Source organism: Pongo pygmaeus, chromosome 15 (genome assembly GCF_028885625.2).
Source record: "Pongo pygmaeus isolate AG05252 chromosome 15, NHGRI_mPonPyg2-v2.0_pri, whole genome shotgun sequence".
Classification (NCBI taxonomy): domain Eukaryota; kingdom Metazoa; phylum Chordata; class Mammalia; order Primates; family Hominidae; genus Pongo; species Pongo pygmaeus.
In genome coordinates this window covers 16,307,790-16,368,737 of record NC_072388.2, presented here as the reverse complement: position 1 = coordinate 16,368,737, position 60,948 = coordinate 16,307,790, and the positions used below count along the sequence as shown (strand labels likewise).

The 60,948-nt window shown below is 42.9% G+C and overlaps 1 protein-coding gene across 16 annotated transcripts; it reads right to left on the bottom strand.

Annotated features, from left to right (window-relative positions):
* Positions 1–5,263: 5,263 nt before the first annotated feature.
* On the bottom strand, positions 5,264–31,663 carry LOC129012655 (uncharacterized). Of its 16 annotated transcripts, XM_063651309.1 has the most exons (7): positions 22,482–31,663; positions 22,148–22,339; positions 21,627–21,875; positions 20,835–21,051; positions 19,201–19,332; positions 18,761–19,085; positions 16,929–17,633 (listed from the first exon to the last, which is right to left on the bottom strand). In XM_063651309.1, exon 1 carries the CDS (start codon positions 23,303–23,305, stop codon positions 22,700–22,702), a length of 606 nt encoding a protein of 201 aa, XP_063507379.1. In that variant the 5' UTR covers positions 23,306–31,663; the 3' UTR covers positions 16,929–17,633; positions 18,761–19,085; positions 19,201–19,332; positions 20,835–21,051; positions 21,627–21,875; positions 22,148–22,339; positions 22,482–22,699. The 16 variants fall into 16 exon arrangements, with proteins under 16 accessions (XP_054304549.1, XP_054304553.1, XP_054304555.1 ...); XM_054448574.2 differs by lacking the exons at positions 16,929–17,633; positions 22,148–22,339 and adding an exon at positions 5,264–5,551; XM_054448578.2 differs by lacking the exons at positions 16,929–17,633; positions 22,148–22,339 and adding an exon at positions 5,264–5,551 and having other exon boundaries at positions 18,761–19,082.
* Between the last annotated feature and the right edge of the window lie 29,285 nt (positions 31,664–60,948).

The following is a 60,948-nucleotide window of genomic DNA, read 5'->3' as shown; positions in this document are numbered from 1 at the left end:
GTCTCACCCAGATACTCCAGGATAATCTTGTTTCAAGGACAGCTGATTAGTAACATTAATTCCATCTGCACTCTTAATATCCCCCTTCCTCTGAAACTGTGCTGTGTAACCTAGGACATGAGCAATTGGTAGGGGGGCATTACTCTGGCCACCATAGTGACCAAAGTGATTGGTGGGGGACAGGTTAAAGATACAGGGAAGTTGGAGGACGAACTGACAAGTGAGGTTCCAGAGAGGGCAGGTGAAGAGGAGATTCCGGTAGGGGAATTAGATTAGCACTTTCTTTTCTTCTTTTTCTAAGACAGGGTCTCACTCTGTCACCCCTGCTGGAGTGCAGTGGCATGATCTTGGCTCACTGCAGCCTAGACTTCTCAGGCTCAAGGGACCCTCCCACGCCAGACTCCCAAGTAGCTGGAACTACAGTTGTGCACCACCACCATTCCTGGCTATTTTTTTTTTCTTTTTTTGGTAGACACAGGGTCTCACCATGTTCCCCAGGCTGGTCTCCAACTCCTGGTCTCAAGTGATCCTCCTGCTTTGGCTTCCAAAATTGCTGGGATTATAGGCCCGAGTCACCATGCCTGGCCTCTGCTAGTTGTATATTCTCTAGAGTTGTCTTTATTTGTGCTATGGTGTCCCTCATCATGCTGATCCCCTGTTACAATTAATACTTCTTTATATTAAATTTTACATATATATATTTTAATTAATTTATTCTTTTTGAGACTGGGTCTCACCCTGTTACCCAGGCTGGAGTGCAGTGGCACAATCTTGGCTCACTGCAACCTCCACTTCCCAGGCTCAAGCAGTTCTGCTGTGTCAGCCTCCCAAGTAGCTGGGATTACAGGTATGTCCCACCATGCCTGGCTACTTTTTATGTTTTTTGTAGAGACGGGTTTGGGGGGGTTGCCATGTTTTCCAGGCTGGTCTCAAACTCCTGAGCTCAAAGTGATCCACCCACCTTGGCTTCCCAAAGTGCTGGGATTACAGGTGTGAGCCACCGCACCCATTGCAATTTAAACATTTGAGGGGTTTATGTCTCCTGATTGGATTTGGGCACAGATTTGGTTATCTGAGGAGCAGTGCCCAGCTCCTTGCCAGTGGGACATGGAATGCTGGTGATTTCCAGGAAGTGACCTCACAGTGACTCAAGCTACCACGTGTTGATTGTGATGAAATGCCAGCTGAGGCATATTCCCTGGGACCTAAGGGGTGATACACTTGACCACTGCGGCAGTAAAGATGACTCTGAAGAATGGCTTGGGATGGATCCTTTCGAAAGAACTTGAGCAGGGGTCTCCAACCAAAGGGCCACAGAGCTGGAGGTGAGCAGCAGGTGAGTGAGGGGAAACTTCATCTGTATTTACAGCCCCTCCGCATCACTGACATGACCACCTGAGCTCCATGTCCTGTCAGATCATCAGAGGCATCAGATTCTCACAGAAGCGTGGACCCTATAATGACCTGCACATGAAAGGAACATAGGTTGCACATTGTTTATGAGAATCTAATGCCTGATAATCTGTCACTGTCTCCCATCACCCCCATATGGGACAGTCTAGTTGTAGGAGAACAAGCTCAGTGATCCCACTGATGATACTTTATGATGAGTTCTATAATTATTTCATTATATATTACAATGTAGTAATAAAAGAAATAAAGTGTACGATATAGGTAACGCACTTGAATCATCCTGAAACCATTCCCTCCACCCCCAGTCTGTGGAAAAATTGTCTTCCATAAATTCACTCTGTTTTTTTTTGGTAGAGACGGTGTTAATATGTTGCCCAGGCTGATCTGAAATTGCTGGCTTTGAGCAATCCACCCTTCTCTGTTGGGATTCACTCAGGATGGTGGCAGAAGTATTAAAGGGAAATATTAGGGGAAGTTATAGGAAACAGTAACAAACCTTTTGGAAGACCGAAAGGTTACCTAGCTTGTAATAATTGAACAGGCTGAAGGCAGCCAGTTCTTACCTTAGAGCATTAGGTCATAGGGTAAATACTAGGGACAACAGAGGCTTCCCCAGTTAAGTCTGTTTACCATACTTCCATTAACTAACCTTTGAGCCAAATAGCCTTCTCAGAGGGAGGTGGACCAGAGATATTGCCCCCTAATGGTATTTACTTTAAACCACTGTACCTGAGCTTTAATCATTCTTAGAACTGCTCTCTTAACCATGTTAATTATCCACAAGTGTGTTGACTCAGAACTTCTGTTGTTAATTAATTGTATACTAAATAAATGATTGGAGTGTGAGCTGCTCAAGGCTGGCCACAGTGACAGACCTCTCTTGGTGTGCAAGTGGCCAGACACTCAGCTGGACTGGCAAAACAGAATATCTGTGTGTTAGTGTACATTTTATTCATCTGTTGTTTGGGTCAGGGTCTGTGGGCAGACCTCCGCAGCTCATGCCCTCTTGTGAGGAGCCTTATCTCAACTGGTGCCCCGTGTGAGGAGAAATACAACACTTCTCAGCTTCCCAAAGTGCTGAAATTACAGGGATGAGGTACCTCACTCAACCAAGGCTGAGTTTCTTAAACCAAATAAAAATTAGGTGAGATTACTTGGGCCAAGGAGATCGAGGCTGCAGTGAGCCCTGATTGCACCACTGCAGTCCAGCCTAGGTGACAAAATAAGACTCTGTCTCAAAAAATAAAATAAAAATTAACCCTTTATCACATTCTAAGTAGCTCTTTCCCTTTTAAGTGTTAAAAAAAAAAGTGTTCCCCAGAAGCCTTTGAATTTTGTTTCATTTTTACATACCAATAAAAACTTTTAAGTACTGAAGTCTGTCTGTGTGATTCCTCTTCTTTTTTTTTAAATGTCTTTTTGTCCCTTCCAGCTGGATCTACCATGAAATACTTCAGAGTCCAGGAAGAAAGACTGACTGGGCAACATGTTATTCAGGTATTAAAAGACTTGGACAATAACTCAAAAATAATCAAATAATAGTGCATGCATCAAGTGCAATGGGAAGCTCTTATGGAGGGTGAGAGAAGCTTCCAGATAAGGTGACATTGAAGCTGAGTCCTGAAAGATGAGGAAGAGTTGTATGAGAGTGGGCAGGGAAGGTGGTGGTAGAGCGTGGGGAATGAGCCGGGATGGAGTGAGCTGCCCAGGCAGGGAAACCAGCACTGGAAAGACCTGGACAGTCAAGATGGCACATTTTGTTCAGGGAATGGTGAATTAAGTGTGGCAGGAACGCTTTGCAGAGATATTAATTTGCTTGTATGGAATTTCTCCTGAGACCTCATTACAGTTTCTAATCTTTTGATGTTATCATCCATCACTGTCTTTGTCAAATAGTTTGAAATAGTTATGATAATCACAATAACACCAAGTGTAATATTTCACTAATCCTCACAAAAACAAAGGTAGGTATCACAGTTATCCCCATTTATGAATGAAGCGATGAAGACTTGGGAATAAAGAGTGATTTGCCGAAGCTCACATGGATATTAAGTCTGAGTCAAATGTTGGGTCTGGTCTGACTTTAATGCATGCCTTGTTCACGAGCACCATGTATCGTCTCTCCTATGCAGTTAAGCTGGTAGACAGGTAGAGGAAAAACCTGTATTTCTCTCTGCTCACACACTTCTGACTGAATGTGTGTGTGGAGTTTCTACACCAAATTCTCCAATGCTCTGGATATTAACTGGGTATCCCCCAATTTTATTCTGATGCTACCTGAAGTTAGTGCAGACCGCACAGTTCAGGGGCTCAGTCCCACAAGGCTGCCCTCACTTCAGATGCCAATGGCCAGTCCTAGGTTGTCACCTGTACTTTTGACCAACCAGTTACAAATCAGGGGTTCCCATGACTCCTTTCTTGGGTTTCATCATTTGCTAGAACAGCTTACGGAACTCAGAAAAACAGTTTATTTTCTTTTTTTCTGAGGGACAGAGTCTCATTTTGTTGCCAAGGTTGGTGTACAGTGGTGCAATCATAGCTCACTGCAGCCTTGACTGCCTAGGTTCAAATGGTCCTCCCACCTCAGCCTCCCTGGTAGCTGAGACTATATGCTTACACCAACATATCTGGCTAGTATATTTTATTTTTTGTGGAGACAGGGTCTTGTTATGTTGCCCAAGTTGGCCTCAGATTCCTGGGCTCAAGCAGTCCTCCCACCTCAGCCTCCCAAAGTGCTAGGATTACAGATGTGAGTTCCTGCATCTGGGCAGTTCATTTCCTGTTACTGGTTCATGGTAAAGGATACATCTCAGAAAAAGCCAATGAAAGAGATGTACATGCTGGATGCAGTCACTCATGCCTGTAATCCCAGCACTTTGGGAGGCCGAGATGGGAGGATCCCTTACCTCAAGAGTTTTGAGACCAGCCTGGGCAACATGGTGAAACCCTGTCTCTACAAAAATTTTTTTTAAAAAGTTACTGGGAGCAGTGGTGTGCACCTGTAGTTCCAGCTACTAGGGAGGCTGAGGTGAGAAGATGCCTTGAGCTGGGGAGGCTTAGGTTGCGTGAGCTGAGATTGTGCCACTGCACTCTAGCCTGCACAACAGAGCCAGATCCTGTCTCGAAAAAAAGAAAATACAGATGCACAGGACAAGGTATGTGGGGAGAGGCACAGAGCTTCCAATGCCCTCTGTTGGGCACACCACCCTCCCAGCACCTCCTTGAGTTCAGTAACCTGGAAGCTCTGCAAACCCTGTTGTTTAGGGTGTTTATGGAGGAACGAATACGTGTGACCTTTTCAAGAGAACTTCAGCATCTCTCTGTTGGACTACAGATGATCCAACTTTAGGCATCAGATCTTGAAAACCCTATGCAAGAGGCTGTATTTTATGTCTATCCTGGTGTACCTAGAAGGAGTGGGTGGTGAGCACAGTGGGACAGCCATCCTTTCCATATACTAACAAGCAAGAAATGGTCCTGAGCCACCGTTTCTCTACCTAGAAAACTATTTCACACTATATTTTACTATAATCAAACTGATACACTGGGAGAGCTTGTTACTGAAATAAATCATGATGGATTTGGTAAAAATAAATATCGTACTCCTAAAATATTGGGAATCCAAGTGTATTTTCATGTGTACAATTTACTTAAAGTGATATTTACCCATAAACTAATTGGCCTATATTGAATGTTAGGACATGAACTACCTCCTTTCATTTGCTGTGGATATGCTTTCCACTTGATTTTTCCTTTGGTTTAGTTTTTCAGGTCTATAGAAAAGCATCCCATAGAGCTATAGTGACAGTATGCCTGTGTTGTGGGAATTTTAAGGAATCAGAGAGACCAATGGGTTTCAGGAGGATATTTATTATTTAGGTGCACTGGCCCAGTCGGCTTAACATCCAAAAGACTGAGCCCCAAACAAAGAGCCAAGCTACCTGTTAAATGTTTTGTGGCGGGAGATACATGCAGGGGGCAGCGTGCTACAGAAGCGAGAAACAAAGGCAGTTAATCAATTGAGGCATGCATTACATCATTTCTTATATTCCAAGGAAAACGTCTTCTGCGACTTAGGCTTATCTGTCTTGTGGCCTTGTAGCTGCATAGCAAGGGAAACAGGGTCCTCATGGAATGCCTGGGAGGGGAGGAGAGATAAGGTTAACTACAGAAAAGCAGGCAGTTAATTTTTAAAAGACTTTAGCTCTTTCTCTCGGGGTTGGTTTCAACATGTAACTGAGTTTCTGAAGAATTTATGATTTATACACTTTTTAATTTCTTTTAATTTCCTATTTCACCTGTAGTAGAGATCTTAATTGTCTTCCTCTACTGTTTCTATTCCTCTGTTTCCCAGTACCTTCCACCAGTGGATATAGTATGTTCAGGTCAGTGTGTTGGGGCTGGGGATGCTGGTGTGACTTCGTATGTGAATGGTGTCTCCCAGCAGCTGCTTGTGCAACCTGGGCTCCCTGGAGGAATTTCCTTCATCTGTCCTGTTTGGTATGATAGATAATATATGTCTTGCCTGAAAATTGTTTTATGCTTTTTAATCGCTTTCAGAATTGGCTAAAACTAGCCATAACTGGAAGCAATTTAGTAGCTTCTGAAGTCTATATAGATGTCTTGTTCATAGTCACACATTTTAATAAATCTTCTGTTACAAGCTGCCTGTATTACAGATAGATTTGACCTAATGTGATTATTGAATTCCAAAGTTATCCTCAAATTACATTCCATAAAATTGCTAACATATTTAGTATTTTAGAAATATGCTCTAGCCTGGGCAACACACTGAGACCTCATCTCTACAAAAAATTTAAAAATTAGCCAGGCATGGTTGCAGGTACCTGTAGTCCAAGCTACTCAGGAGGCTGAGGCAGGAGGATTGTTTGAGCCCAGGAGTTCAGGTCTGAAGTGAGTAGGGATTGTGTCACTGCACTCCAGCTTGGGTGACAGAGTGACAACACCCTGTCTCCAAAATATATGTATGCTGTATCTCAGAATTTCATAATAATGTGATAGTGGCTTATAATATGGCAGTAATTTTGAGAGAATTCCATGTATAATATGTTGTACTCATTTGTTGTAGAGATCCTGGTATTGCTAGGCCAGTTTTTCATAATCAGTCAGGTTTAAAGAGATGATTTGTTCATGGTTACACAAGCAAGAAAGTATTAAAGCTGATTATCTGCAAAACTGTAGCCATGTTCACATACACAGAGTATTCTAAAAAAGAGATGTACATAAGGTGCTCATATGTATATCCGTCAAGGTTTCTGTGAAGCAATGAAATGTTTCCAACAGTGTGTTTCTTTTCCTTCAGTAGCATGCTGTTTTGGTTACTGTAGCCTTGTAGTATAGTTTCAAGTTGGATAACATGATACCTCCAGCTTTGTTCTTTTTGCTTAGAATTATCTTGGCTATATGGGATCTTTTTTGGTTCCATAGGAATTTTAGAGTTTTTTTTTTTTTTTTTTTTCAAATTCTGTGAAGAGCAGTTTAATGGAAATAGCATTAAATCTATAAATGACTTTGGGCAGTATGGCCACTTTCAGGGAAATGTCACTTCTGGGCTTGGAGTTTCAGAGGCCGTACGTGTGTGTGTTTTGATTGAAGACTGAGAGTACTTCTAAGGAAGGATACTTCAGAGTATGGCCACTATGTTTCTACTAGTATTTAATGTCATATTTGTGATTGGATGTGAGCTCTGACTCTGTAGTGACCAAATGCGGTAGCAGCAGCTGAGGAGTTAAACCTGAATTTTAGGTGAGGTTGAAATTTCACATTGACCATACACAGTGCCTTGCAAGAAGTGCACTGTTGCTCTGCATGTATAGAGAGCCAATTTATGCTTTACCTCTGGCACTTTAAAGAGCACAAATGTCTAAAATCCCTTCACATTCTTGGAAGAAGCAAATTCACCATCATTGCTGAACATTTCTTGTAGCTTTTGCCCAAGTATTCAAAGTGGAGTGAAACCCTTGAGAATAGTATTGACCTGATCAGAATGCCAAGTACCGCTTATAAGACAGCCACTATTTCTTCCCACAGCAGGAGTTCCTGATGGGAACTGATTTTAGAAATTGAATTAGGAGGACCCTCGTCAAATAGTGCTCTGTGCTTGAGCTACAATTCTTTAGGCAGAGCACAGCGTGGCTTCCCACTCAATCTCTGCACTGTCTTCATACAATCTGATGGATCATTTAGCATTTATCAGCCTCTGAAGCTCCATGCCCAGAAGTGGCATTTCTCTGGATTCAGAGCCTTTAAAAGCTTAGCGGAGTGGTAGATGAGATGGCTCAGTAATTTATTAGACTTCTGGGATATTTGGAGTTTCTTTGACTGTGGAGCAAATGTTGCTTAGTGCCCTGGATGATGATAAATGATGGTCTCATAGGAGCTTAATCTCAGAGAAAGTCTCTCTCACTTCGATGAGCTGTATAATTTCTTTGGTGTAGGGCAAAGTTCTTAATATTTTATTTTTTGAGAGAGAGTCGTGGAACTCTTGAAAATTTGATAAAAGCTTTGGACCACTGCAGTAGAAAAATGCATTTACACATAATTTTTCATATGGTCCCTCATAAACCCTTAAGTCCATGGGCTCCAGATTAATAATTGCTAACATCGAATATGAATAGTGCATATTGGAGGAACTAGTAGGCATCCTATGCCTAAGAGGCTTGTTGAATGATGCAGTTTCATGTCCTGCTTTTGGCTTTTCAAAGTGTACATTCCACTGATGCTGGAGAGGTGGCAAAGGCTGTGTATTCATGGTCAAAGCAAGTCAAAGTTTGTGCTCAGGCAAAAGGCCTGAGAATTTTTCTTGTCTGTGGCATGGCCACATGGGTGATGTCTGGTGTTTTTCTATTTTATTACAAACATTGCCATGTAGCTTCTCTTTCTGTCACTGCATAGAAACCAGTCTTGTCAAATTTATCCACAACCTCAATCTTTCCAAAGCTGACATTTTATTCTTCCTCTTCCGTGGCAGCTTAGCAGCATCTGACATAGTTCCTTCCTTGAAGGTCTTCTCAGTCTTGGCTTTCAGTAGGGTTTCCTGCTACTTCTCTGCCCTCTTCTCCTCAGTCCTCTTTGTAGGCTTCTCCTCAACTGCCTGCATCATAAAGGTTGGGGTGTTCCAGGCCTTTGACCTGAGATCTCACTTCATCTCTATCTTCATTTATTTTTTAAATGGTTCCATTGCTGTGAAAATCTCCTGGATGCTACTAATTCCAGCCCTGACCACTAAACTGAATTTTGACTCATATGTCCAGCTACTTACTCGAAAACACCACTTGAGTGAATAAGCATCTCAAAATTGATTTGTCCAAATGAAGTTCATGGGTGCCATTTTTCTGAAGTGCCATTTGGGGTTCAAGTAGAGAGGTGACAAGTTACCATCTAAACATTTACAGAACACCCTTAACTTGATATATTTACCTTACTTTGACCATCCGATTTATCTGAAAATGCAGTCACAGCTTCATCTCCAACATAGATCACCTTTGCATTGGCTTTCTCCGTTTTTGTTATTGTAGACAACATTGCCTTTTGCTTTTTTTAATCTGGTGTGAGGCAATAGCTTCCTCAAGGGTGTCTCTGCTTCCTCTTTCACCCCTTCCTGTCATTCTTCCACTGGCAACTACAGCGACTTTTCAAGCTTTCATTTGCCTCCTAAACCCTATCAGGGGATTCTGACTGTCAGAATGAATAGGCTCCTTGCCATCTGTGGCCCTTCATTGGCTCCCTGCCTCCTACCCTCAGCTTCCGCACTATGTTGTAGCCAGGCTTAGTGATATTCTTTCTGTTTTCTGAATATGTGAGGCTCTTCTCCTTTGGGACTAGAGGATGATTATAGAGAAAATATGACACAAATTAATTAATTTTTACATGTATGATTTGTTATCTGAATCAGATTACAAGCTCCTTGAGAGCAGAGACCCAATTTAATGCTTTTTGTCTCCAACATTCCTGCCTTTGCCTCCAGCGTCCTCCTTTGCTGTGTCTGGGACAGTAACTTATACTAATTCATTTGGCACTTTCTTTTTTTCTCTTCTCCTTTACTCTCCTCCCCTTCCCTGCCATCCCCTCCCTCCCCTTCCCTCCTCTCCTCTCTTTCGCTCTTCCCTCCCCCTCCCTGCCCTCTCCTTTCCTCCCCTCCTCTTCTGTTTTATTTTCTTTTGAGATGGAGTCTGTGTTGCCAAGGCTGGAGTTCAGTGCCATAATTTCAGTTCACTGCAGCCTCCACCTCCTGGTTTCAAGCGATTGTCCTGCTTCAGCCTCCTGAGTAGCTGAGGTTACAGGTGCACCCCACCATGCCTGGCTAATTTTTGTATTTTTGGTAGAGACAAGGCTTCACCATGTTGGCTAGGTTGGTCTTGTACCAATCTAGTGATCCACCTGCCTTGGCCTCCCAAAGTGCTAGGATTACAGGCATGAACCACCACACCTGGCCTGACATTTTGTTTTCTGAGCTTTCTATGTGTCAGGTTATGATTAAGTGCTCAGAGTTTAGTAGATGTTAGATTTCGAGGTTGTTTCTCTTAGTTTAGAATACAAGCTATCGCAGGATGAGGATGGGAGTAAGGGGACACCTGTGGTGATAAATGAGAGGTGTATCTGTGCAGATTTCAACTTGGGTAGAACTTCATTGTTCTGATGAATTTTGGAAACTGTTATGAGCTAACATTATTGCTTTGGATTAGTAATTGACTAAATAGTGCCTTAGTTGCTTGCGAGAGTAAATGTAATTTCCCAAAGTGCTAAATTCAGTCCTAGGCTGTAGCTGAGAAAATCAAACTTAATGGAAACTAATGATATTCCTAATAGAGTAGACAGCAAGCAAAGTAAAACCCTGCTTATCTTCTCCCTCGATAAACATCATCTACTAAGAGTTTTGTCTGAAATGCAGTGGAACAGTAAATCAAAGCACATTAAATTGGGAAATATTACCCTTTTAGCAACAGATTACTTTCAGATTGAAACACAACTAATGCAAAGTGTTAGGTGTGAGGTCATGTCTGTTCAGGTGTTAAACTTAGATGTGGAGAATATACTGTTTATCTTTGCTTCAAGGCTTTGTCTCAAAACAAAACACCATTTAAAGCAAGTCTTGCTAGGTCATCACCAAAAGCTTCCTTGCTAATGCACGTGGAATTAGCTACCAGATACAAACATTGCATAGAAGCCTGGCTCTCAGAGTTTAGTAAGCAAGCTTAAGCATTTCCTGTAAATTTTAAGTGATTAATTATAAAAGAGCAGAGCAGCTTGGCATCTTAGGTGGAGTGAAGATATCGTATTCTGGTTAAAAATTGTAAGGGGCTTATGGAAATGAGTGGCATGGTGTTAGTTATTTTGAAAAGTATAAGTATATATTCTCATTTTCTGCTAAAAATTGTAATCAGAGGAGAAAAATATTCAACAAACATGAGTTTTGTTTTTGTTTTTGTTTTTCCTGTTAGAAGAGTGAAGACTGTGTACCCAGGACCTTTTTTCCCCCCACAATTTTTTAATAGTGGTAAAAATAGATATAACATAAAATTTATTATCGTAGCTATTTTTAGTTTACCATTCAGTGGCAATAAATACATGTATAATATTGCACAGCCATCACCACCATCTATCTCCATATCTCTTTTCATTTTGTAAAACTGAAACTCTGTACCCATTAAACAATAACTTTCCATTGCCTTCTCCCCCAGCCCCTGGTAACCACCATTCTACTTTCTCTGATTTTGACTAATGTTTTAAGTATCTAATATAGATGGAATCATAAAGTATTTGTTTTTTCTGATTGGCTTCTTTTACTCAGCATAATGTCCTCAAGTTTCATCCGTGTTGTAGATGTGACGGGGTTTTCTTTCTTTTTAGGATGGACAATCCACTGTCTGTGTAGACCACATTTTGCTTATCCATTCATCTGTCAATGGACGCTTGGATTGCTTCCACATTTTAAATATTGGGAGTAATACAGCTATAAATGAGGGTGTACAAATAATCTCTTGAAGACCCTGTTTTCAATTCTTTTGAGTATATACTGAGAAGTGCAATTACTGGATCACATGGTAATTCTATTTTTAATTTGTTCAGGAAACAACATACTGTTTTCTATAGTAGCTGTACCATTTTACATTCCCACTAACCATGCAGAAGGGTTCCAATTTCTCCACATCCTTGCCGACACTTGTTATTTTCTATTTTTATTTTATTTTATAGATGCCATCCTAATGGGTGTGGAGTGGTATCTCATTGCAGTTTCGATTCGCATTTCCCTAATGGCTAGTGATAATGAATATCTTCTTGTGCTTATTGGCCATTTTCTATCTTCTTTGAAGAAATGTTCATTTAAGTCCTTTGCTTATTTTTGAATTGAATTGTTTATTGTTGTTGAGTTTTAGAAGTTCTTTATACATTCCGGATATTAATCACTTTATCTGCAAATATTTTCTCCCATTCTGTGGGTTGCATTTTTACTTTGTTGATAATGTATTTAGATGCACAAAATTTGTAATTTTCATGAAGTCCAGTTTGTCTATTTAAAAAATTTTGTTGCCTGTGTTTTTGCTGTCATATTCAAGAAATCATTGACAAATGCAATGTTGTGAAGTTTTTGTCTTTTCTTTCTAAGAGTTTCGTACTTTTAGGTTTTACATTTAAGTCTTTGATCCATTTTAACTTTGTATATGGTATTAGGTAAGGATCTAATTTTATTCTTTTTCATGTGGATATTTAGTTTTCCCAATGCCATATGTTGAAAAAATGACCTTTTCCATATTTATATGGTCTTGGCACTCGTTGAAAGTCATTTCACCAAAAAAAAAGTCATTTGACCATATATGTAAATATGTATTTCTAGGCTTTCTGTTCTATTTCATTGCTCTATGTGTCTGTCCTTATGCCAGTCTCACACTGTTCTATTATAACTCTGTAGTAAGTTTTGAAATCAGGAAGTGTGAATCTTCCCAGCTTTGTTTTTTTTCTCTCCAAGATTGTTGTGATTATTTGGGGTTCCTTGAGATCCCTTCTGAATTTTAGAATAGATATTTCTATTTCTGCAAAAAATCATTGTGATTTTGATGGGAATTGCATAAATCTGAAGATTGCTTTGGATAGTATTGACATCTTAACAATATTGTCTTCCAATCCGTGAATGTAGATTATGTCTTCATTCACTCATGTCTTCTTTAGTGTTCATTATACAAGTCTTTCACCTCCTTGGTCAAATTAATTCCTAAATATTTTATTCTTTTTTTTGGGAAACACTGTGATGAGTAGCGAGCCAGGACTAGAGATTGGATTTCCCAACTATTCATTCCCACACCTTGACTGTTGCTTAGTCCAGCTGATTCACTAGACTCCAGTCACTAACCCCAAGTTTCTATCAGATGGGTCAATTTTAAATTACAGGGGAAAAACAGAAAAGAAGATTGGATAACTACTTTGTAGCAAGCTGGATTTTATTCATAGTTAGATTTATCTTTTCTTTGTATTTGCTTGTGTCTGTGAATTCTGTTTCAGTGGAAAGGACTTGTATTAAGTTTTGACTAGTATCTTGGTAATTGAGATTTGGATTTGACTGGGAGATTAGCTGCTCCATTAAATATGATGAACAAATAAGGGTAACTTTTCTCCTCCTGAAATTTCTAAAAACAATTTCCTCTCTCAATTATTTTTTCAGTTTTCACGTTTCATTCACCATGTGAAAGGCTGTGGCCCCAGTGTTACGAGGAGCCCCTTGTCTGAAGCCGCTGCTGCTCGTGGAACAGGCAGATCTCTGTACAGGAGCACTCATTTCTAGAGAGTAGCCTTGTCATTGCTCTGAAGGAAAATGCCTAATGCTCAAACCAGGGGCTACCTAGGCTTTCCCAGAATTGCCCTTTCTTAGATTTTGTAATTAAATTGAAGAGGTAGTTACTCTGGGCTTAAACTAGGAAATCACATCCTCTGAATTCTGTCTAACTTAATTGAGTCCTGCTGTGTTACTAATCCACGTTAATTTGGTCTTTTTCCTTTAACATAGTTTCCGTGGATGCTGAACATGGAGCCTTACAGTTTCTGGAATGACTTGGCAGAATTTGTCTTTGGAAATTGGTGAAGATGCATGAAGTATAGATCCAGGAAGGTAGAGGGTCCCCACAAAAAAAAAAAAGTGCCCTCACAGAAGACTGTGCACTTAGTGTCATCATATACAATGGGCAGCACACACAGGCCCCTGCTATTCCTTTATGAAGGACAGGTTGGGAGGGTCTCTGGCGGTACTTGCTCACTGGCCACCAGCCTCTCCCCTGCTCTCTCTGCCTGCCTTATCATCCACACTCACCTTCATGGTGCAGGACATGTTGGCTTTGTTCTTTGACCTCATTTCATTCTGAAGTTTTAAAGCTTGATGTAACTGGTTTTACCCCTTCAATTTGAAAAGTTATTTTAGAAATTGAAATAATTATTGCCACATTTTTCTTAGATGTTTAAAATTGTGGTCACCTGCTTTATTTGTAGACATTGCATAGAGATAAATGCTGGGGATGAGGGTGTTTGTTTTTAACCCTAATGTGTTTGTCTGATCTCTGAGTTCTAGGGGTTGTGGAAAAGGAAAGTGGTATAAAGTAAATGACACAATGACAGAAGAATTCGACCTAAATAATGAGATCCTGGAGTGTGAATGTGGTGAAGAATATAAACCAAAAATTTATGATCAAGGTAAGTATATGCAAATGGATAGTTTCCATTAGTTTTGGTTTTTAATTTAATTTTCTACAAAATTGGAAGTAGGATTCTTTAAATTAAAAATAGAATAGACTTTTTCTAGTACTGCTGCTCTAGCTATAGAACCATGAGTAGGTGGGGGAGGGGAAGGCATACTGGAAGGGGATGAAATGAATATCAAAGAGACACTAGTAAAGAAATCTAACCTTAAAAATAGTTTCAGAAGTGGTTGTCCACTAAAATTTTCAAATGTCCTTTTTACTTATGTAGGAGCATAATTAATTAGAGAACATATTTTTAGCACCTGTACTTTTAACACTATATTCATTAGTGTGGCAAAGCATTCTTTACCTCCAATCCCCCCACTCCCAGGACAAAAAAAAAAAATGTATCAGGGAAAGTACATCAAAAAACCCAACCACAATTAGCTATTTGAAAGCCATTTTGCAGAGAGCTTAGCATTTCTTAGCAAATAATTTTGAGATATTCTAGGGGCATTTAGAAATTTCTACCTGCATTAGATTCACTATATTAGAGTTCTGTATTATGCCACTGTAGTCATGCATTCAGTGCTAATTTTTAAGGGTTAAATAAAGTATCATTGCCAGAATTCACCCTAATATCCACCTCCAAATGAGGGATTGATTTTATTGCCAGAACTGAGGTCCCCTGACTTCCACTCTAAGCGGTAACCTACAAAGACCCTCATTTTACTTACACTTTGCATTTAACACATTTACAGAGTAGTTACTTGCTGGATTCATGGACCCTTTGTTTTAGATTGTCAAGACAAGAAAACCTTTTTCATTAGACTTCTTAATGCTGTGCTGTAAAGCAAACACCTGCAACTGTGTATGTCAATGATATAATGCCCTCATGCTCTTCCACCAGGGTGTTCTGATGAGAATGCCAGGGATCACCAAAGAAGACTCAAGTCAGCTTTGTACAGCAGGAAGCTGAGGACTTCTCTCTGTAAGTTTCTTTTCAATTGTGAATACAAAATATCTGAGACAGGTCTCAATGTTTGGAAAGTTTATTTTGCCAAGGTTATGGACGTGACACAGCCTATGACGTTCCTGAGGACATGTTCCCAAGATGGTTGGGGTACAGTTTGCTTTTATACATTGTTAGGAATTGTGAGACATCAATCAATATGTTTAAGATGTACATTGGTTTTGTCCAGAAAGGTGGGACAACTGGAAGCATGGTGGGGGGCTTCCAGGTCATAAGTAGATTAAGACAAATGGTTGTATTCCCTTGAGTCTCTGATTAGCCTTTTTCTGAATACACAATTTACATGTGAGAGGAGGGTAAAAGAATATTCGCTTATGTCTTAGTCTGGCTTAGTGAAATGATAGAGCAGCAGAAACAGTGAGATGTGCATTTGTCTCAGGTGAGCAGAGAGATGGCGTTATGTTCTGTTCATCCTTTGCCCACAAGGAAATTCCCTAAAGGCAAATGGTGAGGGAGGTATGTAGCTTCCTTATCTTTGTAGCCATCTTATTTAGTAATAAATTGGGAGCAAGTTTGCTTGATGCAGTTCCCAGCTGCCTTCTCTTTGGATTAGTGAAGATTTACTTTATTTCATACCATAAACTTGCTCTGTGATTTAGTTGGTGTTAGTGTGATATTTGAGAATATAGTATTTGGGATTTGAAGATAATTAGCTAAGCTAGATAGAAATTCCTAAAATAAGTCTAAAATTAAAATAAATCCCTTTTCTTTATTATTGCTTCCTGGTCATTATTTCCTTGGCAAAAACTTACTTTGTATTTAGAAACATGCACATAAGTTAGTTCTCAAAGTTTATACTTGAGCTTCTTTTAAACATGTTGGCATCATTTATTGAATTACACTTCATGTCCAAAACATAGCACTGTGTCAACACTCTCGGAATGTTGTTGCTTTTTAAAGACCCTGTTGTCAGTGAATTTGCCTTTTAATATATTGAATCAGGAAAGTATATAATTTACTTTTTCATGTAAAACTGTGTATAAGTCTGGTTTATTAAGTTTGAAAACTTTGTTCAATAATTATTATAAGACTTTGAATGTGTGGCTCTAAAATGAGTGTGTTTCACTGCTCTTGAATGGTCGTAATGGCTGGAAAAGATACCTCACAGTAACATATAGGAAGAATTTATTTTCCTGCTTCCTAAGTTATGGCACTCAGTTTTAAATCCCCTATGCCAGTTAAGTTAAAATTTGTCCTGCAAATTTTTAATTTTTTATATGTCACTCAGTTCTCCAAACTAATTGAAAGATACTTTTTAATTATGTAATGAAAACATTATAATTCTATATACTTGATGAGGTACAGTTTGATGTTTTGATACACATACACATTGTATCATGATCAAACAATTTAAGTCTAATACCCTGTTCATGTGAGTTTGGCAAGTTTTAAAACTACTAAAACAATAGCCACTTTCTGCTAGACAAAGTTTTCTAATCCTGTCTAGTCAGCTCCATCTTCACCAGCAATTTTGTGTCAGTGATCTCCTTGGTCCCATGGGCCTAATAATGCCTGGATGTCTGTTCTAACCAAGCTGACTTTAAAAGGCAAGAAGAAGGACTATTTGGAGAAAATGCCTGTTGGAATATACCAGGTAACAATCATGTGAAAAATTCTAACGGGGAGAATTCAAGTCGCCTCCCTGCATGTGTGGAGTGAGGGAGAGACCTTGGGGATGACTCCTGGGCTTCTAATGTGGGAGAGAGGAGGTAGGGAACAGCCCTGCAGGGTCTGTGGGTCTTTTTCCCCATGTGCGGAGATGAGAGATCATAGAAATAAAGACACAAGACAAAGAGATAGAAGAAAAGACAGCTGGGCCCGGGACCACTACCACCAAGATGTGGAGACTGGTAGTGGCCCCGAATGCCTGGCTGTGCTGTTATTTATTGGATACAAAGCAAAAGGGGCAGGGTAAAGAGTGTGAGTCATCTCCAATGATTGCTAAGGTCACGTGAGTCACGTGTCCACTGGACAGGGGGCCCTTCCCTGTTAGGTAGCTGAGGCAGAGAGGACAGCTTACGTCATTATTTCTTCTGTGCTCTCTTCAGAAAGATCAAAGACTATAATACTCTCAGTAATTTTGCTACTGCTATCTAAAGGGTGGAGCCAGGTGTACAGAATGGAACATGAAAGTGAAACAGGAGGGTGACCGCTGAAGCACAGCATCACAGGGAGATGGTTACGCCTCCGGATAACTGCAGGTGGGCCTATCAGTTAGGCCCTCCACAAGAGGTGGTGGAGCAGAGTCTTCTCTAACTCCTCTGGGGAAAGGGAGACTCCTTTTCCTGCTCTGCTAAGTGGCAGGTGCTTTTCCTTGGCACTGACGCTACTGCTAGACCACAGTCCGCTAGGTAATGGGCACCTTCCCAGGCGCCGACTTTACCACTAGACCAAGGAGCCCTCTGATGGCCCCGTCTGGGCATAACAGAAGGCTCACAGTCTTGTCTTCTGGTCACTTCTCACCATGTCCCTTCAGCTCCTATCTCTGTATGGCCTGGTTTTTCCTAGGTTATGATTGTAGAGTGAAGATTATTATAATATTGGAATAAAGAGTAATTGCTACAAACTAATCATTAATGATATTCATATATAATCATATCTATTATCTACATCTAGTATAACTATTCTTATTTTATATATTTTCTTTATTATACTGGAACAGCTCATGCCCTCGGTCTCTTGCCTCGGCACCTGGGTGGCTTGCTGCCCACAAGAGGATGACTGTGGTGCCTTGTGCTGAGACACAAGACCTTCTAGAGTAGCAGAGGGTGCAGAAGAAGGTAGAGGGTAACCTGGCTTTCCACCTAGTGTGTGTGTGAGGTACCTGTGGGTTGTCCAGGGAAGGGATATGGGAGGTGGTTTTGTGCGTGGTTCTGAAGCTTCATTTAAGGAGCTGATGTGACAGGCCCAGATGTGACTGCCCGTGGAGCATGTGCAGTGATGAGAAAGGAGGGCAGGGCTGCCTCATCAGGGGAACACCATGGGCCCAGAGGCTTCTACAACCCTGAGCTTTCCAAAGGTCTACGAGATCAGAAGCCTGAGTAGAAACCTTTAGTTTGTTAGAAAGAAACCAAAATACCAACAAAACCATAACAATCCTGGAAAATACAGTTATATTTCAAAAGCAAAGTTAGAAAATGATATTCAACCTCTCATTTCTACAGTGAAAATGTTTCATGAGATGTGAATGCTTTTTAATATATTTAATACATCTGATGTGATGTAGGTGAGGCCCCCTCCAAAGACATCGCTCCTAAAGTCTATAAAAGGAGGTAGGGTGTGAGAAGGTACCTTCTCCTTTAATGAGCCCCACACCCCACCTTCCACAGTCCCCAGGACTCTCCTTTTTTTCAGGGCGCATCCTCCCTCTCTGGGAGTTCCTCCATCCTGCCAGGCCCCTCACCCTTGCAGAGGGCATTCATGTGATGCTGTATGTACTGTGGGTCTGTAGCACTTTGAAGTGCAGTTCCCTCAAGATCTGGTTCTGATGGACCTCATCTGGGGTTGTCCTCTCCGGTTCCCACAAGATCTGTTCCTGATGAGCCTCATCTGTGGTCACCTTCTGTAGTTCCCACAAGATCTGTTCCCAATGTACCTTATCTGGGTTTGCCTTCTCCCTCATGTGTCTCACCGTGGCCTCCGTGCTGCTTGGTCTGGTCAGGCAGTTCTCACAAGATCTAGTTCTGATGAACCTCATCCAGGGTCACCTCCCTGGGGTGTCCCTCTGTGGCCTCCATGCTTCTTGGTCTGGTTTGACAGTTCCCACAATATCTGGTTCCGATGAACCTCATCTGGGGTCACCTTTTCCCTCGGGTGTCCCACTGTGGCCTCCATGCAGCTTGGTCTGATCAGGAGCACTCTGGGTGCCCTCTCGCTGCCTGCCTGCTCCTGGTCCTTCTGCCAACTCTAGGCAATGGCATCCCATGCTGTCTCCTGGCAAGTGTCCTCTCATCCTGCTGGAGTAGATCTTGGTGTTGTCACCCATTCCCCTGCCGCCACCCACCCTGCCCTGTCCCGTCTCACCTCTCAGGATCTTATTTCACACCCACCTCCTTCCAGTGCTTAACTCACCTGCCTGTGCTTCTCAGCACCTGCCTGGTCACTGGAACCGCCCCTGGACACCGCCCAGAAGGGACTCACTGCCAAGTGGCAGGCCAGGAGGTAGTGGACATACGATTGAAGCTCATCTTGGCCAATCATTCCCTAAAAGAGATTTTTTAAGGGGTCAGAAACCTCTCCCCACTTAAAAGCAGATGTCCAGAATCCAAACTCTGTGTGTATCTCAGAAAACTGGAGGTTTTCTATATCAGAGAAGATTCTAGCCAATGTGGCAGCTGTCACCAATGTGATAATATAGATAGAACAGCTCTCTCCCATTCTAAGTAACATAGTGACTTTAGAGTTTTTAAATGTTTGTTGTAAACTGCACATAAAACGTACCCTCTTAGGCATTCTTAAGTATATAGTACGGTAGTGTTAAGTATATTCACATTGTGTGAAACCAGCCTCCAGAACGTTTTCTTTCGCACGCATTGAACAACTCTCCATTTCCCTGTCTCTCCAGCCCCTGGCAGCCACCATTTTACCTTTTGTTCCTATAAATGACTCTTCTAGATGCTTAATGTAATACAGTTTACTTTAAAAGAACCAAAAGTATGCCTAGCCTTGAGAAATTAGCCACCCCCTGGATTTAGCGAGCACCTAAACACTGACTTTAAAGCCTGTGCTCTTCCCCACCATGTGTTCATTCATTCGGGACACAGGGTGCTTCAGGATGTGTTTTGGGTGCCTGGGAGACAGTGTTGAATGTGTTTTACTATTGATTGGGTGTCTATTCTCTGTTAGTTTGTTGGAGTTTATTATTTTGAGAATTGTGTGTGCTACAAACATCTTTTCTCTCTTTATGGCTTGCCCTTTTAGTCTCTTAATGCTGTCTTTTTGAGACCAAAAATTTAAATGCGGTCTTATATATTAGTCTTTCCCTTTATGGTTATTGTTTCATAAATGCCATTCATGACATCTTTTCCTAATTTGATGTCCTGAAGATGTATTTCTGTGTTACCTTCTAGATCACTGCCATCCAATAAAAATTATGTAGTGAGACACATATTATCTAGACTAAATATTATCTGGTATCCACATTGAGAGAGAAAAGGGAATCCAATAAAGCTGTTTAATAATGTTTATTTAACTCAGTATATACAAATTATTATAATTTCAAACTTTCAATATAAAAAGTATCAAGATATTTAACATTGGTTTTTCCTGCTGTTTAACATTCCAGTGCAAGTTTTACGCTTATTGGCACATCTCAAGTGTCCAGTAACCATGAATGGGCAGAGCAATCATAGAATATTTATTGCTTTTACTGTATCATATCAGACCTATGTCCTACCTAACTGATTTTTGAGTGTAGTGTGAAGCGGGAATCTCGCTTGATTTTTTTTTTTTTCCAAATGAGTATCCAACTGACCCAGCACCAATTGCTTGAAGAGACAATCCTGTCCCCACTGTTCTGTCTGCTGCAGGAGTCTTAAAGAAAGTGTCCACATGTGTGTGAGTCTCTTTCTGGTCTCAATTCTGTGCCATTTGTCTACTTGTCTATGCTTTCACCACTCCTGTGCTATCTTAATTACTATAATTTTCATGATAAGTTCTGATTATCTGGTAGGGAAAAATGTCTTTTTAGGAGAGTATTGGCTAACCTTGGCTTTTTGTATTTCCGTATAAATTTGAATTGTCCAGTTCTCAAAAATATAGTGGAATTTTGATTGAGATTCTAAATGTTGAATCTAGATAACCAATGGAAGAGCGGCCTTTTTAAAGCATCATCAGTTCATGTGCTGCAGGCACCTGAGTGGGATCCGGACGTGCTCTTGCTTTGCAGACTCTGCTCCCCTCCCCATTGTGAGGTAGAAGCAGCTGATGAAATGAAAAAGAGTCATAGTGTAGGTTAAAGGGATCCACAGTAGGGCCAAGGATGCCACCCCACCCTCAGCTGCAGGCAAGCTTGCACGTAAATAACCCCCGTCATTGGAGTGTTCGGGATGCGGGGGACGCTATAGTGTTCTTGGACTTGTCATCCTGGGGCAGTTTTAGTTCTTTATATTTAATGGGTCAGTGCCAAGTGCTACCACTTCCCAATAAAGGAATGGGGACACAGAGTCTGGGTTCCTGGCTACCTTGTTATGAGGTTTTGTTATTTCTCTGACAAGATTGCTTTGGAAAGAGCTGCTTTTTCGGGATTATTTTTTGAATACCCCAAGTGGGGAAGAGGGTTCTCCTCAAAGCCTCACAACCAAGATCATAGGAAGGGGGCCCTATTTTCCTGCTGCTTCACAGCTCAGAACATATACTGAATGGAATGTATTTTTAAGAGAATAAAGTCTGTTTTTTTGTATTTTAAAGATTGAGACGGCTAAGAAAGTCGCCCTCGAATAAACTGTTATTGCATTATAGGCCCCTTTGTTGGGGGCAGTCTGTTGGTCCACACCTACTTGCTCAGGCAGGTGCTCTGGTCTCACCCCTGCCCCTTGCGGTCTAGATGCAGCAGCTTCTACATTCCTGCTCCAAGCATGGGACCAAGGAGGCCAGAACTTGTTGCTGGAAACCAGGGCAAAGCAGTGGCTCAGGGCTCCTTGGGTGCATGTGTATCGTTGGAGCTGCCTGTCTGCATGTATCCTCTGGTGCACATGCTCTCTGTTGGCTCTGCAGTACAATATGTAACCAATAAAGCTCTCTCATTTCTGTAAAAAAAGAAAAAAAAAGAAAAAAAAGAAAGAGGCTCAGCCCTTAGTGCTGTGATAAGAGCACAGTGGAGGGCCCCACCCCCTACTGCAGGAGACATTTATCAAGGACAGAACATCCCTACCGTGGTTCTAGAATCCTAGGGTGAATACAAATAAATTCTGGGATAAGCCAGGCAGCAAAAACATAAACAAAGCCATAACTGAGTTTCCACCGATAGTGGGGTCCTTGTGCCCTGTGGGCTCTCAGGGGTCGTTGTTCTTGCACTCACTTTAACCCAGGGCAGGACTTAACCTCCTTGAGAACAGATTAGGTGCTTCCCACTCCTCACTCCCCTCTGCCTTCTCTGTCACTGGCCCTGTGGTTTGCTTTGTGGCTATAGACCGAGTTCCATGGAGAAGCCAGGAACAAATGTAGAGGCTCATGCAGGATGGCTGATGAGGCAGGAGAGGAAAGGAGCAGACTGTTTAGAGACAGAAAATTGTTAGAGGTATCTCTGTTCTCTGTTCTCTGAAGAGGATTAACAGGATGGGAATAAAGGCAAAATACAGACGACAGTAGGGTGACCAGGACCTGGCCATGGAAAAGGGCTCTTGGTGACTTACTGAGGCTGAATGCTGGTTTGCCATCGTCTTGCATTTCCTTTGAACACCAGGTCAGCCTGCTGGGAATCCACAGTCCTGGCCATCCTGAACTGTACCAGAACTGCCCCAAGAGCAGGGAAACCATCTCCAAGATGAGATTGGTGAACCATCAGGTCTGGTTGGGGATGGCAGGGCTGGGGGCTGGGGACTAGAGTACAGGGAACTAGAAAGAAGTAGGGCTAAGGAGGAGGGGTAGAGGCATAGGTAGAGGAGTCCCAGGAAACAGCTCTGGGACGACAGCATTTGCAAGCAGGGCTAGGAGGAGGAGTAGGGGGACAGACAGGAGAGTCACAGAAAAGAGTTCTGGGACCAGAGCGTTGGCAAGGAGGGCTGGGAGGGGGAATATGGGAACGGATAAAGGAATCACAGGGAAGAGTTCTGGGACCCAAGCATTGACCAGTAGGGCTAGGAGGAGGGCTAGGGTGATCTATAAGGGAGTTACCAGAAAGAGTTCTGGGACCAGAGCATTGACAAATGGATGGTTTGTAATGAATAGCAGAAGAGCAGGGCAGGTAGAGTATTAGGGTAGGGTAGTGGGGAGGGCAGGTATGAGCCACAGTGGGATAACAGTTAGGGCAGAAAACTGAAAAATCCACGTACTTCTGGAGAGGAGGAAGGGGCTTGGCAGATGGAAGAAGAGGGAGGGATTCGCGGGCACGAGAGTGGGATGGCTTACGAGAGCGGGATGTATTAGGAGGGCAGGATGGATTAGGAGGGTGTGGAATCATAAAATCAGGTACTGGGTGGGGTGGAAATTGAGAAATTGGAGGGAGCTTTCCTGTCATTTCTTCCAATGAGAATTCTAGTGAATCGCTTCTCCCAGTGAGTCCAAATGAGTAACTGGGATGTGCCCAGACCTACCCCAGCATTTATAACATGCCCACCCCTTGCATCATACCATGTCTGAATGCCCATTATGATGCCCATGTGCCCCTGTCTTTTGGTCTAGGGAGAGGGCGCCACCAACCAGAGAAAGGGTTCCAGTTTCTAGATGTAAGAGTGATCATGGGAAATACCAAAAAGAAGAAGCAGGGGCTGTAATATTTGTCCCTTTTCTGGAGATACCGTGTAGTTATGCCCCTCAGTAGGCAAACTTTGATCAAAGGGCCAAGATGGAGTTAGGGGCTGGGGGCCTAGGAGAGAGGTTCTGAAGCAGGACTTGGGAAAATGGGAAGAAGTCAGTGCCCCAGTCTTTCACTTACTACGCTTTTCAAAGCACTTTCACATCATTTATACTGCTGCATGAATATATGTGATTAGAGGATTGATGCTGTATTCATTGGATCAATGAGGACACTGAAGACCAGAGAGGAAGCTGCCATAAACTGGCAGTGGGTGACAAAGCAAGTGGGACTAGAACTTGAGCCAAAAGGAGGGGCAGGTGGGAGGGAGCCAAAAATAGCCCAGAATGCTGACCAGTGGCCTCCCTTCCTCCTGGCTCTCTGGACAGGATCCTACCTGCAGGAGGATCCTGCTTTACTTTTTGTAGTAACCTCTTGATCCCTGTGCCACTGTGGTTTTATGCCTTCCTCTTAGTGGGAACCATAAACATAGTTCTAAGGAGGCTGGGAGGTCTGGACTGAGTAGAATTCACCCCAGTATGGCAAAGCGGCTGTGGCCAGACTACTTCTCTAGATTCCTCCTTACTGGACAGGGCATCTCTGAAGGAAAGGCCCCAGTCAGGGGCTTAGAGATAAAACTCATCTTCCTAGGACAGAGCACCTGGGGGAAGGAGCAGCTGTGGGCACAGCTTCAGTGGATTTAAACTTTCCTGCCTGCCAGCTCTGAAGAGAGCAGCTGATCCTGACAAGTGGGATTTTCCCAGCACAGTGCACCAGCTCTGCTGTGGGACAGACTGCCTCAAGTTGGTCCCTGACCCCCAAGCCGCCTGACTGGGAGAGACCTCCCAACAGGGGTCGACAGACACCTAATACAGGAGAGCTCTGGCTGGCATCAGGCCAGTGCCCCTCTGAGATGAAGCATCCAGAGGAAGGAGCAGCAGCGATCTTTGCTGTTCTGCAGCCTCCACTGTTGATACCCAGGTGGGCAGGGCCTGGAGTGGACCTCCAGCAAACTGCAGCAGACCTGCAGAAGAGGGGCCTGTTAGAAGAAAAACTAAGAAACAGAAAGCAACAATATCAACATCAAAAACAACAACAAAAAAACCCACACAGGAACCTCATCCAAAGACCATCAGCATCAAAGATCAAAGGAAGATAAATCCATGAAGATGAAGATAAAACAGCACAAAACGCTGAAAATCCCAAAACCAGAATGCCTCTTCTCCTCAAATGATTGCAATTCCTCTCCAGCAGAGGCACAAAACTGGACAGAGAATGAGATTGACTAATTGACAGAAGTAGGCTTCAGAAGGTGGGGAATAACAAACTCCTCTGTGCTAAAGGAGTATGTACTAACCAAATGCAAGGAAGCTAAGAACCTTGATAAAAGGTTACAGGAACTGCAATCTAGAATAACCAGTTTATAGAGGAACATAAATGACGTGATGGAGCTGAAAAAAACCAGCACAGGAACTTCATGAAGCATACACAAGTACCAATAGCCGAATCGATCAAGCGGAAGAAAGGATATCAGCGATTGAATATCACCTTACTGAAATAAGGCATGAAGACAAGATTAGAGAAAAAAGAATGAAAAGGAACGAACAAAGCCTCCAAGAAATACGGGACTATGTGAAAAGGCCAAACCTACAATTGATTGACGTACCTGAAAGTGATGGGGAGAATGGAACCAAGTTGGAAAACACACTTCAGGATATTATACCGGAGAACTTCCCCAACCTAGCCAGGCGGGCTAACATTTAAATTCAGGAAATAGAACCACTACTAAGATACTCCCTCGAGAAGAACAACCCCAAGTCACGTAATCGTCAGATTCTCCAAAGTTGAAATGAAGGAAAAAATGTTAAGGGCAGCCAGAGAGAAAGATCAGATTACCTACAAAGGGAAGTCCATCAGACTAACAGTAGATCTCTCTGCAGAAACCCTACAAGCCAGAAGAGAATGGGGACCAATAGTCAACATTCTTAAAGAAAAGAATTTTCATCGCAGAATTTCATGTCCAGCCAAACTGAGCTTCATAAGGAGAGGAGAAATAAAATCCTTTTTAAACAAGCAAATGCTGAGGGATTTTGTCACCACCACACCTGCCTTACAAGAACTTTTGAAGGAAGCACTAAATATGGAAAGGAAAAACCAGTAACAGCCACTGCAAAAACACACCAAAATATAAAGACCAAGGAAACTATGAAGAAACTGCTTCAACTAATGTTCCAACTAATGTTCCAGCTAGCATCATGATGACAGGATCAGATTCACACATAACAATATTAACCTTAAATGTAAATGTGCTAAATGCCCCAATTGAAAGATACAGACTGGCAAATTGGGTAAAGAGTCAAGACCCATTGGTGTGTTGTATTCATTCAGGAGACCATCTCACGTACAAAGACACACATAGGCTCAAAAGAAAGGGATTGGGGAATATTTACCAAGCAAATGGAAACCCAAAAAAAAGTAGGAGTTGCAATCCTAGTCTCTGCTAAAACAGACTTTAAACCAACAAAGATCAAAAAAGACAGTGTCATTACATAATTGTAAAGAGACGAATGAAACAAGAAGAGGTAACTGTCCTAAATATATATGCACCCACCCAATACAGGAGCACTCAGCTTCATAAAAGAAGTTATTAGAGACCTACAAAGAGACTTAGACTCCCACACAATAACAGTGGGAGGCTTTAACACCCCACTGTCAATATTAGGCAGATCAAGGAGACAGAATATTAACAAGGATATTCAGGACTTGAACTCAGCTCTGAACCAAGCAGACCTAATAGACATCTACAGAACTCTCTACCCCAGATCAACAGAATATACATTCTTCTCAGCACCGCATAGACTTCTTCTAAAATTGACCACGTAATTGGAAGTAAAACAGTCTTCAGCAAATGAACAGAAATCGTACACAGTCTCTCAGACCACAGCACAATCAAATTAGAACTCAGGTTTAAGAAACTCACTCAAAACCACAACCTGCTCCTGAATGACTACTGGGTAAATAACAAAATTAAGACAGAAATAAAGAAGTTATTTGAAACCAGTGAGAACAGACAATGTACCAGAATCTCTGGGACACAACTAAAGCAGTGTTAAGAGGGAAATCAGAAAGCTGGAAAGATCTGATATTGACACCCTAACATCACAATTAAAAGAACTGGAGAAGCAAGAGCAAACAAATTCAAAAGCTAGCAGAAGACAAGAAATAACTAAGATCAGAGCAGAACTGAAGGAGATAGAGACAAGAAAAACCCTTCAAAAAAAATCTATGAATCCAGGAACTGGTATGTTGAAAAGATTAACAAAATAGACTGCTAGCTAGATTAATAAGAAAAGAGAGATGAATCAAATAGACACAAGAAAAAAATGATAAAGGGGATATCACCACCGATCCCACAGAAATACAAACTACCATCAAAGAATACTATAAACACCTCACTGCAAATAAACTAGAAAATCTAGAAGAAATGGATAAATTCCTGTACACATACACCCTTTCAAGACATGACCAGGGAGAAGTCGAATCCCTGAACAGACCAATAACAAGTTCTGAAATTGAGGCTGTAATTAATAGCCTAGAAATGAAAAAAAGCCCAGAACCAGTCAGATTTACAGTCAAATTCTACCAGAGGTACAAAGGGGCTGGTACCATTCCTTGTGAAACTATTCCAAACAACAGAAAAAGAAGGACTCCTTCCTAACTCATTTTATGGGGCCAGCATCATCCTGATACCAAAACCTGTCAGAGACACAACAGAAAAAGAAAATCTCAGGCCGATATCCCTGATGAACACTGATGCAAAAATTCTCAATAAAATACTGCCAAAATGAATCCAGCAGCACATCAAAAAGCTTATCCACCATGATGAAGTTGGCTTCATACCTGGGGTGCAAGGCTGGTTCAATATATGCAAATCAATAAATGTAATCCATCACATAAACAGAACCAATGACAAAAACCACATGATTTTATCTCAATAGATGCAGAAAAGGCCTTTGATAAAATTCAACATTCCCTCGTGTTAAAAACTCTCAGTAAACTAGGTATTGATGAAACATATCTCAAAATAACAAGAGTTATTTAAAACAAACCCATAGCCAATATCACACAGAATGGGCAAATGCTGGAAGCATTCCCTTTGAAAACTGGCACAAGACAAGGATGCCCTCTCTCATCACCCCTATTCACCATAGAATTGGAAGTTCTGGCCAGGGCAGTCAGGCAAGAGAAAGAAATAAAGGGTATTCAAATAGGAGGAGAGGAAGTCAAATTGTCTCTGTTTGCAGATGACATGATTATGTATTTAGAAAACTTCATCATCTCAAGCCCAAAAACGTAAGCTGATAAGCAACTTCAGCAAAGTCTCACAAAATCAACATGCAAAAATCTAAAGCATTCCTATGCCCCAATAATAGACAAGCAGAGAGCCAAATTATGAGTGAACTCCCATTCGCAATTGGTACAAAGAGAATAGAATACCTAGGAATACAACTTAACAAGGGACATGAAGCACCTCTTCAGGGAGAACTACAAACAACTGCTCAAGTAAATAAAAGAGGACATAAACAAATGGAAAAACATTCCATGCTCATGGATAGGAAGAATCAATATCATGAAAATGGCCATACCGCCTAAAGTAATTTATAAATTCAGTGCTATTCCCTTTAAGCTACCATTGACTTTCTTTGAAGAATTAGAGAAAAACTACTTTAAATTTCGTATGGAACCAAAAAAGAGCTCATATAGCCAAGACAGTCTCAAGCAAAAAGAACAAAGCTGAAAGCTTTGCGCTACCTGACTTCAAACTATACTACAAGGGTACAGTAACCAAAGCAGCATGGTACTGGTACCAAAACAGATACATAGACCAATGGAACAAAACAGAGACCTCAGAAATAACACCACACATCTATAACCATTCTGATCCAGCAATGTGGAAAGAATTCCCTATTTAATAAATGGTGGTGGGAAAACTGGTTAGCCATAGGCAGAAAACAGAAACTGGACCACTTCCTTACACCTTATACAGAAATTAACTCAAGATGGATTAAAGACTTAAATGTAAGATCCAAAACCAAAAAAAAAAAAAAGAATCCTAGAGGAAAACCTAGGCAATACCATTCAGGGCATAGGCATGGGCAAAGACTTCATGACTAAAACACCAAAAGCAATTGCAACAAAAGCCAAAATTGGCAAATGGGGTCTAATTAAACTAATGAGTTTCTGTACAGCAAAAGAAACTATCATCAGAGTGAACAGGCAGCCTAGAGAATGGGGGAAAATTTTTTGCAATCTCCCTATCTGACAAAGGCCTAATATCCAGAATCTACAAGGAACTTAAACAAATTTACAAGAAAAAAACAAAAGTCCTATCAAAAAGTGAGTGAAGGATATCAACAGACATGTCTGAAAAGAAGACATTTATGTGGCCAACAAACGTGAAAAAAAGCTCATCATCACTGGTCATTAGAGAAATGCAAATCAAAATCACAAGGAGATACCATCTCACACCAGTTAGAATAGCGATCATTAAAAAGTCAGGAAACAAGAGATGCTGATGAGGCTGCAGAGATACAGCAATGCTTTTACACTGTTGGTGTGAGTGTAAATTAGTTCAACCATTGTGGAAGACAGTGGGGCGATTCCTCAAGGATCTAGAACCACAAATACCATTTGACTCAGCAATCCCATTACTGGGTATATACCCAAAGGATTATAAGTCATTCTTCTAAAAAGACACATGCACACGTATGTTTATTGCAGCACTATTTACAATAGCAAAGACTTGGAACCAACCAAATACCCATCAATGATAGACTGGATAAACAACATATGGCATATATACACCATGGAATACTGTGCAGCCATAAAAAAGAATGAATTCACGTCCTCAAGAAACTAACACAGGAACAGAAAACCAAACACTGCATGTCCTCACTTATAAGTGGGAGTTGAACAATGAGAACACATGGACACAGGGAGGGGATCATCACACACAGGGGCCTGTTGCGGGCTAGGGGGCAAGGGGAGGGAGAGCATTAGGACAAATACCTGGTGAATGTGGGGCTTAGAACCTAGATGACAGGTTGGTAGGTTCAGCAAATCACCATGGCACATGTACACTTATGTAACAAACCTGCATGTTCTGCACATGTATCCCAGAACTTAAAGTAAAAAAAAAACAAAGGTATTCTGTATTTTTAAGATTGCTTTTAATTAATATGTGATAATTGTGCATATTTATAGGATATAGTGTGATGTTTCCTTACATGTGCGCATTGCACAATAGTCAAATCAGCTATTTAGCAGATCTCTCACCTCAGTGTTTCCTTGTAGTGAAAACATAAAGTCTTTTCTTTGAGTTATTGTGAAATTTTTCTCATATATTCGGAGCATTATTTCTCTTTGTTATATGCATGGTTTGCATTTTGTCACCAAAGTTCATCACCTACATTCTAGTCCCTTTCATTCCTCAAGAATTATCCCACTTCTGAAATCACTGGTGCAGACATGCTCTTCTCTGACCCTCACCTCATGTCCTTAGAGTATAATCATTTAACTGCTCTCGCTTCACTGGGACCTCCAACTCACTGAACATTTTTGTTTTTTTGAGACAGGGTCTCACTTTGTCACCCAGGCTGGAGTCAAGAATTGAGGTTTGGGAACCTCCCCCTAGGTTTTAGAGGATGTATGGAAACGCCTGGTTGTCTAGGCAGAGGTTTGCTGCTGGGGCAGGGCCCTCATTGAGAACCTCTGCTAGGGCAGTGTGGAAGGGAAATACGGGGTTGAAGCACCCACAAATAGTCCCCACTGGGGCACTGCTTAGTGGAGCTGTGAGAAGAAGGCCACCATCCTCCAGAGCCCAGAATGGTAGATCTCCCAACAGCATGCCGTGTGCCTGGAAAAGCTGCAGACACTCGACACCAACCCATAAAAGCAGCTGGGAGGGAGGCTGTACCCTGCAAAGCCACAGGGGCAGAGCTTCCCAAGACCATGGCAACTCTTGCATCAGTGTGACCTGGATGTGACACATGCAGTCAAAGGATATCATTTTGAATCTTTTAAGATTTGAATGCCCCACTGGATTTTAGACTTGCATGGGGCCTGTTGCCCCTTGTTTTGGCCAATTTCTCCCATTTGGAATGGGGATATTTTCCCAATGCCTATACCCACATTGTGTCTAGGAAGTAACTAACTTGCTTTTGATTTTACAGGCTCATAGGTGGAAGGGACTTGCCTTGTCTCAGATAAGACTTTGGACTGTGGACTTTTGAGTTAATGCTAAAATGAATTAAGACTTTGGGGGACTGTTGGGAAGGCATGATTAGTTTTGACGTGGGAGGACATGATATTTGGGAAGGGCCAGGGGTGAAATGATATGGTTTGGCTGTGTCCCCACCCAAATCTCATCTTGAATTGTAGCTTCCATGATTCCCATGTGTTGTGGGAGTGACCTGGTGGGAGATAATTGAATCATGGGGGTGGTTTTTCCCATACTGTTCTCCTGGTAGTGAATAAGTCTCATGAGATCGATGGTTTTATAAGGTGTTCTCCCTTTTGCTTTGCTCCCATGCTCTCTTGCCTGCTGCCATGTAAGAAGTGCCTTTCACAGCCAGGTGCGGTGGCTTATGCCTGTAATTCCAGCACTTTGGGAGGCCAAGGCAGGTGGATCATGAGGTCAGGAGATCGAGACCATCCTGGCTAACATGGTGAAACCCTGTCTCTACTAAAAAATACAAAAAATTAGCTGGGCATGTAGCGGGCGCCTGGGAAGCGGAGCTTGCAGTGAGCCAAGATCATGCCACTGCACTTCAGCCTGGGAGACAGGCTGAGACTCCATCTAAAATTAAAAAAAAAAAAAGAATTTGAGACCAGCTTAGCCAACATGATGAAACCCTGTCTCTACTAAAAACACAAAAAATTAGCTGAGCATGGTGGTTGGTGCCTGTAATACCAGGTACTCAGGAGCCTGAGGCGGGAGAATGGCTTGAACCCAGGAAGCGGAGGTTGCAGTGAGCCGAGATTCTGCCACCCCACTCCAGCCTGGGCAACAGAGCGAGACTCTGTCTCAAAAAAAAAAAAAAAAAAAAAAAAAAGAGAGAAGTGCCTTTCACCTTCCACCATGATTATGAGGCCTTCCAAGCCGTCTGGAAATGTGAGTCCATTAAACCTCTTTTTCTTTATAAATTACCCAGTCTCAGGTATGTCTGTATTAGCAGCATGAGAACAGACTCTAACACAAGTTGTTAAACCATTTCACTGATGAGAATTGAGAGATTCATTTCAGGGGATAATTTGCCCATCACCACAGTGGATAAGTGGCAGAACATGGGTGTTCCTTCTATTGGTTAGCCTGTAGATTTCATTAAAATTGGAGGGGAGTAGAATTTATTTATAAATTTCCTAGTACAAATTTTATGATCACTCTGAAGTAGAATTGGTACTTTATTGTGGAGTTGCCAGGTTATTTCACACTGCATCTCCTGTGGCATGACCTTATAATGAAGTTGTTATTTATAAGAGTATATCTCTGGATGTATCGAAAAGACATCTGCCGAGGCAGCCCAGAGGAACCAAACCATGGCCTGGTCTCTGATGGGGTTTGACATTTTCTCTTCTCATCTCATCTCCTCTTGTCTCTTTCCTTTTTTTTCCTCCTCTCCCTCTCCTTCTCCCTGCCCCTGTCCCTACCCCTGTCCCTCGAGTCTGGTTCTGTCACCTAGGCTGGAGTGTAGTGGTGCAATCACAGCTCACTGCAACCTCTGCCTCCCATGCTCAAGCCATCCTCCCAGCTCAGCCTCCTGAGTAGCTGGGACTACAGATGCCCACCACCACACCAAGCTATTTTTTTTTATTTTTCTGAGAGATGGGGTTTTCACTATGTTGCCCAGGCTAGATTTGAACTTCTGAGCTCAAGCGATTCACTCTCCTCAGCCTCCCAAAGTTTGAGGATTATAGGCTTGAGCCACTGCGCCCAGTCAGTTTGAGTGTTTCATACACGCTTTCTCAGGGATGTCATCCTTGACTGTGCAGCCTGTGGATGCTGATGGGGAGTAGCACAGTCTGAACCACGGTGTCCTTCAAAAAGTCAGTGCCCTTCAAGGATCTGGCTGTGAACATCACCAGGGAGGAGTGGGCCCTGCTGGACACAGCCCTGAGGAAGCACAGAGACATGATGCTGGAGATCTTGAGTCCTATGGCATCTGTGGCTGAATCTGTCAACATTCATTTACTTCATCAAATGCTACCCAGAATAGCTTCCCCACATTCCACTCCATCTTTGCCCTGGCTCCTATGCAGTAGTCCCCACCTCATCTGCTTTAAATATGTTCCCAGATCCTCAGTGGATGCCTGAAATGAGAGGGTATCGAACCTTTTCTATGCTGTGTTTTCCTGTTTTTTCTATGCTGTTTTTTTCCTATGAGAAGGTTTAAATTAGGCACACGCAAGAAATTAACAATAAAAGTTAATAATACAATCAAATAGTATAAAAATACACTGTAATAAAAGTTATGTAAATGTGGTCTTTTAAAATATCTTATTGCATGATACTTAATTTTCAGACCAGAATTGACCGCAGGTAACTGAAGCCACAAAAGCAAAACCTTAGCTGAGGGAGGACCACCTTCCACCGCTATAGCACTTAGAGCTAACTGGACAGAATTTGCTGATTTATTTACTCATGTGTAGTTTGTCACCTCATGAGAATGGCCACTTCCTGATCACGGATTTATGGGTTTTTTTGCTACTCCATATCAAACACCCAGAACCATGCTGGACACTCAATGGATATTTGTCAAAAGGAGGAAAAACTGTTAAGTATTTACTAACAACTGCTCTGCTCTGTGAACCGTGGTGGAGTTTGACACCCCAGTAGTAAACATAGCAGAGACTGTTCCTCTAAAATAGACCTCTCAGGGTTCTGATTGAGCTTATGCCTGTTGGACATCTTTTGAAAATAAGATCCAATCCACTGTGGAAAAAATCCCATCCTGGTTGTAAAAAAGAGAAGGTTTAGCAGCCTGTCAGAGACACTGTCCCATGCTGCCACCCAGGCTGGAGTGCAGTGGCACAATCAGCTCACTGCAGCCTCAAATTTCTGGGCTCAAGTGATCCTCCTCCCTCAGCTTCCTGAGTAGCTGGAACTACAGACATACACCACTACGCCTAACTAATTTTTTATTCTTTTAGAGACAAGGTCTCTATGTTGCCCAGACAGGACTTGAACTCCTGGCCTCAAGTCACAATCTCCCAAAGTGCTGCAGTTACACGCGGGGGCTACCATGCCTGGCCATGCAGTCTGTCTTTAGCCCTGGACATGGGCATCAGCAAACAGCCCTCCAGTCTCTGAGCTCAAGGCCAGGTGCCCTTCCTGCTCTGGGCGGGGCCTCGCATGTCTCTGGTATTCAGGGCACTCTTCCTGGCATTGCCCTTTCATGTGTGCTGTGTTCCTCCCCTCCCCGCCCTTGAAGATCAGGCACAAGTCTCAGCACAGAAGGAAACATTCAGGCACGTGTTTTCTGCAAACAGGTTATCAGCTCTCCAAATCAGACGTGAGTGCTCAGAGCCAGGAGAGGACAAGCGGAGGGAAGGAGGAGGCTGCCCCCATCCCGAGTGCAGGTGAGTTCCAGGTCCTGTGAGCTGGTGTGAAGAGCTGCCCAGGAGGGACAGGACCAGGGCCATGTCAACCTCAGGTGTCCTTGAGGGAGTGGCTTTTCCAACGTCATACTGAGGCCAATGTAAAAGTGCCTGTCCAGTAGTGTCATAATTCTTCAAACATTTCCCTCTCTCTTCATGTAACCTTCAGCATGTTCCTTGGCCTCAGAGGGAGGCATCTTTGTTCTGTGACTGGAGTTAAACTTTACACAGTGCCCTTTGTTTTTGGCCCTCCCTTTGTTGATTTTCCCTATCTTAATCTCCCCAACATCCATGTTTTAATTTTCCCTCTCATTTTAGTCTTAATAATATTCTCTAATTGTTGCTGTCCTATAATGTTCTTCTGATCGCTGGTATATTCCTTTATTTCATGTCTTTACTCTTTGTTAAAGATCAGTATTTGAAACATACCTATGCATGTCTTGCTTGCTTTTATAAAATTTTCCTTCCTCTAATGCCACTGTAGCTGTTTCTTTTCTCAAAGAAACATCTTTCACATCTTCCAGGTATGGAAAGTGAACTTAAAAAGCATGAAATGATAGTCACACAGGATATCTTCAGGAAATTCCCATTCATCCATGCTTCAGTTGTAAGTCTCAGGGAATGACCCTGCCTGCCCATCTAAGGGACCTGGGAATGGGATGCGTTAGAAACCCGGCACAACCACCTGCCTGAAAATAGAGATGAACATAGGCGCTGCCCCAGCAGCAAATTTTGCATAATTTGAATTCTGGAATGAAATTGGCCTAAAGTCAAACTTTAATCTGAGTTTCTATGAAATGGAGGCTGCTTAATCATACGTCGCATATATAGCATGTGGAACATAAACAAGACCTAAAATTAACCGGAAAGCAATCAGGTGATGAGCTGAAGTTTAGAAACTCTATGCGAATGTAAGAAAGTAACACTCCATTTGAATATAACTGACTCAGGGAGACTTAAGCTGGAGAGGATCCCTGAAGGGCCAACTCAGAAGTAATTATGCAAAGGAATGAATGAAGGAATGTATGTGAGCCAGCCTCCCACAGCCTCTTCCTTCCATTCCAAGGGCAGAGATTTCTTACCAGAGAGGAGCTTTTTTACTGTAATGAGCCTGGGGAAGATTTCACATACAACCCAAATTTCTGTCCTTCTGGCCTGGCCTTCATTTTTCTGCCTTCTGGCCTCACTTGCTGCCTTCTTGTCTTCTGACTGCCTTACTCCTTTCTGGGCTTCCGGCCTTTTGCCTTCCAGCCTTTCTGGCCTTCTGACCTTCTGCTTTGTTCCTTTCTGGCTGCTGCCATCTGGCCTGGCCTTCTGCCTTCTGGCCTTGCCTTCTTGCCTTGGCACCTTCTGCATTTGGCCTTCTGGCTTTCTTTACTTCTGCTTTCTGACCATCTGACTTGGCCTTCTGCCTTCTAGTCTTGTGCCTTCTGGCCTTCTGCCTTCTAGTCTTGTGCCTTCTGGCCTTCTGCCTTGTGATGATCTGATCTGGCTTTCTGCCATCTCGCCTGGCCTTCTGCATTCTTGCCTTCTAGCTTTCTGGAGCTCTGGCATGATGTCTTCCTTTTGGTGTTCTGTCTTCTGGCCTGGACTTCTGCCTTCCGGCCTGGACTTCTGCCTTCCGGCATTCTGGCCCTCTGGCCTGGCCTTTTGTTTTCTGGCCATCTTCTCTCTGGCCTGGCCTCTGGTTTTCTGCCTTCTGGCTTTCTGCCTATCTGGCCAGGCCTTTGACCTCCTGTCCTCCTGTCCTTCCTTCTAACCTCCTGGCCTGGCTTTCTGGCACTCCAGCTTGGCCATCCTCCTTTCTGTGTTCTCTTTTTGGTGTTCTGCCCTCTGGCCTGGCCTTCTGCATTTTTGCCTGGAGTTCTGTTTTCTGGCCTACTGACCTTCTGGCCTTGTTCCCTGGTCTTCTACCTTCTGGCCATGTGGCCTGGCCTTCTGCCCTCTGGTCTTCTGGCCTGGCCTTCTTCCTTCTGGTCTTCTGCTTTCTTGCCTGGCCTTCTGTTTTCTGTCCTTCTGCCTTCTGTCCTTTTGCCTTCTGGACCTCTGCCTTCTGGTCTTCTGGCTTTTGTCCTTCTGGCCATCTGCTTTCTTGTCGTTTGCCCTTCTGCACCTGACCTGGCCTTCTGCATTCTGGCCTCCTGGTTTATGGCCTTCTGCCCTCTGGTCTTCTTTTTTTGGGCCTTGTAGCCTTCTGCCTTCTGGCCTGGCCTGGCTTTCCGGCCTTCTGCCTTCCGCTCATCTGGCCTGGCCTTCTGGCTTTCTGGCGCTCTGGCCTGACCATCTACTATCTTTCTGTTGGTGTTGTGGCTTCTTGCCTCGTCTTCTGTATTCTTGCCTGGTCTTCTGTATTTTGTTACTGTCTACTGACCTTCTGGCCTTCATCCCTGGCTTTCTGGCCTTTTGCCTTCTGACCTTGTGGCCTGGCCTTCTGCCCTCTGGCCTTCTGCCTTTTGGCCTTCTGTCCTGGTCTTTGCCTTCTGAGACCTGGCCTTCTGCCTTCTGGCTATCTGGCCCGGCCTTTGGCCTTCTCACCTTCTTGTTTCCTTCGTGGCCTTCTGCTGGCTGTCTTCTTGCCTTCTGCCCTCTAGCCTGATTTTCTGGTCTTGCCTTCTGGTCTTTTCTGGCCTGGCTTTTTCTTTTCTGGCTCTCTTTTCTCTAGCTTGGCGTTCTGCGTTCTGCCCTTCTAGCCTTCTGGCTTTCAGCCTGCTCACCTCTGTCCACCTGGCTTGGGCTTCTGTCTTCTTGCCTGGCCTTTGCTTATTGGCCTTCTGGCCTTGTGCCTTCAGGAATTCTGACCTTTGGGGCTGGTCTTATGTTTTCTGACCATCTTCTCTCTGGCCTTCTGCCCATCTGGCCTGGCCTTTTGCCTTCTTGATTTGTCTTTTGTTTTCTGGCTTCTGACCTGCTGTCTTCTGACCTTCTGACCTTCTCTCTTGGCCTTCTGGATTTCTTCCCTTGTCTTCTTGCTTCTGGCCTTTTTCCCTGGCCTTCTGGTCTTCTGCCTTCTGGCCTGGCCTTCTGTTTTCTGGCCTTCTGGCCTGCTACCTACTGACCTTCTAGACTTCTTCCCTGGCTTTCTGCCTGCTGGCCTTCTGACCACATGGCCTGGCCTTCTAGCCTCTGGCCTCTGGCCTGGCCTTTTGCCATCTTACATTCTGTCTTGGTTTTCTGCCCTCTGGAAGTCTGCCAGGCCTTTGGCTGTCTCACCTTCTTGCTTCCTTCCTGGCCTTCTGCTTGCTGGTCTTCTGGCCTTCTTGCTTCTTGGTGCTCCGGCATGGCCCTCTTCCTTTCAGTGTTCTGTCTTCTGGCTTGGCCTTCTGCCTTCTGGTATTCTGGCCTTGTGGCCTTGTGGCCTGGTCTTTTGTTTTCTGGCCTTCATCTCTCTGGCCTGGCCTCTGTCTTTCTGCCTCTGGCCTTCTGTTCCTCTGGCTTGGTCTTCGGCTTTCTGTCCATCTTTCTTCTGGCCTTCCTCCTTCTGGCCTTCTGGTTTTTTGGCACTCCGGCTCGGCCTTCTTCCTTTTGGTTTTCTCTCTTGTGGTCTGGTCTTCTGTCTTCTTGCCTCGCTTTCTGTTTTCTGGCTTTCTTCCCTTGTCTACTTTTTTCGGCCTTCTTCCCTGGCCTTCTGCATTCTTTCCTGGTGTTCTGTTTTCTGGCCTTCTGGCCTGTTATTTTGCCTTCTGGCTATCTGGCCAGGCCTCCAGCCTGCTCACCTTCTTGCTTCCTTTCTGCCCTTCTGCTTGCTGGTCTTCTAGCTTTCTACCTTCTGGCCTTCTCCATGGCCTTTCCTTTTCTGGACCTCTTCCTTCTGGCCTGGCCTTCTGACTTTCTGCCTTCTGGCCATCTGGCCCAGCATTTTGTCTTCTAGCATGGCTTTCTGCCATCTGCCATTCTGGCCTCTGTCTTCTCTCCTGGTCTTCTGCCTTCTAGCCCTTTTCTGCCTTCTTGGCCTTCTGCCTTCTGGCCTTTTGGCTTTCTGCCGTCTGGCCTTTGGCCTTTTGTTCTGGTCTTCTTCTCTCTGGCCTGGCCTCTGACCTTCTGGCTTCTGGCCTTTTGCTCATGTGGCCTGGCCTTCTGCCTTCTGGCCTTCTGGCTTTGGCTTTCTTCTGGCTTTGGCTTTCTTCTGTCTGGCCTTCTTCTGCTTTCCGGCCATCTGGCCTGACCTTCTGCCTCCTGGCCGTCTGCCTTCTTCCTTTTGGCCTGTGGCTTAATGGTGCTCTGGCCTGGCCTCCTCCTCTTGTTCTTCTGCCTTCTTGCCTTGTCTTTTGCTTTCTGGTCATCTGGCCTGCTGTTTTCTGGCCTGGCCCTCTGCTTTCTGGCCTTCTGGCCTGCTGCCTTTTCTTCTGTCCTTCTTACTTCTGGCCTTCAGGCTTTCTGGCACTCCAGCTTGGCCTTCTTCCTTTCAGCATTTTGTTTTCTGGCCTGGCTTTCACCCTTCTTGCCTGGCCTTCTGTTTTCTGGCCTTCTGATGTTCTTCCCTGGTCTTCTGCCTCTGGCCATCTGGCCTTCTGCCTTCTGGCTATCCGGCCAGGCCTTTGGCCTTCTTACTTTCTTCCTTCTTTCCTGGTCTCTGCTTGCTGGTCGTCTGGCTTCCTGCCTTCTGGCCTGTTTCTCTGGCCTGGTCTTCTACCCTCTGGCCTTCTGACTTTTGCCTTCTGGACTTCTATCTTCTTGCCTTTGCCGTTCTGGTTCTCTGGCCTGGCCTTCTCTCTTCTGGTCTTTTGCCTTCTGGCCTGGCCTTCTGCTTTCTGGGCATCTGGCCTGCTGCCTTCTGGCCTTGTGTCCTGGCCTTCTGCCTTATTCTCTGGTCCTCTGCCTTCTTATTATTTGCCTTTCTGCTTTCTGACCTGGCCTCCTGCATTCTGGCCTTCTGCCCATTTGGCCTAGCCTTCTGACTTTTGGCGTCCTGGCCTTCTGTCTTCTTGCCTCTGGCTTTCTGGTTCTCTGGCCTGTCCTTCTTTCTTCTGGCCTCCTGGCTTTCTGGAACTCTGAGCCTTCTTTTGTTCGGTGTTCTGTCCTCTTTCTGCTTTCTGTTCTGGCCTGACTTTCTGCTTTCTTGCCTTGCCTTCTGTTTTCTGGCCTTCTGGCCCGCTGTCTTCTGGCCTTCTGGCCATGTGGCCTGGCCTTCTGCCCTCTTGCCTTCTGGCTTGGCCTTCTGCTTTCTGGCGTTCTGTCCTGGTCTTCTGCCTTCTGGCCATCTGGCCTTCTGCCTTCATTTTTCTGGTTATCTAGCCAGGCCTTTGACCTTTTCACTTCCTTCCTTCCTTCCTGTCCTTCTCCTTGCTGGTCTTCTGGCCTTCTGGCTTCTGCTTTGGCCTTCTGGCATTCTGGCCTTCTGGTCTGACCTATCGTTTTCTGGCCCTATTCCTTCTGACCTGGCCTCCTGGCTTTCTGCCTTCTGGCCTTCTTGCCAAGCCTTCTGGCCTGGCCTTGTGCCTTCTGGCCATCTGGCCTAGCATTCTGCCTTCTAGCATGGCTTTCTGCCATCTGGCCTTCTGCCTTCTATTCTTGTCTTCTGCCATCTGGCCTTCTGCACTTGCTGCCTTCTGGTCTCTGGCCTGGTCTTCTGCCTTCTTTCCTGCTGGCCTTCTGTCTTTTGGCCTTCTGCATTCTGGCTTATCCCTCTGGCCTTCTGGCTTTCTGGTGCTCTGGCCTGGCCTTCTTTTTTTCTGGTATTCTGCCTTCTGGTCTGGCCTTCTGCCTTCTGTCCTTCTGGCCTCAGGCCTTCTTTCTGACCTTCGTAAACTGAGTCAGGGCTAGAGAGGGCTGTGGCATTACCTTTAAAGATACACCATCAATGAATGTGTCCCCACACCCCAACCCAGGCTATATATCCCTTTGGGGAGAAAGAATGCTAAGCCCTCTCTATGAGGCTGCCCCAAGTCTTTCCAGGCTGGGCTCTCTGACTCCACTCCACCCCACTTTCTAGCCTTACCTTCTGCCTTCTGGCCTTGCCTTCTGGTCATTGCTTTTTCTCCCTTTGACTTTCTGCCTTTTTTGCCTCTGCCTTTCTGGCTTTCTTCCTTCTGGACTTCTGGCCTTCTCCCTTCTGGCCTGGCCTTCTCCCTCCTGGCGTCTGGCCTGCCCTTCTGGTTTTCTGGTCTGCTGTATTTTGGCCTTGTCTTCTCCCTTTGAGCCTTCTGCCTTTTGGCCTTGTCTTCTCCCTTCGGGCCTTCTGCCTTTTGGCCTTCTGCCCCTCTACCTTCTGACCTTCTATCTTGGGCTTCTGCATTCTGGCTTTCCATCCTGGTCTTTTTCTTCTGGCCTCTATTGTCTGTCCCTCTGGCCGTCTGTCTTTCTGTCTCGCCTTCTGCCTTCTCTCCTTGCCTTCTGCCTTCTAACCTTCTGCCTTCTGTCCTCTGGCCTTCTCCCTTCAGGCCTTCTATTTTTTTTGTTTCCTTCTGGCCCTCTCTCTGGCCTTCTGGCATTCTGTCTTTTTGGTGTTCTGCCCTCTGGCCTGGCCTTCTGCCTCCTAACATTTTGGCCTTCTGGCCTGGCCTTCCTGCTCTTTCTTTTGGTGCAGTACCTGTTCAGGTCTTTTGCCTATTTTTTTTTTCCCACTGGGTACTCTACACTTTTCTTATTGGTTAGTAGGTGTTCTTTATATATTCTGGATATTAGTTCTTGGTTGAAGATACTGTTGCTAATATCTTCTCAATTCTGTGGGTCGCTCTCTCATTCTCCTAAGGGTGACATTTGTTGGACAGATGTTCTCATTTGTAATATCATACATTTTATCTCTTTTTTCTTACAACACAACAGAATTTTCTCAAGGATATTTAAATGAAGAAAGCAGCATTTTGCAGTGGATGAAGGGGTTTGAGCAGATGGAGGTGGGAGTGTCAGGACCTTGGAAGACACAGGTGTCACCTGATCCTCAGGGATGTGTAAGAATCTGGGAACGGTGGGGAGGCTGCAGGAGTTTTGGGTGAGACAATCATGGGAGGCTTTCTAAAGCCATGCTGTGGAGTTGGTCTTCCTTCCTGAAGTCCACAGAGAGCTGAAGTTTTGAGCAAGGGCTGTCAAGACCAGAGCTGGGGTTAGGAATATTAATTCAACAGCAAATGCCTGATGGGGTGAAGTGGAGTCAGAGAGAGCCCAGCCTGGAAAGACTTGGGGCAGCCTCATAGAGAGGGCTTAGCATTCTTTCTCCCCAAAGGGATATAGCCTGGGGATGGGTTGTGGAGACACATTCATGGATGATGTATCTTTAAGGATAATGCCACAGCCCTCTCTAGCCTGACTCAGTCTAGAGCTGTCTTCCTGCTCTTATGTAAAAGCTCATAGAACAAGCAGATGAGTCAGAGGTTCACAGGGCAATCCTTCATCCACCAGTGCTCTGAGAGCATTGGAGGAGATGGGGCAAGTGTGACAACCTCCTGTTGCTGATACCTAAACATCCCAAAACCCAGATAAGGACATGGAAATCACACATTTTATTTTGAAATATATTCTCACTCTTCTAAAAATATTTAAGGTGACTAACAAAATGATAACAATAACATCTCTAGTGTATCCTTAGGTCAGACACCATACTGGTCATCATGGTAGGAGACACACTTGGAGCTGTGCACAGAGAGGATGCCAAAAGCAGAGGCATGTGATGCAGAATAATGCACGAGCTCAAAGAGCCTGTGGTGGGGAGTTGTATGTGTCCACCTGGCTAAGATATAGCACCCAGTTACTCAATCCAACACTAATCTAAGTGTTGCTCTGAAGGGATTTTGTAGATTGGGCTAACATCTACTATCAGTTGACTTAAGGAGATTATCTTCAATAATCTGAATAGGCACCATTTGATCAGTTAAAAGGCCTAAAGAGTGGAATTGAGGCTTCTCTGAGGACGAAGAAATTCTTCCCCAAGACTGCAGCATCATCAGCTCCTGCCTGAGCACTTGCAGCCTGCTGACCTGCCCTGAAGATTTCAGAATTTGCAAGCCCCACAATTTCATGAGCAGATACCTTAAAGTAAGTCTTTTTTTATTTCTGTCTCTATCTGTATGTCTCTCTCTCTCCCTCTACCTCTACTTCTCCCTCTTTATCTCCATCTCTACCTCCATCTTCGTCACCATCTCTATCATCTCTATCTCCATCTCTGTCACCAAGTGTGCATCCATATCTCTGTCTACATATCTTGTTGGTCCTGTTTCTCTGGAGACTACAAATGAGTACTCAAAGCCAAAGTCAATGGGAGCAGCAGACAATGAGGACCAGCTCTCTGACCATAGTGTCTTCTGTAATTTCTCTCTCTTACTCTGCTGTAGCTACAAAGACCCTCTTTCTAGTCTTCAAACATTCCAAGCATGGTGTAGCTGCCAGACCTTGGCATTTGTTCCCTTCACCTGGAGAGCTCTTCCTCACAGCCTGAGCATCCACTTCATCTAGAGGTCTGCATAGAAGCCACCTCGGGGAGAAGTCTTCCTTGATGGCTCTAACCTACAATATCCATCACCATCATTCTGTCTTTACTCAGATAGTTTTCTTCCCAGTGCTTATCACTGCTGGCTAGTAGATACCATTTATTCATTCATTTATTTTTTTATTTATTTATACCCAGGCTAGAGTGCAGTGGCATTTTCTTGGCTCACCGTAGCCTCCGTCTCCCAGGTTCAAGTAATTCTCCTGCCTCAGCCTCCTGAGTAGCTGGGATTATAGGTGAGTGCCACCATGCCCAGCTTATTTATTTATTTATTTATTTATTTATTTATTTATTTTTATTATACTTTAAGTTCTAGGGTACATGTGCACAATGTGCAGGTTTGTCACCTATGTATACATGTGCCATGTTGGTGTGCTGCACCCATTAAGTCATCATTTACATTAGGTATATCTCCTAATGCTATCCCACCCCGCTACCCCGACCCCAACACTGGACCCAGTGTGTGATGTTCCCCACCCTGTGTCCAAGTGTTCTCATTGTTCAATTCCCACCTATGAGTGAGAACATGTGTTTCATTTTCTGTCCTTGCGATGGTTTGCTAAGAAAGATGGTTTCCAGCTTCATCTGTGTCCCTACAAAGGACATGAGCTCATCTTTTTTATGGCTGCATAGTATTCCATGCTGTATATGTGCCACATTTTCTTAATCCAGTTTATCATTGATGGACATTTGGGTTGGTTCCAAGTCTTTGCTATTGTGAATAGCGCTGCAGTAAACATATGAGTGCACGTGTCTTTATAGCAGCATGATTTATAATCCTTTGGGTATATACCCAGTAATGGGATGGCTGGGTCAAATGGTGTTTCTAGTTCTAGATCCCTGAGGAATTGCCACACTGACTTCCACAGTGATTGAACTAGTTTACAGACCCACCAACAGTGTAAAAGTGTTCTTATTTCTCCACATCCTCTCCAGCACCTGCTGTTTCCTGACTTTTTAATGATCACCATTCTAACTGGTATGAGATGGTATCTCATTGTGGTTTTGATTTGCATTTCTCTGATGGCCAGTGATGATGAGCATTTTTTCATGTGTCTTTTGGCTGCATAAATGTCTTCTTTTGAGAAGTGTCTGTTCATATCCTTTGTTCACTTTTTGATGGGGTTGTTTGATTTTTTCTTGTAAATTTGTTTAAGTTCTTTGTAGATTCTGGATATTAGCCCTTGGTCAGATGGGTAGATTGTAAAAATTTTCTCCCGTTCTGTGGGTTGCCTGTTCACTCTGATGGTAGTTTCTTTTGCTGTGCAGAAGCTCTTTAGCTAAATTAGTTCCCATTTGTCTATATTGGCTTTTGTTGCCATTGCTTTTGTGTTTTAGTCATGAAGTACTTGCCCCTGCCTATGTCCTGAATGGTATTGCCTAGGTTTTCTTCTAGGGTTTTTATGGTTTTAGGTCTAACATTTAAGTCTTTAATTCATCTTGAATTAATTTTTGTATAAGGTGTAAGGAAGGGGTCCAGTTTCAGCTTTCTACATATGGCTAGCCAGTTTTTCCAGCACCATTTATTAAATAGGGAATCCTTTCCCCATTTCTTGTTTTTACCAGGTTTGTCAAAGATCAGATGGTTGTAGATGTGTGGTATTATTTCTGAGGGCTCCATTCTGTTCCATTGGTCTATATCACTGTTTTGGTACCAGTACCATGCTGTTTTGGTTACTGTAGCCTTGTAATATAGTTTGAAGTCAGGTAGCATCATGCCTCCAGCTTTGTTCTTTTGGCCTAGGGTTGTCTTGGCAATGCAGGCTCTTTTTTCGTTCCATATGAACTTTAAGGTAGTTTTTCCAATTCTGTGAAGAAAGTCATTGGTGGCTTGATGGGGATGGCAATGAATCTATAAATTACCTTGGGCAGTATGGCCATTTTCATGATATTGATTCTTCCTATCCATGAGCATGGAATATTTTTCCATTTGTTTGTGTACTCTTGTATTTCGTTGAGCAGTGTTTGTAGTTCTTCTTGAAGAGGTCCTTCACATCCTTTCTAAGTTGGATTCCTAGGTATTTTATTCTCTTTGAAGCAATTGTGAATGGGAGTTCACTCATGATTTGGCTCTCTGTGTGTCTGTTGTTTGTGTATAAGAATGCTTGTGATTTTTGCACATTGATTTGTATCCTGAGACTTTGCTGAAGTTGCTTATCAGCTTAAGGAGATTTTGGGCTGAGACGATGGGGTTTTCTAAATATATAATCTTGTCATCTGCAAATTGGGAGAATTTGACTTCCTCTTTTCCTAATTGAATACCCTTTATTTCTTTCTCCTGCCTGATTGCCCTGGCCAGAACTTCCAACATATTTTGAATAGGAATGGTGAGAGGGCATCCCTGTCTTGTGCCAGTTTTCAAAGGGAATGCTTGCAGTTTTTGCCCATTCAGTATGATATTGGCTATGAGTTTGTCATAAATAGCTCTTATTATTTTAAGATACATCCCATCAATACTTGTTTAATGAAAATTTTATGCGTGAAGGGCTGTTGAATTGTGTCGAAGGCCTTTTCTGCATCTATTGAGATAATCATGTGAATTTTGTCTTCGGTTCTGTTTAAATGATGGATTACGTATATTTATTTGTGTATGTTGAACCAGACTTGCATCCCAGGAATGAAACAAACTTGATCGTGGTGGATAAGCTGTTTGATGTGCTGCTGGATTCTGTTTGCCAGCATTTTATTGAGGAGTTTTGCATCGATGTTCATCAGGAGTATTGGTCTAAAATTTTCTTTTTTTGTGGTGTCTCTGCCAGGCTTTGATATCAGGATGATGCTGGCCTCATAAAATGAGTTAGGGAGAATTCCCTCTTTTTCTGTTGATTGGAATAGTTTCAGAAGGAATGGTACCAGCTCCTCTCTGTACATCAGGTAGAATTCTGCTGTGAATCTCTCTTGTCCTGGACTTTTTTTAGTTGGTAGGCTATTATTTATTGTCTCAATTTTAGAGCCTGTTATTGGTCAATTCAGGGATTCAACTTCTTCCTGGTTTAGTCTTGGGAGGGTGTATGTGTCCAGGAATTTATCCATTTCTTCTAGATTTTCTGGTTTATTTGCATAGAGGTGTTTATAGTATTCTCTGATGGTAGTTTGTATTTCTGTGGGATCGCTGGTGATATCCCCTTTATTATTTTTTATTGCATCTATTTGATTCTGCTCTTTTTCTTTTGTTTTAGTCTTGCTAGCAGTCTGTCAATTTTGTTGATCTTTTCTAAAAACCAGCTTCTGGATTCATTGATTTTTTTTGAAGGGCTTTTTGTGTCTCTGTCTCCTTCAGTTCTGCTCTGATCTTAGTTATTTCTTGCCTTCTGCTAGCTTTTGAATGTGTTTGCTCTTGCTTCTCTGGTTCTTTAAATTGTGATGTTAGGGTGTCAATTTTAGATCTTTCCTGCTTTCTCTTGTGGGCATTGAGTGCTATAAATTTCCCTCTACACACTGCTTTAAATGTGTCCCAGAGATTCTGGTATGTTGTGTCTTTGTTCTCATTGGTTTCAAAGAACATCTTTATTTCTGCCTTCATTTCATTACGTACCCAGTAGTCATTAAGCAGCAAGTTCAGTTTCCATGTAGTTGAGTGTTTTGAGTGTGTTTCTTAATCCTGAGTTCTAATTTGATTGCACTGTGGTCTGAGAGACAGTTTGTTATAATTTCTGTTCTTTTCCATTTGCTGAGGAGTGCATTACTTCCAACTATGTGGTCAATTTTCGAATAAGTGTGATGTGGTGCTGAGAAGAATGTATATTCTGTTGATTTGGGGTGGAGAGTTCTGTGGATGTCTATTAGGTCTGCTTGGTTCAGGGCTGAGTTCAGTTCCTGGATATCTTTGTTAACTTTCTGTCTCGTTGATCTGTCTAATGTTGACAGTGCGGTGTTAAAAGTCTCCCATCATTATTGTGTGGGAGTCTAAGTCTCTTTGTAGGTATCTAAGGACTTGCTTTATGAATCCGGGTGCTCCTGTATTAGGTGCATATATATTTAGGATAGTTAGCTCTTCTCATTGAATTGATCCCTTTACCATTATGTAATGGCCTTCTTTGTCTCTTTTGATCTTTGTTGGTTTAAAGTCTGTTTTATCAGAGACTATGATTGCAACCCCTGCTTTTTTTGTTTTCCATTTGCTTGATAGATCTTCCTCCATCCCTTTATTTTGAGCCTATGTGTGTCTCTGCAAATGAGATGGGTCTCCTGAATACAGAACACTGATGCGTTTTGACTCTTTATCTGATTTGCCAGTCTGTGTCTTTTAATTGGAGAATTTAGCCCATTTATATTTAAGGTTAATACTGTTATGTGTGAATTTGATCCTGTCATTATGTTAGCTGGTTATTTTGCACGTTAGTTGATGCAGTTTCTTCCTAGCATTGATGATGTTTACAATTTGGCATGTTTTTGCAGTGGCTGATACCGGCTGTTCCTTTCCATGGTTAGTGCTTCCTTCAGGAGCTCTTGTAAGGCAGGCCTGGTGATGACAAAATCTCTCAGCATTTGCTTGTCTGTAAAGGATTTTATTTCTCCTTCACTTATGAAGCTTAATTTGGCTGCATATTAAATTCTGGGTTGAAAATTCTTTTCTTTAAGAATGTTGAATATTGGCCCCCACTCTCTTCTGGCTTGTAGAGTTTGTGCTCAGAGAACCGCTGTTAGTCTGATGGGCTTATCTTTGTGGGTAACCCAACCTTTCTCTCTGGCTGTCCTTAACATTTTTTCCTTCATTTCAACTTCGGTGAATCTGACAGTTATGTGTCTTGGAGTTGCTCTTCTCGAGGAGTATCTTTGTGACATTCCCTGTATTTTCTGAATTTGAATATTGGCCTGCCTTGCTACATTGGGGAAGTTCTCCTGTATAATATCCTGAAGAGTGTTTTCCAACTTGGTTCCATTCTCCCCGTCACTTTCAGGTACACCAATCAGACGTAGATTCGGTCTTTTCACATAGTCCCATATTTCTTGGAGGCTTTGTTCGTTTCTTTTTACTCTTTTTTCTCTAAACTTCTCTTCTCGCTTCATTTCATTCATTTGATCTTCAATCACTGATACCCTTTCTTCCACTTGATCGAATCAGCTACTGAAGCTTGTGCATTCGTCACGTAGTTCTTGTGCCATGGCTTTCAGCTCCATCAGGTCGTTTAAGATCTTCTCTACACTGTTTATTCTAGTTAGCCTTCCGTCTAGTCTTTTTTCAAAATTTTTAGCTTCTTTGTGATGGGTTCGAACATCGTCCTTTAGCTCGGAGAAGTTTGTTATTACCAGTGGTCTGAAGCCTACTTCTGTCAACTCATCAAAGTAATTCTCCGTCCAGCTTTGTTCCATTGCTGGCGAGGAGCTGCGTTCCTTTGGAGGAGAAGAGGCACTCTGATTTTTAGAATTTTGAGCTTTTCTGCTCTCGTTTCTCCCCATCTTTGTGGTTTTATCTACCTTTGGTCTTTAATGATGGTGATGTGCAGATGGGGTTTTTGTGTGGGTGTCTTTTCTGTTTGTTAGTTTTCCTTCCAACAGTCAGGACCCTCAGCTGCAGGTCTGTAGGAGTTTGCTGGAGGTCCACTCCAGACCGTTTGCCTGGTTGTCAGCAGCGGAGGATGCAGAACAGCAAATATTGCAGAACGGCAAATGTTGCTGCCTGATCCTTCCTCTGGAAGCTTTGTCTCAGCGGGGCATCTGGCTGTATGAGGTGTCAGTCAGCCCCTACTGGGAAGTGTCTCCCAGTTTGGCTGCTCAGGGGTTAGGGACCCACTTGAGGAGGCAGTCCGCTCAAACTCCATGCTGGGAGAACCACTACTTTCTTCAAAGCTGTCAGACAGGGACGTTTAAGTCTGCAGAAGTTTCTGCTGCCTTTTGTTTGGCTGTGCCCTACCCCCAGAGGTGGAGTCTACAGAGGCATGCAGGCCTCTTTGAACTGCGGTGGGCTCCACCCAGTTTGAGCTTCCCGGCTGCTTTGTTTACCTACTCAACCTCAGCAATGGTAGACGTCCCTCTTCCAGCCTCACTGCCACCTTAGAATTTGATCTCAGACTGCTGTGCTAGCAGTGAGTGAGGCTCCGTGGGCATAGGACCCTCTAAGCCAGGTGCAGGATATAATCTTCTGGTGTGCCGTTTGCTAAGATCATTGGAAAAGCGCAGTATTAGGGTGGAAGTGTCCCGATTTTCCAGGTACCGTCTGTCACAGCTTCTCTTGGCTAGGAAAGGGAATTCTCTGACCGCTTGCACTTCCTGGGTGAGGCAATGCCCCGCCCTGCTTCGGCCCACACTCCATGGGCTGCACCCACTGTCCAACAAGCCCCAGTGAGATGAACCTGGTACCTCAGTTGGAAATGCAGAAATCACCCGTCTTCTGCGTCGCTCATGCTGGGAGCTGTAGACTGGAGCTGTTCCTATTTAGCCCAATTTTTGTATTTTCAGTAGAGATGGGGTTTCTCTGTTTTGGCCAGGCTGATCTTGAGCTCCTGACCTCAGGTGATCCACCTGCCTCAGCCTCCGAAAGTGCTGGGATTACAGGTGTAACCCACTGCACCACACCATAGGTTTGTTTTAATTGTCTGTCTTGCTCACTGGAATAGGAGCTTCAGAAGAGCAGAGATACACTTTTTATCTCTTATGTCCTAGACCTAGCACAGTGCCTGGCACAGAGTGGGCACTCACTGTGTCCCAAATTATGGTGGGTTTTGATTGGTGGGCTAAGTAATTGTAAGGAGTTGAAACCAGATTAACCAACTGATATCGTCCTGACAGCCATGGACTCTTGGAGAGACGCCTTGGAGGGAACTTGCAAAGAGAACCAGCAAGAAACAACTCAGAGGTACCTGACAATTTTTCCTTATCTCTAATCCACCTTGCCTGGCCATGTTGTGCATGAAGAAGGTCTTATGACACTTCTCATAAAAGCAACCCTAGCCTCTCGATCACTCAGCAATTTGGGGGAGGAAAATCAGACATCGAAAATGAAAGTGCACAGCAGTAATATATGGTATCAGATCCATCATTCTTTACAGCAACATGGATGAAGGCCTTTGGGAAGCAGCAGTTGCATCTAAAAGATAGGCAGTTTAGACACGTCTTGACAGAGCAGAATTACCCATCTCACCCTCATCCCCCCACATCCCCATCCTGATCCCAAGGAATGGCAGAATTACAAAGAAATCAAACACAAGGCAGATTTAGCAGAGATTCAGGGCTTTGATGATAATTAGATGAAGTTCCAGTCTACCAGGTATCAGCATATTCTCAGTCTGGGCAAGGGCATGGCTGCCCATTAGACAGGACTTGGTGGGATCTGGAAGGACTTACTTGCCTCCAGTAGCTCTCAATAATTTGTCCAGGGTGCTGAATTGGGACCATGCAGGCCTAATTAGTGTTGACAAGTAGCAGTCACAGGTGATGGTTCTTACACTTGGCTTCTGTGTGAGAGTGAGTTTATTTTGGATTGATGAAGCTGGAGTGGCAGTAGATATCTAGAAATTACAAACATAAGCTTACAAGGGCCACTTGATAACATAAGCAAGTGAAGCAAGTTACAAAGCAATAGGGAGTAGTGGGGATTGTGGTTAACCTGAAGGTGCATCCCCCACCTAAAGTGGGAAGCCGCCACTGAGTTTTAGCTGTTTGAGGCCAAGTGGGAGTGTGAGACTGGTGTTTCCTATTGGAATTTATGGGAGGAGCTAAAAATCTCTTTTATGTGGGATCTCTAGATTTTAAATATTGGCAGCTAATTTTAAAATGCTCTAGACTAACCCCTTATCTTAGGATGGGGAGTTGCAGGCCAGGCCAGAAAGGGGACAAGACTTGCTCAAAGCAGCTCAGCAACTTTGCCACAAGATAGGAATTGTAATTTCTTTCCCTGACTCCTAGTTTAGGGCTCTTTCCTCTTCACTTCAGCTTGCTTTCCTCTTTAACAAAAGTCTTTCTTCTCTGATCCCTGGGCCCAGAAAAGACAGGGGAAGGAAGAAATTGGCTGGGTGGGGAGATGTCTAAGCAAACGAGTCCTAAATTTTACAAGAGCACAAGATAAACACAATTATTTTAACACACTCTATCTAGCTCAGCAAAGTTCTGGGTTTAGGGTACAGAAGCTGGGGAATGAAGATATCAGGATTGGAGAGGCAGGGGTGCTTTGCAGAGGTGTGTGCTCCTCTTGGACCATCTGCAGAGTTCCGGGGCATCCCTTGTGGAGCACCTCTGAGCTCTGAGCCAAATGCCTCCCCTTTTTCTTTTATCCTAACCAAGTTTCACAAGAACAGATCCTGTGGCCCCTGACTTAAACCACAGTAGTAGCAGACTCTCCTTATAGGAGTTCTCTGGACCAGAATAATCAGGCAGACCATGGAGAAAAATCCGTCAAGACATATCTGATCTAGCCACCTACCATACCTCAATCCCATCCTCCTTCTGCTCCCTGGCTTAGACTCCCTGAATCGTCATCCTCCAAAGCTGGGTGAATCTTTCTCCTTTGGCAATACTGGGGACACAGTTTGCATTAGACAAATCAACAATGTCATCTCAGAAGAGACCGAATAGGGGATAAGAGGCCTAATGGGATTTATCAATTACTGTCTAGGACCATATTTCTTTGGGAAGTGATTGTTTCACAGAATCTAACATTTCATAGTTTTAGATTACTTCCAACCAGGACAGCCTACAAGATAGCAGTACAATCAGGGGAGAATTGGGCAATGTAATTATAGTATGGAAATGATGTTGATCACTCAAGCACAGTGTAGACTTTGAATCTAAAATCTTGCTCTGTCTTCCCACCCCCTGTTTTCCATGGCTTCCACTTGAAGCTGTAGCCACCACACCCAGGAAACCTGGATGTAAGCTCACTCCTACCTGGAAGCTGGAAGGTGGTCAAGTCCCTGCGTAGGGTGTAATGAGGGGTGGGCCAAGGGATCAGGACAAAGTGGGAACTGAGCAGTTGGGGTTAACAACAGGAAGACTTGAGTTCTCAGGGGTAACCCATTACCCTCGTTTATGATGGTAACAATTTCCCAAGTACTTAATTTCCCAAGCATATATATATCCTAATTCTTGTTACATATTAACAAACTATGTATATGTATATATGTGTATGTAGTATATGTATTTATATATCTTCCTTCCTCCCATCTCCCTTTCTCTCACTCATCCTTTCTTTCTTTCATCCATTCATCTATCCATCATCCATCCATTATTAAATACTCTTACCATTTTCCTTCCTTTTCTCCTTCCTTCGTTTGTTCCTTTCTTCCTTCCTTCCTTCTTTCCTCCCTTGCATCCTTGATTCATTTCACCCATCCATTCATCTATACATCGTTCACTCATCTGTTATTAAATCCTTTCTTCCTACTTTCTCCCACCCATCCTTGATTTCTTTCATCCATCCATCCATTCATCTATACATTATCTACCCTTTGTTATTAAATCTTTCCTTCCTTCCTTCCTTCTTTCCTTCCTTCCTTCCTCCCTCCCTCTCTCCCTCCTTTTCATCCATTTATTTACTGAGTACCATCTCCACATCAGACAATATGTAAGGCTTTTCAGAATACAGAGATGAATTATTTCAGCTACTCATTGAGCATATGCTATGTGCAAACATACCTATATCTAGCATCCAGGTATAGAAAAACTCATTATTCATATTATTCATCAAATATTTGTGGATGATTGACAAGTTTTTTGGACTTAGTACTGCTCATCAAACCCATCTCCACTTTTACTTGAGCACACAGTTAAGCTACATTTTCCAGCCTTCCCTGCAGTGAGGTTTGACCAAGTGACTGAGTTCTAGCCAAAAGAATGTGAGCAGAAGTGATGTGGGGTAGTTCCTGGCCTGGCCATAAAATATTCCTGCTTTTTCCACAACTTTCCAGCTAAGTTTCAACACCAGGGATGACCCTGGAAAGCCACTCGTTGAAACTGGCAGAGCCATTAGGAGCCTGGGTTCTTGAATTAACCAGTGGAGCAGAGCCCCTCCTTCCCTCCCCCATCCTCTGCTGCCCTGAACCTGCATTGCATCATCAGGTAAGTAAGGTAAATCTGCACTAATTGAGTTGAAGAAACATGGGGGTTGTCAATTGCAACAGTTAGATAAACTCTATACCAGGTGCAGGGGGAATGGACATTCATGCAAACCTTTTTTTGGCACCTACTGTGGTCCAGGCAGCATAGTGAGTGGCCAGAATATGAGGCACAGTTCTCTCATTCAAACACTTAACTCTGCTAGGCTGTGGGGCTGTAGAGATAGATTCATAACAATTAATTGGTCATTTCCACAAACACTGATCAGGTAATTAGTATGCCCCAGTCTTGGGGTTAAACTTTGAGGACACAAAGAATAATCCATTCAAACATGGGTTAAGTTTACTACTACATGCTTGACACTGGGTTAAGTATTAGGGAATCAAAGACAAACATAACTCCTCTACTCAAGGGGTTCACCATTTGGTGGAAGAGCCACATCATGTCCTGGTGTTGCAAGTATAGGAAGTGTTCAAATAGAACTTTTCATGAGATTCCATGACGACCCAAGAAATTATCTCTGCTTGAGGCTGAGGGAGAAGAGGAGGGAGCAGAGAAGACTGCAATAAATGGTGGTTTTAGATCTGAGCTTTGAAGGATGATGTCAGTTTTCTAGGCAGAGAATAGGTGGAAGGGAAATCCAGGCAGAGGACACAGCATGTGCAAAGGGGGTGTGTCCTGCGATCAATGAAGAGTTCTGTGTGTCTGGAGCTCAGGGACAGGTGCCAAGGACAGAAGCAGGTGAACGGGGTGGCAGCCTGACTCTATGGCAGATGCTCTCCTCTTTCTCCCTGCAGGGTTTGTGTGATTGGACTTAGCAGGGATAAGAGGCTGAGATTAATTCCATCCTGGACTGAGGCGGGAGTAGACATTCTGTCTGGTGCCTCTCCCACTGAGCAGGGACTGTTGTTCATTTTAAAAATGATACCTTAATGAGGGACCTCATGATGTCATCCTGCTAATATTATCCCCATTTTATGAATGATCAAACTGATGAGCAGAGAGGTAAATTGCTCATTCAGATGACACAGCTGTTTGACCCCAGGGTGGCACTTAAGCTTCCATGTGAGATTGCGTTTATAATGTGCTTGTGGCCCTTGCAGAATAGGAAAGGGGTTTCCAGATCAAACAATGATGCAGAGGCTCTGAAACTCTAGGGGTGATTGACTATATTTGGCAGAGGCCAAGGAGCTTCCCCTTCCAAACACTAATCAGAACTAGTTCCAGCTGGCACTTGTGTGTGTGTGTTCATGTGCACGTGCATGCGCCTGTATGTGTGCATGCATGTGTGTGTGTATGTGTGGTGTAGTGAGGGGTGTAAAGGTGGGAGAGTCCCAGCTGAGCCAGGTATAGCCTGTGCTGTGCTAGGAAGGAATAAATCTCTCCCTGAGCCAACATTAATACAAGCTTGGCAGGTTCTGGGCAGGCCTCCAGTTGATTACGCTAATGGATGCTGGGGAAGAAAAGATTAAGCTGCCAGAGTGGGGTGTGAATGCACGTTACACAGGGTGACCACACACAGACCCACACAGCCACACACCAACCCACACAGCAACACGCAGACCCACATACCTACACAGCCCCCCACACCCACACAGCAACACACAGACCCACATACCTATACAGCCCCCACACCCACACAGCATACACTGACCCACATGGCCTTACCAAGGTGATGAGAGTCTGGAACACTCTCCCTATAGACTGACCACAAATTGGATTTCCTATCAACTCTTGTACTTGGAGCCACAGCTGAGGGTATTTGAAGAACACACTTGATGCGGGCTCACAGAGCCATTTCCCTAATTTGGGGCAGCCCAATCTGTAGAGTTATAAATTGTTGCTTTTTACAGGGTTACTTCCCTGGATGGGTTTTGTGCAGCTTTGAAAATCAGATTTATTCCTAACAGAACTTTCCTCTGGGGCTGTTGTTCCATTACTGTTTTTATTATTTATTTATATGGGTGTGACATGGTGGGGGGAGGAGAAGGGGCATGTGTGTGTGTATGTGTGTGAGAGAGAGTGAGAGAGACACCATGGAAGCTGGTTGGCCCCATCTAAAGCATTTGTATGAAGTCCCTTCCAGAAATGTGTTTACGTGACAGACTATCTCAGATCCAGCAAGGCAGAGGCTGCTTTTTGGCATACATTATCAATTCCAAAATGTATAATAAATACATATTTCACAAAAGCAATATGTGTTTTAAAATATAATATGTGCAAGCAATCTTATAAATCACTAGGCTTGACACTCGTGAGCTGGAGAGGCTTCTGGGGCAATGGTGATGTGCATGTGTGTGTGTTTTTAATAATGTCAACATATTCATAATCATTTTGAAAAACAACAGCCAAAAACCCCTTCTACCTGCCAACTTTACAGTACATATTTACCCAGAGCCTGCTGTATCCTAGACTCCCAGACAAATAACAAGGGGCTTCATCTCAAAAAAAAAAAAAAAAGAAAAGAAAGGAAGAAAGTATAAATATGAATAAGAGGTGAAAGCTGCACCCATCTCAGGATATATTTCCCAGAATGACTTGACCAGCTGATGTCGAGACCAGCTCAGTCAGGGAGACCCTAACCCAGCGGCGTTAGAGGAATTAAAGACACACACACAGAAATACAGAGGTGTGAAGTGGGAAATCAGGGGTCTCACAGCCCTCAGAGCTGAGAGCCTCGAACAGAGATTTACCCACATATTAACAACAAGCCAGTCGTTAGCATTGTTTCTATAGATTTTAGATTAACTAAAAGTATCCCTTCTGGGAAACAAAGGGATGGGGGAAATAAATGGATGGGTTGGGCTAGTTATCTGCAGCAGGAGCATGTCCTTAAGGCACAGATCGCTCATGCTATTGTTTGTGGTTTAAGAACAGCTTTAAGCGGTTTTCCACCCTGGGTGGGCCAGGTGTTCCTCGCCCTCATTCTAGTAAACCCACAACCTTCCAGCGTGGGCGTCATGGCCATCACGAACATGTCACAGTGCTGCAGAGATTTTGCTTATGGTCAGTTTTGGGGCCAGTTTTGGGGCCAGTTTATGGCCAGATTTTGGAGGGCCTGTTCCCAACAAGCTGAGGCTTCAGATGTGAAAAAGTGTGCATTTTATGGTCTTCATGCAGAGGTTTCTGTAATAATATTACATGAGGCAGAGCCACGGACTGTAAGAGAGGGAGGGCTTCATCAGATCCCCCATGCTGACACACCCCGTGGAGCCTCATGCTGTCGTGGTGTGTTAAGGCCTCAATGTCAACCTAGAGTATAATTTTTTTGCACTTTGTCAGCTGGTGATACCCTTTGGATTTTTTTCTTGCCCACTTTTAGTACTGAATGGTTTAATGGCACTCTCCTGGTATAGGTAGTAATGGTCACAGTGGGATTTCTGACTCACAGTTACCCTCTACTGGATCCCTTAATCTCTTCAAGTAGTTACGTGGGCCTCATCACCTTGTGGGTACTGTCTCACAGAGCATCAGTATTCTAGCCCTAACCCAGGGTTGTCTACCTCTCCCGCCACCCCACCAAAACTAGCAAAGAGAACCAGCATTTCTCAAGTGTTGCCACCAAGTTTTCAACATAAAAATGAGACCAGTGCCCAGATGAGGTAAAGTATATTTATAAAGAAGAATTCTATTACAAAGTGCGTAGTGCAGCCTGGACAACAAAGTGAGACCCCATCTCTACAAGAAGAAAAATTAAAAAAAAATTAGCCAGGTGCGGTGGTGCATGCCTGTAGTCTCAGCTCCTTCGGAGGCGGAGACAGGAGGATCCCTTGAGCACAGCGGTTTGAGGTTACAGTGAGCTGATCACACCAGTACACTCCAGCCTGAGCAACAGAGAGAGACCCTGTCTTCAAAACAAAACAAAAACAAAAATAACAAATACTGGGAAAAAAGAATACATGCCTATATTTAAGTGAAAAAGGATACTCGTTTAAGTGTTGGTCATAATATTGAAAAAATAGAAGCAAATTAAATTCCCAAAAAGGAGAGATTCTTTAAATGAGTTATGGTACATCTGTGCAGTGGAATACTATGCAACCATTGAAAAAGAAAAAACATTTAGAGACTTAGAAAAGGTTTCATGATACATTAGTAAGTACAAAAAGCAGTTATAAATCAGGTCAGTTTGAGAGTACTTTATATTCTGTTATGTTTGTTATTGCTATCGTGTATTACTTATGGAAGGCTGCAAAGTGCTACATATTCAATATGAGTTTAATGTTTCAGTATATAATACATTTCATATATTAGTTTTATACAGGTTTATATTTGGAAGAATATATCTAGAAATGTTAACATTTGTCATCTTGGGAGAGGGGATTCAGGATCATATTTATTTTCTTTGCCTATTTGCATTTGTTTCTGCAGTGAATAAAAACTGTTTTGTTTTCTTTTAAATTAGAGGAGTTTTCTTTGAGAAAGGTTCTCATTCTGTTGTCCAGGCTGGAGTGCAGTGGCACAATCATAGCTCACTGTAAACTCAAATTCCTGGGCTTAAATGAGTCTCCTGCCTCTGGTCTTTAAGTAGGTAGGACTGCAGGCATGCAGCACCATGCCTGGCTAGTTTTTGTTTGTTTGTTTATTTGTTTATTTTTACTTTTAGTAGAGACAAGGTCTCACTATGATGCCGAGGCTGGTAATAAGAATTTTAAAATGTGTTTTTAAAGGATTTTAGTGTCCTAGGAAAATAAGCTGACACTTAAATGTTTAAGTCTACCATGTGCATAAAAGAAATCAGGCAGTAGAAGAAAATACTAAGTCAGCAGGTGTCATTACAACTTTCCTGTGTCTTACTCCTTTAGGGCATTTTCACTGGTGGATGTCCATGTTGTCTCATTCTCTGGGTGCCCCGTTAGTTGGTAGTCACCCCAGTAGCAGACCTGGAGAGTTGCAGGATGAAGCCAGTATCAGATTCCAACCTTTTTGTTCTTTTATACAGACAACCAGAAATGGGTAAAGGCCAGAAGAGAACAAAATGACCCTTTCCCCTTGGTCTTGAAGTAATTGTAAGTGAAGGAAAGGGCTCAATGCATGTCCTTGGGGATGGTCATCATCCTCATTTTTCTCTACTGGCCCACCCAGGACCTTATACCTGATTGTCGTAATATCAGTAAGTAGAATGACCTCAGAAAACAATACAAGAAAGAGGATGAGAATAACATTGATAAATGCAAATAGTTGCCTGAAAGCAGGTGTCAGCAAAGTTTTATTGGAACACAGTAACACATATTAGTTTACCTATTGTCTGTGGCTGCTTTTGGATGATAGTGGCAATTGAGGAACTGAGAGTTGAACCAGGAACTCACAAACCCCCAGTATAGACTATCTTGATGTTTTATTATAGATCTATTTATTTGTTGTCTGACTTCTGTGTCTGAAATGTAATATCCAGGAGGGCAGAAACATGGTGTCCCTAACAGGCCTTTCCTTAGTATTAAGAATAGTGCCTGACACATAGTAGGCACTCAATAAATCAATATCGAATGAATAAAACTGAACACAAAAATGACAAGTGAAGTACTTAACCATGAGAAAACAGAAGCCAAGGAAAGGAAGACAATTTTATGCAACAGCACCATGTTGCTAAGGAATGAAATAAAATATATATTTTTAAAGGAAATCAAAGATTATAAAACAGTGAAATGAGAAGAAAGATTTCAAAGCAAAAGAAAGAAACTGAGGGCTAAAACAAAACCACCATGGAACTGACAGATAAATTAGAACAGCAATGATTGAAATACGATTAGCTAAACTAAAATTCTGATATAAAGGCTTAATTTAATCATGGTGAGTGCAGAGAATAAAAGACAAAGCGGTAAGTGACAAAGTAATCAGTAATGGAGGACAGTCAAAAAGTGATCAACGTAAAGACCATTGATGTTCCTGAAGTAGAGAACCCACCAATGAAGAAACCTGTTAAAGATAGAATAGCCAAAAGATATGCGATAACAACGTTACACATAATTAGTGATAGATTCATAGAGAAACACTGACCTTCAGCTATATTCTGGTTAAATTTTTTAACCTTGAAAACAAAGAAAAATTGTTTAGATTTCTAGGCAGAAAATGCAAATCACCAGTAAAGGATCACCGTCCTTTTAGGATGAAGATTAGATAACCTCTTGGCTTTGTCAAACCGATGTTTACTGATGGACAAGGGAGTAAAGGCTACTTAGGACTTGCTAAAAGAAATGCAACTGTGGAATGATGGGAAAATACAAAAGGAAAAGTTTGTTAATTTTGCAAGAAAAGACCTGGAAAAATAAAAGACGCACACAAATTGATGCGCACACACAATCTGTGGACTTCAGAAGTTTTCTTTAGAATTGCAATTCTTTTTTTCTTTTTTCATGTAATGTGTCATTTTGGCATATTTGCCAGATTCCTTTGAGGTAGCTTTGTGCTGTGAGTCTTGATGAATTCTCATTTGGTTGTTCCTAAATCTGGCTTCCCCATGTCTGGCCCTAAATCAGGCCGAGTAATCAGGTATGCTGCCTCTGCAACTCCCTGATGATGTGTATATTCTCTGATTAGTGTATTCCACAAGCCTTTTGTTGTTGTTGTTGTTTTTCTTAAACCACTTAATTAAGGTATGATTGACATATAAAAAGTTGTACATATTTAATGTATACATCTTGATCAGTTTGGGGATAAACATCCATGAAGCCGTCACCACCATCAAGGTTATAAACATACCTGTCACATCTCAAAGTTTCCTCCCACCCCCTTTATTGTGATTGTTGTTGTTTTGATAAGAGGACTTAACAGAAGATCTACCCTCTTAGCAATTTTAATTACACAGTACAGTATGGTTAGGTATAGGCACTATGATGAAACTTTGTACCTGTAACCATCACTTCCCAATCTCCCCCTTCCCCCAGACCCTGGCAATCACCATGCTACTCTCTGCTTCACTATTTTAGATTTCACATATAAGTAAAATCATACAGTGTTTGTCCACCTGTATCTGGCTTATTTCACTCAACATAATGTCCTCTGGATTCATCCATGTTGTCACAAATGGCAGGGTTTCCCTTTTTGGGGGGCTGAATAATATTCCATCGTCTGTATACACCACAATTTCTTCATTCATTCATTTATCAATCAACATGTAGGTTGTTTCCGTATGTTGGCTGTCAAGAATGCTGCAGTAAACGTGAGAGTACAAATATCTCCTCAGCATGCTGATTTCAGTTCCTTTAGATATATACCCAATAGTGGGATTGCTGGACCACATGGCAGTTTTATGTTTAATTTTTTGAGGAACCTGTATAGTATTTTCTATAATGGCTGTAACCGTTTATATTCCCATCAGTAATATACAAAGTTTTCCTTTTTTCCACATCATCACCAACAGTTATCTTTTCTGAAAAATATGAGCCATCCTTATTGTGGATTTGATTTGTATTTCCCTGATGATTAGTGATGGTAAGCACATTTTCCTATGTCTGTCAGTCATTTGTATGTCTCCTTTGGAGAAATGTCTATTTAGGTCCTTTGCCCACATTTTCAATCAGGTTATTTGTGGGTTTTTCTGCTATTCAGTTGTATGAGTCTTTTAGGTATTTTGGATATTAAACTCTTACCAGATAATATGGTTTGCAAATATTTTCTCCCATTCTATAGGTTATCTTTTCATTTTATTGATTGTTTACAGTGCAGAAGCATTTTAGTTTGCTATAGTCCCACTGGTTTATTTTTGCTTGGCGTTGTATCCAATATCGAGGATCTTTTCCCCTATGTTCCCTTCTAAGAGTTTCATGGTGTCAAGCCTTACATTTAAGTTTTTACTCCATTTTGAGTTGATTTTTGGGTATGGTGTACAACAGCTGTCCAATTTCATTCTTTGGCATGTGGATATCCAGTTTTCCCAACATCATTTATTGAAAAGACTGTCATTTTCCCACTGCATATTATTGGTACCCTTATTGAAATTTAGTTGACCATATATGATGGGTTAATTTCTGGCCTCTCTGTTCTGTTCCATTGGTCTATGTATCTGTTTTTCACTAGCCTTTCTACCACGCATAGTTGTTATCACAGACTACAAAAACATCTTAGATATTTTTTAATTTATTGCAGTGTCTTATTTGTGGAGCTAAATGATTGCTTCATTGGCTCCACTGCAGGACTCTGTTCTGAGAGAAGCAGGATTAATATTTCTTGCAGCCTCCCTCAAGCTGCAGCTGCTGTATGTCCTGATGTCTTCAGCCTGTTTTGCTTGGGAGTTGGGTTCTCGTGCCTGCCAAGGTTCTAAGTACAGGTAATAATACCATTATTGAAAAGGTCCAAAACCACATGA

What these genes read in the sequence shown, in the direction of transcription:
- LOC129012655 (XM_054448574.2), bottom strand. Translation starts at nt 23,305, where the DNA reads ATGACAGGAAAGCTCCCTCCAATTTCTCAATTTCCACCCCACCCAGTA.